Below are 57,370 nucleotides of genomic sequence, written 5' to 3'. Positions count from 1 at the left end.
GACCAACTAATTGCAAAACTAAATTAGTGAATAAACAAAATATAACACCGGTTCATCATTAGGTTTATAAAAATAAAATTGCTATCCGCGGCAATCAAGTTGACATCAGGTTGGGTTGTTAAGGTCAGAAAGCAAAAAGAGAAAAAAGGAAAAACAAAAGAAGAAAACAATTAAATAACACCAATAGGCGGTCTAACCCCATCATCATCATCATCATCATCATACTTACAGAAGTTAATTTACAATTTACACAGAAGTGTCTTAAATCTTCGAAATGTATATACTTATTCCTCAGTTTGAATTACACAGATACAATTTAAAGCGGAAATAAATCAGGCGCAAAAACAAAACCCTAACCAATCACTAAGTAACAAAAAAAAATCGATACCTTTAAGAAGTTGAATAGTTAAATGCGGAGTCATCCCCTCTGCCTCCGCTTAGAAGTGGTAGGTTAGGCATTTTCTTCCCGTTTCTTCTTAGAAAGTGCCACTGTCATCCAAAACACACACCACCTCGTACCTCGCTAGTGGTGACATGAAAAATCCTTACTGTTGTGGTCAACGCAAAACTACAAATTGGGAAATATAACATTTATAAAATGCAATGACAAAAAAAAACAATTCCAAGAGTTACGTTTGGAAATTAATGGAGTCACCATCTCCAAGTCATGCCAAACAGTTATCTTTATTTTTTTTATAAAGCCTTGAGGCTTAATAGCACATTTTCTACCATGTGAACCACCCCATGGTCCCTATATTATGCATCTTTCCTGCAAATTAAACAAAGCAAAACAATAAAACAGTAGCTATATAGTTTATACAATAAAAAATGGGTATTCAAATATTCTAAGAATAAGATAACTGAAGATTATAAAACTAAAACTCTACAATCTCAGTTTGGATGGTTGGCTGACTTTGAACAATATCGACCATCTGCAACAATAAGCCTCGACGGGCGAGAGAATCATATCAGTTAACGTGTGATCATTATCATACCAATAAGAGTAGAATGATACATATAAACTGTAGTTATGAATCATGGAGATTGATAAGGAAGAAACGATTTGGTAACCGCACAACTCCTATCCTCTAAAATTAACCGTCAAAGTCAAAAATTACTGGATGGAGGGGCATGCTAGATGTCAACATAAGAGGAAGTGAGAATAAAATGGTAGGCTGATGTATGATTGACATGTGTTAAAAAAATTTCAAGATAAGGAACTTCATTCTTGAGCACTGCGATTTCCAAATCCACCAGGAGCAGCTAGTATCATTTTCTTCACACATGCTGAATTCTGGACATGATAATAATAAGTTTCACAAATATAGCAACTTATTTTGAGACATCATTATATGCATACCAGTGTACCACAACAAATAAACTCAAATAATAATTAGCTAGATGTTAACACTTGAATTAATTTGGATCAAAATAATAGAAGTTCTATACCAATTGGGCACTTTCATCTTCAAGATCTAAGGCTGCAATCCATTTAATTGAGGGTTTTAATGATAATGCAGTGCAGGCATGAAAAAGGGATTGCATTTCAAAAGCATGAATTTCCATATATGTTAGTTGCGGTAATAAACTATTCTACGGAAAATTATTGATAATGGCAAATAGGTAAACTTGTAGCTATGATCAATCCCAATTAACAATAAACAAAACATCAAAGAAAAATCCCTAGTTCACACAAACAACAAACACTAAATTTCTTTTACCTTTTATTAAAATAAAAGGCAGAGGCCGGAGGGGCAGAATTGCCATCACCGCCGCTGTCCCTCCTCCTGCCACATACTGATTAACATAAATTAAAGTAAAAATACAAAATATAACTTTGGAACACATAAAGGATTTATTCTAGAATATTCACAAAGCTTCGTATCTTTCAGTTATGTATCCTTTACTATATCAGAAAAAACAAAGTGTTACATTAGACGAAAAAAAATCAAAATATTTACTTTCCGGGTTCATAGGTGTGAAACGTCCTCATCACATACTAAGAACTCATTTTTATAAACACATAGATGTTAAACTTGAAAAATGTTACCTCCTTAATTGTTCATGGTTGTTGTTTATTTAGCAAAAGGCTAAGCAGTATTATTAGCAAAATCAAAGACGAATCAAGTTCTTTTGTGTTTGCAAGACTCTTAACCTGAAAAAGATATATGAACAAACATACACAAATCAATGAGTGTACAAACTATGCGGACAAAATTAAATAATGGCTAAATAGCCAATTTGAAGACTCTAAATTGGGGTTAAGTATATCTCAATATGTACCACCAATTAGATTAGAGGGCAGACCAGATGAATAGATTACTTGCACCAAGTTGAATTCTTGAAACCATAGGAACCCTAAACGCATAATAAATTAAAATCAGGAGTGAGAAAGAAAACCACCAAAATCCAAACCAATCAATTAAGAAACACATACCAGTAGCAAGTTCGTCCATCGTCACTAAATCACAATTCCGAACAATTGTCTGGCCTCGCCCCATCGATGCGTTGACGAAGCTTCGTTAGTAATCCAGCATCATCACTGGTCCACACTGTAAGTCTTTCATCCGCCGATTGAACCATAATAAAAACTCCGGTCGACATTCCATCCGATTCCACTCGATTAAAAGCTCAATTTTGACAAAGGACAGTATATCGATTAGGGTTTACAGAAGTATAAATAGGATGGAGGTATTGGCTTCACGACGTGGGAGGAAAAAGGGAGCGTATGAAAGAGAAGATGGAACCGTAGTAGTAAAGCATGCGCGAGTTATGGTTTTGTACAAAAACAGGCTCTCCACTTCCAGGGTTATGCGTCACATGGCGCCCAGTCATTATAATTTTATTTGTTTTTTTTAAATAATAATTCATTTAAATAAATTAACATAAAATTAAAAATTACATTAAACTTCCAAATAAAAATTACATTAAACTAAATTAAAAAAAATACATCAAATTAAAATAAAAAAACATAAATAAAACTAATAAAACTAAAACTCATTTATATTTTTCTAAAATTTTCGCTCGTCGAGTGGCTTTTAGAGATTGGACTATCGGGTCGTCTTCGGATAGCTCGTTTGATAAAATCTCGATGTCTTTGTCCATCTCATTCATTCGAAGTAGGTCGACGGCGTCCAAATTTACTTGAAGTCGTTGGGTTCCAAGTTGGTGTAAATCTTGGAGTCGAGAGTTCATTAATTGGAATTGGCTTTCCAATTCGGGATTCGAACCCGTTGCCGACGACGAACCGGCCCCTTTCCCCTTTCCTTTGCCTTTGGTTCTTCTACCCCCCGGCCGAGGCATGTCGGTAGTATTCACGGGGTCATTATCGCTTAAGTTGAAGTTTCGAGCGTCGGAACGGGGCATGTCTGGATCAACCGAAGATGATGTTTTAGACTTTTTTTTACGCGGACCACCTTCGCCTTCGGCTTCGGCTTCGGCATCCATCACCAAGCCCCATTTTGGGTGAAACCTCAAGAGGTCTTTCCAAATGCCAAAGTAGTTGAAGGTCCCGCCGACCTTATGTTGAAACTCAACCAACGCGTTATCCATGACTTCCGCGTCCGAGACACCGCTACTCCTAGTTCGATTCATCCGAGAGAAAACCGTATGGAAAGCCATGCATTTGGTGTTTATGTCGCCCCATTTCGACAGTAACGAATCTTTTTCTCGACGCGAGTCCCCGCCAAGGTTGTGAAACCTCTCTATAATTTTGTGCCAAAATACCCCCGTTTTTTGATAGTTCGCTAAAAAAATAAAAACATTACAAGTTTAATGTTTGTTATAAGAAATTTAAAAAATATATATATGCATTTTAAAAACCTACCGCATTTGGCATCTTCTGATATTTGGCACCAAGCACGAGCACATAGTACGCACTCGTCGATACTCCACGATATCACCGTCTTTTTAACCCGAGGTTCGCCGGCGGGCTTCTTTGCGTGTTTTTTCGAACGTCCGCGTTGGCTCTAACCGCCCTCGGGTTGTGTCTCCGGCACGAACTCGACCTCGGGTTGGGTCTCCGGGGCGGGTTGGGAACCCGAACCCGCAAAAATGTTTGTCGATGGGTTTTGGAAACCGGGCACCACATTTGGCATAGAGTTTTGTAGAAGTGCAAAGTACGCGGCCATTTGCGGGTTATACATTTGCGGGACGGGTACGGTTAGCGTCGGCGCGGTAGATTGGTTCGGTTGTGGATTTTGGTTGGCTTGACGGGCATATTAACCGAAACCGAGAATATTTTGGTTGTTGTTTGGAAACATGATGGTAGAAATATTAGTGTAAAAGATATAAATATTTGTGTAAATTGGTAGATTGGAAGGAATGTGTTAAAAAATATGAGTTTGGTTTGTTTATATAGTATAAATATAATTAATTTTTTTTTTAAAAAAAATCCAACGGCTCCATTAACCCCAACGGTAACATTTTTTGATTCGCGTGCCACGCGGGGGGGGGGGGGGGTGTTCCCCCCATAACGCGGCCATAACGCGGCCAGTACACATGGTCTAAACTCCTCATATGTAACTGTCATTTAAGTGATAACGTATGGCCAGGATTTCATCTTAGGTAGTTTCTACGGCTGAGATTTAAGAACAAAGAAGTTGCAACTTCTCTCTCTTAGTGTGACTTTTTTTACGGCTGATATTTAATTTCAGGTTGATCTATGGCTACTCTTCTCTGTCCATATAATATATAATTCCATTAAAAATAAATAAATATACTATGAAGTATCCACATATTAATAATTCACGTTTTTCGATAGTCTGCATTATTCTCAAACATGTTGGCTCAGACGGAACAAACAATCAGATCAAACAAATAAACAAACGAATACGAAATATCGAGCAAACAATCTGTAACTCTTTTATAATAATCAAACAAACTTCACAGACTTACAAAGGAAAATAGACCTAGTTAAAACAATAACCTAGACGTATCTAGTTAACTTGATATCCAAGATACTCAAACATTTTCTAAACCTATTACGATCAAATTAATTAAAAAAAATAAATTTTAATAAAATATATCAAAATAAACCCTTAATTTAACTTATAATTCAAGATTAAGTGATTAATTTTCATTCACCCCTTTATATTGAATTGTTCATCTTCTTGCTTTTGTTCCTCATTTTCAACTGACTATGACATATTTGTTTCACCAGTTCTTCAAATTTAGCATTCGTTCCTTCAATACTTAACTTTAAACTCATATGTGCTTTACGATTAACTTTCAATAAAATAATCCAAGTTATTTGTTTAGGGGTTAATAGGTAATGTTATGTACGTGTTGCTATATAACTTTGTTGAGTATTAGATTAGCTTATTGCATCGTTTTTTTGCTTTCCTGAACTAAGAGTTTAATAATATACACCAATAAAACCCGTTAAGGGTACATGTGGATGAGGGTATGTATCTACCATTCAACAATCAAAATTGCATTTGAAGGGTGGGCTAAACCTAACGTGTCAAGTTAGAGATCAGACTAAGCAACAAGCCCCAATCTAGTGCCAATTAGCTCTAACTACGTCACACTTTACTTACATTATTTGTTGTCTACATGCTCTTCTTCCAATTGCCTTACGTATTGTTAATGGGGTGATCCGACAAAATGCATAAGTGCCTTTTATGTATTAGCATTGCACCTCAACTTATCTGAGTGGTACTTTATTTTATTATCTGGATAGCTTTTTGTTTAGGGTGTATGTGTTTGAAATCATGTTCTTTCAACCATATAGCGTGTTTCAAGTATGCATGTCATTACGTAACTCATGTATAAATGCAAGTGTTATGGGGATTGTATATGCCAAGGTCGACACTTGACTTCGTACTTCCAAAGTCATTTTTGCATGTTTTGAAAAACATTAGGGGCTTGAAATCTTTAAAAATTTTGTATTGATATAGTTCAACGCCACTTTCGAAAATTAACTTTGATAATTAAAAAGTAGACACATGAGCAAGTATACATATTATCTTTATGAACATCATCTATCACAACTAGACCAAAGACCTTTATATAATATTGTATATAAGTGACAAATCATTACAACAATTAAGTTGAAAGAGTATTTCAACTAGCGTTTAACATTTGTTTGCAATTATTCTATTACATTAGTGGACAAACTCTCGGCATAATTATCAAAATTATCTCAGGTACTGTTGATCACACAACTTGCCACTTACGCACAAGTTGGCTGACAAGTGACAACTATAGATCACTACCTACCGGCTGTTAAACAATAGCAATCACCACTTACGCACAAGTTGCTAACATTAACAATTGATTACATTGATAAACTTTTCATGCAATTTTTTATTATGCAAATTTAAAACAAATTCTAGTAACACTTAAATTACGGGTCTCATTATCGGAGAAATGATGTGGTGCCTACAAGTAGAGGTGTACAAAATACTTAAATCTGGAACCGGACCTAAAACTAAAACCTGGAACCGGTTTTTTTATACACGATTTTTTACTATCCGAACATGTTCCTGACTCCATAAGGTACATTTCAGTACCAAAGTCCGTACACGGAACTGGACTCGATCTGTATCCAGTAATACCCGAAAACCGGAACTGGTTCTATAACCGGAGTCGTATTTTTCCAATACCCGAGATCGAGTATTTCAAATATCCGAAATTACCCAAAAAATATCTAAAAATAACCCAAAAATGTGCAGTCCCTTAGAAAATCCAATCTATACCCGAAAAATACCCGAATAAATAATTTTTTCAATAGCCGGAAATAGGGTATTCAAATACCCGGTTCTATACCCGACCCGATCCCTGTGCATAGCGTATGATTTTTTGAGACAATACCCGGACCCGAACCCAACCCATGTATTGCCAATATCCGTTTTTCAAATACTTGGTCATACCCGAACCTGGTTCTATACTAAGAACTTGGTATTAGAAAACCACGATGTGTGCACAACCCATTGAACTCTTTTAGAAAAATAACAGCATCAGGACCAACAGACCCAAGTAGGGCTGTTCATATTGTATTAACCGGACCGACCTGACATAAACCCGACCCGACCCGAGAACCGAAAATCTGGAAAAATTGAGACCGACTATCGGACCTCCAATGCCCCATTCGGTTTATGCCGGTCCCGGTTCTGGTAAATCGGTTTTCGGGTTATACCCGACACCGAGTTTAACTCATCGGAAATAGATTCCGGCCAAAAGATACAGCACAATAGAGTCGAAGAGATGTTTCATCCTCTTAAATTGTTGTAGTAGAGACGTTAAGATGAAATGAAATGAGTAAAAACAGGCATACCGAAACCCAATCTGATAATCGTCGTTGATGTTTGGGATATCTGCTGTTGGGAAAAGAAAATGAAGAAGATGGTCCACTGTTAGAGTTTCAAAAAGATGGGATTTATTTTTATTTTTTCACATTTCCTTTTCTTATATCAATCAGTTATTTATTAAATAATATAATATAAATTTACTTTTTCAGATCAAAATATTCAAAACCCAATACGAAAGCAATTAACAATTTGTATTTTGTACAACAAAAATTGTAACTTACTAATCTCAAAATTTGAACACACTATAACCAATCAACATCAACATATATAATATAACACATCAGGTTTCTTCACTTTCACAATTAGGCAATTAGCCATTGAAGAGCAAAAGAACAGAACTAGGAAGGATATCAGGTTTGTTTAGGTTTATGAAGAAACACTAATCGACCCCGGGCAGATTACGGATAATCTGGGGGTTAAATAGATGTTTCTCACGAGGGGTTAGACCCGGCGAAGATGGTTCTTCTGATAACCTGCAAAACAGACACCGTGAGCTCGTCACTGAGAAGGGGGGGGTACCTCCTTGTGACCACCCTCCGGCGTGAGAATCAGACTAGATTGTTCTTGAATATAAGTGTATATTAAGAGAATGACTAGAGCAGATATCAGGTAATATATCAAGATATGAGATATGAGATAAGATGATACCATTCCAAGGTGTTGGAGTATTTATAGCCGAAGGTAGGTTTCCAAACAGGTACAGCCGGCTGAATAGTGTTCCTGTTCTGCCAACTGTGGGCTACGCACATGCAATGCTGGTGGTTGGTGGATAGGCAGCGGCTGATAGTGACCAGGCCGGCTGTGTACTATTCCTGTTCCACCAACTGCAGGCCATGCACGTCCTCCGACAGGTTGGTGAGTAGGCAGCGGCTAATAGTGACATACAGTACAAGAGCGTGCTGCTCGTCATACTGTTGTCAGTGAGCTGTCGTATCCTTGGTCAGATCTTTTGTCCATACCTCGTCAGGTACAGCACAAAAGATCCTCCAGTATCGTACGGACTGGCTCATTTGGGCGGGAGTTCTCCCGGCTTTGTGCGGGAGTGTTCCCGGCTTGCTCACTCCTTTTTCAGGTGACATTACTGAATTATTTAAGAGTTAAGTGCCTTGTGCGTGTAGCTTTGCTGCGCAGGTAGCCTTCCCTGATGGCTTGTATCCGCAGCTGCGGGAACAGGCGGAGTACTTCACCATTGGGAGGTTTTTCCTGCGGGAACAGCTTGCGTACTGCGCGTAAGGACGTCACGTCTCTGAGCACGGTGGGTCCTGCGGGTCCAGTTGGTTTCTACGCAGACGTCCCTCTTCAAGGGGTTGCGAGTTTAGCCTTTGCGCAGATGTCCCTGTTGAAGGTGAGTCTTGCGGGTCCAACTGGGCTCTGCTGGGACCTACCTCTTCAAGTCCCCCTAGTCCAATGTTCTTCTCATGAATTGTTAATGAGGTGAACTTTTGGACTTAAGCAAAGGGTTTTGAAAAGGGTTTAGTTTTAAGGTTTTCCATGGGGATTCTTCCCGCGGAAGTCCTAATGTCACGTGCAGAAATTCCCGACTTTCCTGCTTGATCTTTGGGTACGATGCGGGTAGGTCTGTAATCTCCTCGCAAGTCAGGAGCGTTGAGTCCCACTTGTGTTGATTCTCCATGAGGTTTTGGTAGTTTTGAACATAGTGATCAATTATGTTTAAACAACCAATTCCATCTTGGAGCTTCAAACAATCTAGTTCTCGACGTTCCCGCTATGCTGGGATGTTATTCCCGTTTCCGCAAGCATGGCCTAGAAGATCCTTCTTGGTGTCAATTCCCTGCGGAGTGCTAGGTATGTGAAGGGTTTCGCCTTGATACTGTACCCGCACTCGTCTTATAGTTACTTTACTTCCAAGGTATTCCTGGCTTCAATTCCCTGCGGGTGCTTAGTATGTGAAGGGTTTTGCCTTGACACTGTACTCGCACCCGTCTTATGGTTACTTGGTTGCCAAGGTAAGGGGTATATTCCCGCTTACTTTTGAATCTTTTTGAATCTTTGAAATTCGAAGAGTTGGTGAAAGGATAAGAACAGTCCAAACTGTTGAAACGTCGTCCGACGGTTTCTTCTGACAGTGTCATGACGTGCAGGAAGTTATGGCGACGTGACAGTACATGGTCATTCCAGATTCTTTTTCAGGCGCGTGGGCGCGATTTTTTGGGCGCGTGGGTACGGATTTTACGGCGCGCGTCCCGTCAACAGCTGTTGCCAGCTTGCTTTTTCCACAAGTGTCATAGTTTCATTGCAGCAGCTCTTTTCTCTCTCCTCCGCATTAAATTCATCGCATTCATTGCGATGAGTATATAAAGGGGGAGAGGGTCCTTTGTAATCCACACCTTCACTTCTATCTTCTCCTTCTAAGCGATTTCCGGCGAATATTCTCTGTCGAGCATTCTCCTGAAATCATTCTTTACCTCCAAAACATGTCTTCTACTCACGATTTTGAGGCTACTGCCGAGGAGTCTGACGTGTTCGTCGAGAATCCGTCGTCCACTTCCGATAAGGATGACAAGAGTACTGCTGGCGAGTGCCAGTGTGCTCTTCCGGCCGACCTCTATCAGTACGTCGTCCGGAAGTTCATGCTCGAGCCGTTCGAGCCTGAGTTTCCAGAGCCACACCAGACGGTGTACGATGCCCCCAAGGTCAAGATAGGGGTGTACGCTGCATTCTTCGTTTATGGGAATCTCAGGTTCCCATTGACGAAGTTTGTATACCGTGTCTTGGAGAGGCACGGTGTGCATCTGACGGAGGTACACCCGATGGCGATCGCCAAGATCCGCCACTTTGAGTGGGTGTGCCTCATTCTGGGCGTGGAGCCCCACGTTGATCGGTTGATGACCTTCTACTCCTGGAGGTGCATCCAGGGGTGGTACACCTTGGTCAATCGGATCAAGGGTTTGAAGATCTGCGCTACCGAGCGCAGTCTTCGGTCGTGGAAGCGGGAGTTTTTTTATATCTCCGCTCGCGTCGTCCCCCTTGCGATGACGTTTAAGAATGGGAGAGCACTCCCCGCCCTTCACGCCCCCAACTACCAGGAGGCGGGATGGTTCGCCAAGATCTCCCGGATCCAGACTCCGGTGTACCGCTTTGCGGAGTCCGGGATGGTGATGCTCGGGATGAGCCGGGTGTGGAAGGAGGCGTCCCAGATTCCCATCGTCCTCGAATACGGTTTGAACTCTGTCCCTTACGGTATGCTTCATATTATCCGTTAATTTAGGGTTTTTGTTCTAACCGTTTCTTCTTTTTGTTTACAGAGGGAAACGACTTGCAGTCTCTCCTGCAGCCGCGGAAGAGTGATGGTCCCGCTCGGATGGGTACTCGTGCTCTAGATGAGAACGAGTTGCCCATCCTAGAGCAAACGGCGGATCGGTTCGTGGAGGTCTACCCGCCAGGCCACGAGATCCTGAGCGCCAGGCGGCCAGGTAAAGAACTTTTTGACCCTCGCCCTCTTAATGCTCAAACCTCTGCGGGAATTCCTCTTATTTTGTCATCTTCTGATGAGGAATCCGCAGATGGTCCTTTATTGGCGAGGAAGATGAAGGCTGCCGACGGGAAGGGGAAGGCGAAGGTTGTCTCCACTGCCGATCTGGTGAATCGGTCTGCCTCGGAGACCGAAAGCGAGGAGGTGGCGGGGAACCCTGGTGGTGATGAGACCATTGCGCCGAAGGTTGAGACGGCTGTCACCTCCGGGCAGACCAGTACAGCGACGGTGACCGGCGTAAAGAGGCCGGTTCCATCGGGTTCGTCCCCGCCTGTTCGTACCTTCAAGCTCAAGAGGACTCGTAAGTACAAACTTCCTTTACTTTTAACTTCATATCTTTCCGCCATTATACTAATATCTCGTCTTCGTGCAGGCGTGGATGCTACCGCATTCCAGGGCGGAGCGGGGAGGAGCACCTCCGAACCCATGACGGCAGGTTTGGTCAACCTACCTGAGGCGATGACCCAGGCGACTGCGCCTGCTTCAGTTGTTGGTTCAGTTGCTCACCCGGTTGAGCCAACTGTTCCAACTGTGACGACGTTCCGCCGGCTGTCAGTGCCATATTCACTGATTCTTTCACTGAGCCGGCGGTGAGTGTTTCTGTGGATTCTTCCACGGCCGCGGCCGCGGTTGTGAGTTCACCTCCGGTGAGTTCACCTCCGCTGGTTTCTACCGCGGCGGCCTCCGCTATGCCTCCTCCGGCGCCGGCGACTACGGCCGGTCCTTCAGGTATGTCCGGGGTTGGGGCGTCAAGCCAATCTCTGCCTCCTTCCCATCTGCCTAACCTCTTGGATGAATATCCGTTAGGTTCGGGTGATGGGTTTGGCGGCTACAGGCCTGTCGTCGACCCTACAGGTGCGTAGGGTTATTTTGGCCTTTATTTTTTATACATATTTTTTTTATCATCTTTTCCTAACTGCTTTTTGCTTTTGCAGTGTCGGATTCCAATGAAGTGTATGTTCCACGATGGAACATCCGCCGAGGAACAACCCTTCGGACGCCTGTAGAATGCGTCGAATGGGCGCGCCATGCCGCCCCCGCTGGTGCGCTGGGGGAAGCCATGTCCAGCTACCAGGAGGGTAGGCTGTCGAATGAACTGCGGATTCTCCTTGCCCGGATGCAGCCGCGCGTCGAGTTACTTTGTCGTGAAAACGACAAGTTAAAGACGGCGCTTAGCCTGGAAGTGGCTCAGGCGCGGGCCATCCGGGAGGAGAACAAGAGGCTTGCCGCAGTGGCTGCGGAAAATGAGAAGGCCTTCCAGGCCCTTGAAGTTGAAGTTCAGGCCCGTCTCGAGGCCCGTTCCAAGGCTGCCCAAGCTGTTAACGAACAGCTTCGGCTGGCTAAGGAAACTGCACGGAATGCAACTGAGAGGGCCACCAAGGCTGAAGCTGTTGCTGAGCCTCTACGCATTGAGAATGAGGAGCTTAAAGCCAAGCTAGAGAGGCTCCAGCAGGCTCATGATGCCTTGGCTATGGAAGACGCCAAGAAGCTCCAAGAGATTTTGGACCAGAGGGGCGTGCTTGACCACACTGAGCGGAAGCTAAAGGGCGTTGAAGAGGCTGCTGCTAAGGAAGTGTTGCTCGCCAACCTTAACAAAAGTGAAGCCGAACGCGCCCGTAACCAAGCTCAAGCTGCCCTCCAGGAGGCTCTGGTTGCCAAGGAATGGCTTCTTCGAGAAGCGTTGTCTCAGGTATGCATAATTTCATAATATCTTTACGCTTTTCTTTGTACATAGAAAAGGTTTTGATACTTGTATTTTTTCTTGTAGGTTGTGCATCGAGTCTTCACGGACACATCATACGACGATGCCATAAGCTCAGCCCTCAACGCTTCTCATGAGGATGGGGAAAAGGCCGGCTTCCTGCTTGGTCTAGGGTTCGTTGAGAAGGGCATCCCGCCTTCCAACTTCCCTTTATATGATGTGGATACTGAAGCTGTATATGACCAAGCAGTGAACCAGTATGCCGCCTTCCCGCATCCGGTGGTGGAGAAGGTGAACGAAGTTGCTGCTGCTGATGATGGGCTAACCATTCTTAAGACCTTCCTTGAACCGCCACATCCAACTGATGGTGCGGGTACAAGCGGGTTTGGAGGGAGTGGTCCTGAAGCTTGAACCTTTAGATCCCTTCCCACTGTTAGGATAGGTTTACATTGTATAGATTTATATTCTTGTAGGCGGGTAGACACCCGGCCATTCTTGTAATACTTGAATTATTATGAAATATAAATCTTTGTGCGGGTAGGACCGCTACTTTCACTGGATGACTTGCTTTATAAACGTTATATGACTTGCTCATGCATACTTTAGTTTAAATTAGCAACCTTCCAAGTGTTCTGAATAAGTTAACCTTTGAACGTGGTTGATAATAGGTTGAAGTTTTGCTTCCTCCTTCGTGATTGTGCGGGTAAGACCGTCACTTGCACTTAGGATGGCTAAACTTTACCTATATCTGACCTGCGTGGAGGTTTTCCTCATCTTCGAAATTTTCTAAGTGTTTAGAATAAGTTAACCTTTGAACGTGGTAGATAATAGGTTGAAGTTTTGCTTCCTCTTTCGTGATTGTGCGGGTAAGACCGTCACTTGCACTTAGTAGGATGGCTAAACTTTACCTATATCTCACCTGCGTGGAGGTTTTCCTCATCTTTTCGTTAGAAATTTTCTAAGTGTTTTATAAGTTAACCGTTCGACGCGCGGTTGTCAATAGGTTAGTTCGGTTTCCTCTATCATGATCTGTGCGGTTAGGACCGGCACTTTCATTTAGTGGGATCACCAAACTTTACCTATAACTGACCTGCGTGAAGGTTGTCTTCATCTGTTTTTGGTGCTTATGCGGGTTTTGCCGCCGTCCACACGCAACGATTTCTTTACACATTTATGCGGTGAAAACCGGCATCAGTGTTTTGAATAAATTAACCGTTCGACGCGCGGTTATCAATAGGTTAGTTCGGTTTCCTCTATCATGATTTGTGCGGCTAAGACTGGCACTTTCATTTAGTGGGATGACCGAACTTTACCTATGACTGACCTGCGTGAAGGTTTGCCGTTTTTTGTGTTTATGCGGGTTTTGCCGCCTTCCACACGCAACGACTTCTTTCCCCACTTATGTATGCGGTGAAGACCGGCATATCAGTGTGGAAAGTTCATTAAGTATAAATGTAAGATCATCAGCGTCAATGTGATAAGGAGAATCATTTCCATTAGAAGTGGCTCTGGGCCTTTTCTTTTACAAGTTTGGAATTGATCTACATGCAGACTGTGTAATTGAGCTCCCTTCCATGTTCTTGGGAGTGTCATCGAGCCTTTCGAGCCGATATGCACTTGGTTCGAAATCTCGTTGTTTACGCAGTATGTAGTCTCCAACATTGAAGCTGCAGTTTTATTCGTGTTTTCCCCAACTGGGGTTCTACACGCATCAGCCTGCTCAGCGTTCGTTACGCCACGAGGTGCGTGAGCGTCCCATCTCTGACAAATGCCTCGACGATGTCCTTCAAGTCTGTGCATTCTTCAGTGTTGTGGCCTTTTGTCCTGTGAAAGTCACAGTATTTGCTCCGATCAGCATTGTGACGATGTCGGATTATTGGAGCCTTTGGCCATGGGAGCTTCTCAGTGGCGAATATCTCGGTGACGCTTTTGGTGAGTGGCGTCCATCTGGAGTTCTGGTTCGACTGTACGTTATCCCTTCCGCCTAACCGATGTTGCAAGCCGGATGAGGTGTTAAAGTTTACCCTTGACTGCCAAATGCCTAGCTTCCGCTTTTTGATTAGTCGGGCGGTAAGGACGTTGTCTTCTCTTGTTCTCTGGGTGTAGAGGTTTGTGCTCTGGGGGAGATCTCTACCCAGTTGCTTCTCCGTTTCCGCAAAGCGTTTAGATACTGTCATGATGGCATCCCATGTGGATGGCATGCCATCTTTACCCGTTAAGGTGCGGATGAGCTCTGAGTCTTTCGCGCCCTGGATGAAAGCAGCGCGAACAAGATCTTCGCTAATATTACCCAGACTTAGCTTCTTTGAGTTGAAGCGAGTGATGAAGTCTGGCAAAGATTCATCTTCCTCTCGAATGCAATTGAGGATTGTCCATTGCTCTTCGGTATACTTTCTTTGTTGGCTGAAGTGTTGGCTAAACTTCTGTTGGAAGTCTGCCCAATCGTAGATGTGGTGGACCGGTAGGCGGTCGAACCACGCTCTAGCTGCCCCAACAAGCGTCATTTGGAACATGTAACACCACGTAGGTTCCGTCCAATTACTGACGGTTGCCCCCGCTATGAATCTGTTCAAATGATCGTCTGGATCAGATATACCATCGTAAGTGCCGATGTTGGACATCTGTTTGGCACTTTTCGGGGCGATTGCTTCCGCAATGTCCCTTGCAAATTTGGACGTTCCCGCATTTGCAGCAGTTGGTCTAAATGTTTTGGAGAAGTCACGTGGGTTTCCACCCGCGTTTTTTGGTTTGAAGGTTTCTCCAAAATGCCTTCTCGATTGGGAGTCCGTTTCCTTACGCTTCCCTTTCGCCCTATGGCGAGGGTTTGCGTCGGTGTCGGATTCCTCCTGATCATCATCCGAGTACTCGCACTCACTGCTCATGTTGAGCCGTTGTCGAGTGCTTCCAAATTCGTTAGCCTGTTGGATGGAACGTAAGCGTTCGTCCAACTCAGCTTGGAATTCCTTCTGACGTGCTTCCGCCCACGCTTTAACTTGTTCAAGTGTTTGGCGGGGGAGCCTCGTCTGTTGTCTCTCCAACTGGGCATCGGTGAATCCTAGGGAGAAATTTACTGCACTTGCCCCGGCTTGGGTAACCGGGGTAGTGTTCGTAAAATTTACTGCACTTGCCCTGGCTTGGGTAACCGGGGTAGTGTTCGTAAATATTGTGTAGTCGCCGGTATTCCCCCCAGTAGCTGGGGCTGTGGTTACCGGGGTTTCTTGGTCACTCGTTGGTTTTGGGACCGGAGTAACTTTAACCATCTTTCCAGAAGTTTTGAGAAAACTGAAAAAGAATTAAGTTCTAGCTTTTATGCACGGATGGCGCCAATGAAGAAACACTAATCGACCCCGGGTAGATTACGGATAATCTGGGGGTTAAATAGATGTTTCCCACGAGGGGTTAGACCCGGCGAAGATGGTTCTTCTGATAACCTGCAAAACAGACACCGTGAGCTCGTCACTGAGAAGGGGGGGTACCTCCTTGTGACCACCCTCCGGCGTGAGAATCAGACTAGATTGTTCTTGAATATAAGTGTATATTAAGAGAATGACTAGAGCAGATATCAGGTAATATATCAAGATATGAGATATGAGATAAGATGATACCATTCCAAGGTGTTGGAGTATTTATAGCCGAAGGTAGGTTTCCAAACAGGTACAGCCGGCTGAATAGTGTTTCTGTTCTGCCAACTGTGGGCTACGCACATGCCATGCTGGTGGTTGGTGGATAGGCAGCGGCTGATAGTGATCAGGCCGGCTGTGTACTATTCCTGTTCCACCAACTGCAGGCCATGCACGTCCTCCGACAGGTTGGTGAGTAGGCAGCGGCTAATAGTGACATACAGTACAAGAGCGTGCTGCTCGTCATACTGTTGTCAGTGAGCTGTCGTATCCTTGGTCAGATCTTTTGTCCATACCTCGTCAGGTACAGCACAAAAGATCCTCCAGTATCGTACGGACTGGCTCATTTGGGCGGGAGTTCTCCCGGCTTTGTGCGGGAGTGTTCCCGGCTTGCTCACTCCTTTTTCAGGTGACATTACTGAATTATTTAAGAGTTAAGTGCCTTGTGCGTGTAGCTTTGCTGCGCAGGTAGCCTTCCCTGATGGCTTGTATCTGCAGCTGCGGGAACAGGCGGAGTACTTCACCATTGGGAGGCTTTTCCTGCGGGAACAGCTTGCGTACTGCGCGTAAGGACGTCACGTCTCTGAGCACGGTGGGTCCTGCGGGTCCAGTTGGTTTCTACGCAGACGTCCCTCTTCAAGGGGTTGCGAGTTTAGCCTTTGCGCAGACGTCCCTGTTGAAGGTGAGTCTTGCGGGTCCAACTGGGCTCTGCTGGGACCTACCTCTTCAGTTTATGTGTAGTTCGGTTCTAATCGGTTCTCCATAGCTAAACCCGAACCCGACCCGAGACCGTTTATCTCCAAATATCAGGACCGAAATTTTACAAGGGTGTGTAGGGTCGATCCGGGTACGGGTTTTTTGGGGCCGGTCTCGGGTTTTTCTGGGGCCGGACCTAAATGTGCACACCCCTAAACCCAAGTATATCGAAAAGAAAACCATGTATAAAATTGGGTAGGTGTATTTCTTTTGCATCGCAGTTCGTCAACAGTCAGTCAACACTCTCTCACGGCGGGATGCCTTCAGCAGAGCGAGTGTCAAACCATCAATACTATTTAGGGCCTTTGTTCGTCGTTACCTGAATCATTACCATTCAGTTTTTAACCACAATGAACATCGCATCCAAATCCATACGCCGTTTAACCCAATTCCACACCAACCCACAAAACCCTAAACCCTCAATCACCTTCTTCTCATTCTCATTCTCATTCTCATTCTCATTCTCATCATCATCCTACAGAAAAAGACTCAACAAACGCACCCAAGCCGCATTAAAACCAACCCTGAACCAAACCCACTTCCATCAAGCCATTTCACACCTCCCACCCAGCTTCAAACCCGAAGACCTCCACGACACAATCACTCACCAACAAGACCCATTAGTCTGCTTACACCTCTTCAATTGGGCCTCAGAACAACCCAGGTTCACACACAACGTATGCACATTCCACATCACAATTAAAAAACTCGGCGCTGCCAAAATGTACGATGAAATGGACCGAATTGTCACCGAAGTGTTAAAGATCCCGGCTTTCGGGTCTGAAGTTCTTTACAATTCGATAATTTATTATTTTACGGAAGCTAGGAAGTTGAGTAAAGCGGTTAGTGTTTATAAGCATATGAGGAGTGTTAACAATTTGGATTGCAGGCCGTCGATTCGGACTTATAATTTGCTGTTTGCGGCGTTTTTGAGTAGGAGGAGTAATAGTTATACTAATCATATGTATATGGGTACGATGAGGATGCTGTTTAAGCAGATGGTTGATGACGGTGTGAACCCGGATATATTTGCGTTGAATTCGATGATTAAAGGTTACGTGTTGTCGCTGCATTTGAAGGATGCGCTTCGGGTGTATCACCAGATGGGCGTGGTTTATGATTGTCGGCCGAATTCGTTTACGTTTGATTATTTGATTCATGGGTTGTGTGCGCAAGGGAGGACGTGTAATGCTCGGAAGATTTGTGATGAGATGAAAGAGAAAGGGTTTGTGCCAAGTAGTAAGTCGTATAATTCGCTTGTGTGTTCGTTTGCGCTCGAGGGTGATGTTGATCAGGCTGTGAGGTATCTGTGGGAGATGGTTGGGAATGAAAGGTCGGGTGATTATATTACTTGTTGGACTGTGGTTGATGAATGTTGTAAACGTAATAGGTGTGGAGATGCGGTTAGTTTGATTAAGGAATTGGAAGAGAAACGATTAGTGGATAGACGTACTTACAAGAAGCTTCAACATGAAGTTCGAGTCAAGTATGGAGATTTGTTTGACGGAAATGGGATGAAAAATGGTTACTTTATGTTTTGTTTCATTTGATTGTCAATTATTATAGTTCATGAATAAGTTGTGGTATGCTGTTGGCCTGTAAATGAATTGAACAACCATGTTCATGTTCGTTTGTTTTGCTTTAACTGAACAAGTGACCGAACACGAACAATTAAACGAACATGGTTTTTTGTTAGTATTTGTCTATGTTCACATGCTAACAATATAAATGAAAGTTTCACATAAAACCAATGAAAAGTAAATGTGAACAATGTGTTGGGCCTAAAAAGTTATTGAATCTAGACTAAATTGTAATGTGCCTAAAAAATTTAAATATGTATATTAACAGGCGTAAACGAATGAGCTTAAAAAACGTAAGCTTACAAACATAAATGAATGTAAACAAGTAACGTTCACAAACATAGATGAACGAGACGTGTGTTCATGTTTCTAACTAAATAAGCAATTTTTTTTTTCATGCCCATTCGTTTATTAAATAAGCAAAGTATAAACGAATTTTCCATCTAACAATTCACAAACGATTCGGTGAAGATGTAGTTCACTTACAGGCCTATTTTGCAGGGGGTTAAAAATGGTAACTTTATGTGTTTCTTGATTATATAATGTGAAATCAACAATTATAGCTTTTGCATATAATTTTCTCTCTGTCATTTGTGTTTTAAGTATCATCATAAAAGAGGCTGTTTGTTCTGTCACAGGGTCAACTAATCAGATCGGGTAAAGTGTTGACCATGCACACCCGAGTGGCGAGAGAGAGACCCAAGTCAACCGACAACCGGTTATGTTTGGTTACCGTGAGTAAAGGGGTTGGATTTTGGAAAATTTTCCAATTGAATCTCTCTATTTTATAGTCTTATCTTCTTGATGGTTAGGTTTTGTATCTTGGTTTGATCAGAACTTTTGAAAACTGCAGTTGTGGCTCATATGGAAGCTTAGACCCTCGATTGACTCGATGCGATACGCGGATACATATTTGGTCCCAAAATGCGGTTGGAAAGCTTGGTTAAGTGTGGTCCTGGGCAAAGCCTGGTTAGAGCCGTAAAATTTTTTCAATTTTTCTATGCAAGTGTTCTTTTTCGGTGTTACTGAAGTACATGTAATGTAAAGATTATTTTGTATCTTTTTATTCTTTATAGAAATAACATTAGATATTTGAAGTTTTTAGAAAATTACTTATTGAAAGTCTTTACTTTAAAAGTGGGCAGAAGATGGGTTGAGGGTTCAGTGATCTCCAATTGTAAATTTTATGCTACATGTTTCTTTGGTCATATACTCATATAGTTTAATTATGCATCTGAGATATTCCATAGCTTTGTAGGGGTTGCGAATATCTTATATTTTAATCCATACTATAGTTAATAACTATGCCCCCAAGTTGGAGATTTACTATAACTTTAGGTGTAATATACATGAAGGCTACTCAAGTATTTGAATTTTTCCTCAAGGCCATTCGTATGTCGAAACTACTTCATAGGCCAAGAAAGCATGTGTCTGGTCTTGTTCATGCCTAATCTGCCAAAAAACATGTCTAGTGAGGAAAATGTCCTTTAAGATTTTGGAAAGACAAACATACCCTTGGTTTGACATGTGAAAAACAATGATTCAAAGTAAAAGGGTGTTCTCTTTGTCATGTTATAATATTAGGTTCTTTTGCCCAGGTTTGGTTTAAAACAAGACTTTTATAAGGAGATATATATATATATATATATATATATATATATATATATATATATAAGGAATTATTTTTTTTTCTTTCAAACTTTTAGACTTCGTGTGCTGATCATGTTTATTCATTGTCACTTCAACTTTTTGCCTGATTAGAAATATAGTGTTCTAATTTGTGCAGTTTTATTGGAGTGAGTAGAGCATGCATGACAAACGCGTTTGCTTGTTACAAAGAAGGTGCAACTAACCCAAGATCCTTGTACTTTGAGTCGGATGTCAAATGTTTGATGTTACAAATTTGTCTTCAAACTGACCCAACACATGTAGATTTGTTGGAATGATAATTAGTTGGTGAATTAACACTTTTCTCATCATACTTTATTAAGATAATATATGAGAAGAGATTTTTCTAATAATAAAACAAATAATTAGTTTATAAATGCACACCTTTTCCATATCCATCATGTTTGATTACATTAACATGATCACATGCTACAGATGCAAAGACAAACTTAAAAGCATACTTTACAGATTTAATCTCATTCAATACATAAGTTTATTTCCCAAAAACACAGTACTGCAACATTCCATTCCATCTCTCAATAAAACAACTAATAACCAAGGGGAAACAAAAAGCAAAAGAAAAAAGAAAACCAATAGGGGAAATAACCCCTGCAAAGCATGAAATCACATGAAGTAATAAATGAACTCAAATTGTAGAAACACTGAATCTTGGATGATAATTTGGGGTCTCCATCCGCTAATAAAAGCCGCTCTGCTTTAGCTATACGCGTAATATGTTAGAATAAATATATATTTTATATATGGCCCTTATAATTATTTATCTTATTATTGATCATTGACCTAAATAACCTTATGTTTATAACTGGTAAATCCTTGATGGACGGAATTACCCTTACTAACATTAATAGGGTTTCCCCTTGGGTGTATATATAGAGAGCTTATTAGAGAGGTTAATAACTAATGATGAATAATAACACCATAAGAATCATCCCCTACCTCTCTCACTCAAATCGTGTTCATCAAGAACACCTAATCTCCATCCTAACCATACACCCTAAAGGGGAACTCGATCAGATTAAGAAGATGTCAATCTCAAACGTCACTGGATTATCAGGTATTACATATTTCCTTGTTTACATTATATCATCGATTATAGAAACTGATCAACATGTGGTATCAGAGCATGATGTTGATTAATCAGTTTCTTCGATGTCCATAAAAACTGGAATTAAAATAGGAAACGAGTTTTTGATTAAAACCCCTATGTTTACGGTTTTGATCATCATCATAAAACTGATTGGATCTGATGTTCGTATTACTTCTAACGAATTGTTAGGTCTGATTAAAACCTGTTCATTATAAAAACCTGATTATTTTCGAAATCTGTTTTACAAAACTTTCAGATTTCGATTCCAGTATTAAATCTGATAATATAATCGAAAACAGTTTCGTAAAATTCTTGAAACTGTTCTTGTTTTTTTTTTCGAAGATGTTCTTGAAGAACATCATAATTTTCGAAAACTAACCTTAATTAGGATTAACTTGGGAAAATGAAATCTGTTAAAGAGATAATATTATCTCTAAGTTTAATTTCAAAATCTTTTAAATAAAATAAAAGATATAATTTTGAAATCTTATTAAAATTAGAGATAATCTAAAACTTTAAAGAGATAATATTATCTCTAAGTTTAATTTCAAAATCTTTTAAATAAGATAAAAGATATAATTTTGAAATCTTATTAAATTTTGAGATAATCTAAAACTTTATAACAGAATCTCCCAAATCCCTTAAAATTAGGAAAAGGTTATCAGGTTGATTATTCTTTTCGAATTCTGCTAATGTTGCGAATCAAGGCATCTATTCACAACAACTGGACTCTAATCGCAACAAATGAAATGTTGCGAAATCGCATGATGTTGCGAGAATTACATATTATCTTGCGAGTAACATGTTGCGAATGTCCACTAATTATGTTGCGATCAGAACCTAGCATCACAGAATGTTGCGAAGGGACATATGTTGCGAAAAGTCACTAATGTTGCGAACCTTAAGATGTTGCGAGTATTACTTAAGATGTTGCGACGAGCTAATTTTGCAAGATGTTGCGAGTATTACCTATTGATGTTGCGATCAGCCCATAAAATCACAGGATGTTGCGAGTACTCTTAATCGCAACAATTATGTTGCGAGTGCTTTAAATCGCAACAATGCTGATTACATCACAACAACTCCATTCGCAACATCTCTCATAACAACATCATTCGCAACATCTCTTATAAAACATCAATCGCAACATTACTTATGACTGCACTGTTCGCAACATCTAAAATCCCCTAACCAAATTCGTAACATCACTTCGAAGAAATCGCAACTTTACTTATATCTTACATGTTGCGAAATGATCAGAAACCCTTATATATAACCTAACTGATTAAGGGGCCCTGCTCCGTTAAATTACTTAACTTAAATAACACTTATAGTTCACTTCTGCCCAACGGTGATGTGTAACCTAATATTGTTATTTAAGTCTAATTAAGTATGTCACTTAAAAGTGTATGTCCTAACGTTATCAGACATTCGCATGACTTTAGTTTTGCTTAACTTAAACAACACTTCATGAGTTCACTTCTGCCCAATGGTGATGTGGTAGCTTAACAAAGTTGTTTTAGTCTAACTAAGCATAGTCATCTAAAAGATGAGTATCCTAAAATTGCTAGATACTCAAATGACATTAACTTTGCCTTAAATACCTTAAATGTCTCAATTCTGCCCAACGGTGATTTGTTACATTTATGTATTGCAAACTTACCTTGTGCATAACAACTTGATTGTTCCAATTCTGCCCAACGGTGATTTGTTACAATTATTTTCGCACAAGAATTTTATACTTAAATAATACATTTTCTGCCCAACGGTGATCTATTTTATTTAAGTATAATAAAATTAATTTTGGTGTTATACTTAAAATTATCACATCTTCATAATGATCCTTACATTAATGATCCTTCATTAATGATCCTAATTTCAGTCTGCCTTATTAGATTACCCATAACATAAATCACTCTAAAATTCTTCTATAAAGTTTGAATCTCAAACCTAAATCATCCACTCTTATTACAAAACCTAAGAAGAGTTTTGCTTCTAAAAGGGTCTTATAAAATTTGCCCTTTTGAGTCTTGATTATCCTTAAAGACTTGAAATTCTTACTGCTCATTCTGATAAAAGTATTACAGAAAAACACTTGAGCATAATCAGTGGGATAAATAAATATGTCTCTTATGATAATCAAGAACTCCTTACATGATTCCTATCAGGTGAGCAATTACGGATTCTAAAATTCCTAAGACTAACGTTTTTTTTTTTTTTTTCTATGGAAATAATAGAATCAAAACAATTCCTAAGATGCATGCAAAACACTCTAATTCTAAATAAAAAGGTTAATTGGCATTTGTGAATACATCCTAATATTTAATTCCATGACCCATAAACTGAGAGCTTATACATGGAACTTAATGAAGTCTTTTCAGTGTATTACTTTTCCACCAGTACAATTAGATGCCTTAAGAATCAACTATAACAGTCAGAAGTACTAAAGGAAACTGAGTGTGTTGCTAGTAATATATGTACAGGAAAAGGAATGCCTAAAATTGAAAATCAAATGTTATTCACCTTACTACCACTAAACCTTAAAAGAGGATAGTTCTAAAGTCTTGAAACAAAATACAAGTACTGCTTCCAGCTCTAAGTTCTCAAAGGGAAAGTCTCACTGCAAAATCATGCCATTAGACTAGGCACGAGCAAAGAGACTATCCATACCTCAAGGGAACAGTTGGCTAAGAAAGGTAGTTACCAATTAATGATATTTAACTCCACTAATATTAATATCCCTATTAACACATGTTAGTTGAGTTTAGTTTTATACGTTTCCTTATCAGAAATCGATAATAATTAAGATGAGAGTCAGTGACTCATTTAGTGTTAAGGTTGTAAGAACCATAAAAGCTGTTTTGTATTAAGCTTTATGATACCTTAAACATTCTAGAGTTTACTCAGAATTTAGTATCAATACTAAAGCTACATTTTGACAGTTACAAGGTTTTAAATGACCAAAACAAAGTCACTACTAACTAAAACTATCATATTATCGGTCGTTATTATCTGAATAGAAACCTTATAAGATAAAACTAAGCGATGCTACAAATTTCACAACCTTTTGTTATCATAGAAATGAGAATTTAACAAAAGATAAATGAGACTTACGTACTTCATCCATTAAGACCAAAATTTTCATGAGAAATCATGACTCGGTTGACAAAGGATGAATTGCCATTAAATCTCATTCTTAGTGATTTGAAAGCATGTGTTAAATGCCCTAAATATAAACTGGATAAAGGGAGTAAGTGAGGTCCACCATAAGTTATAATTCACTGCTATTAGTGGAGCTTAGAAGAATATCAACTTGTATCTAATCTGTTTCCTACTGGACAAGTTCTTTAAAGAAATCAATTCATATATACTTATCAGTATTCCTTCTAAATATGTCCTTAAAATTTCTTATGAAATATAGACAATAAGGAAATCAAGTCTAAACTGTATGAAAGTTTCCTATGACATGAATCGCCAAAACTTGTATGGAGTTTTAGAGGCCTAAAAGATCAGTGGGAGCACTGAGTGTCCTTATATGCAAGAGATGGGGGAGAAACAACTTAATCTACCTCATAAAACATCCCTTGTATAAGACACTGCTCCATTATATCTTGTCTCCTTAACATTTAATGCTACTCCTAACAAATTTTGTTGGATACCTAAATATGGGAAAACTTAGATTTCTTACCAAGACTAATTAATATAATCCTCAATTAGAATTTATTGGTCTTCTGATGTTGACCCTAAGCATGCTGAATTCTTACATATTTCTAAGGTCAGTAGGAGCATTAAAAGTCCTTATCATAACTTGGCTAAGTACAAGACGCGGGGGGAGAGATTGTCGCTTACTTTAACTCCGATTACACCTCTTGTACACCATACTGCACCAACTCTTACATACTTAGAAACTAATATTGCTCCTAACATACCCGAAAATATGAAACTCCTTATAAACCCAATAATCAACTCAGGAGGTCATCTAGGTCTCAAAGGCCTACTAACTTTGATGATTATGTACCCTACCTGACTAAAGATTAAATGGATTTTGGAAGGTTTAATGATCCTACCTCTTCTAATTAAACCATTAGTATCAATCAATCTTCTAAAATAGTATAACGTTTGGGATTTGGTTGAATTACCTAAAAGGTAGTCATTACTAAACTAAATCTGAATGAATAACGTTAATACACTAAAGGTATAATTGATTGATAAAGGTATACTCAAGAGGGAATAAATTATCAAAGAACCTAGTTCCTTGTCTTACAAAAGGTTACTTTGAGGATCATCACTGTTCTAGTAGCTTATAATAATTTAGAGCTACATTACATGAACATTAAAACAACTTTCCCTAACACTGGCCTACATGTTCGTAAAATAACCTGTAAGTTCTAAACTGAAGGTTAAGAACACTTAGTTTGTAAGTCAATAAAATCCATGTATGGGTTGATGCAAGAATCAATAATGAAATCATAATGCAACTCTCTTCATCAAGAACTAAGTGGATTGATTTACCTACCTCAAGATGAGTGGGAGCAACTAATGTAAACTTGTCCTTATATAGATGACATTCTTTTGACAAGTATATGTTACATGAGTCAAAGTATTGTTAACGCATATCTTGACCTAATCAATCTCGGAGATACCTCTTATTTAATAGTTATCAAAATACACCGAGATAGACTCATTAGTTTTATATGTTTTACATGAAACGGGTCCTTACACTTGTAACATACAATATTGCTCTCCTTTAGAGGCTAATAGGATAAATGAGATTATTTCCTTATGCATCATTAATTAGATGCATTAAGAAGGTTCAAATCTATACTCGTTTAGATATTGGTCACATTGCTAAAAACTAGACTAATTATTTCTATTGTGAAGCATCTGATAAAATATCACAATATCTCTAAGAAACGAGACACAATAATTTAAAGAAGAAGAAGTGAGAACTAAAAAACGGTTGACTACTAATATTCTAACTTTGTCAACTTCTGGGTATATCCTTATGTCAGCAGACATTACTATCTCATGAAGGAGTCCTAACTAACTGATAACAACGACCTAAGTTATAATGACATAATATGTTGCTGATCATAACGCAACGTGTCACTAAATGTTGTTGGAAAACTTTATCAGTTGACTCATAATTTATTAACTTCATATAAATCCAATATTGAAGACTTATTGTGATAAAGTCAGCTACCCTTATTTCTTGAACATTAACAGTTCAAGCGGAGCTGCATTAGAATTCGATACAAGTCTAAATTATTGTTCGCTTATGACTTAAGAACAAATAGAGGAAACTAAACTTTTGTATCGAATGCATTCATGATATGCTTATGGATCCACTAATTAAAGGTCTGTCACCCATAAGTCTCCTAAATGGCCAATAATAGAGACGGGTTTTACCAATGACCAAACTGCGTATCGTACTATGAATGATTAATTATTAATTTTTCCTCATACGTTGAAAATTTGTTTTGTCTCTAAATACGTTCATGCATGCCTAAAGACGTATAGACACTAATTATACAAATCAACGGTAAGGGCTTATTTGTCAATTTGATCCTAAAGTTAGGTTTTAAATTTGAGTTGTAGTATGATTAATGGGGGTCCTGAGTCGAATATTGATTCAACGACTGTATTTCTCTGCTGCAATTTGGGTTTAGAACTAAAATGAGTATTAACCTCTGATCAGACTAATCTAATGCTCATAATAAATAATTACTAGGCCAAGTGGGAGAATGTTAGAATAAATATATATTTTATATATGGCCCTTATAATTATTTATCTTATTATTGATCATTGACCTAAATAACCTTATGTTTATAACTGGTAAATCCTTGATGGACGGAATTACCCTTACTAACATTAATAGGGTTTCCCCTTGGGTGTATATATAGAGAGCTTATTAGAGAGGTTAATAACTAATGATGAATAATAACACCATAAGAATCATCCCCTACCTCTCTCTCTCAAATCGTGTTCATCAAGAACACCTAATCTCCATCCTAACCATACACCCTAAAGGGGAACTCGATCAGATTAAGAAGATGTCAATCTCAAACGTCACTGGATTATCAGGTATTACATATTTCCTTGTTTACATTATATCATCGATTATAGAAACTGATCAACATAATAAACAAACTGTAGATACTTTGACATCTATGAATGAATATTAACGGTCAAACCGTAAGTATTATGACCACAATGAGAAGCACAATTCCCAAGATCACAAAAAGTAAGCAAGTCTGCATTGACCAAATGTGAAAGAATTTAACATTTTAGAAACAGAAAAATGAACATGGTAACTTACACACAACTTATAAATACTAAAAGATTACCATGGAAGAGTTTGATTTTTGAGCCTTTGACGCTTTCAAAAGATGGGATTTTCCCCGTGCAGTTGCAGCATGAGAATTCTCAATATTTGAACCAATATCATCTGAAACAAATCAATCAGAGCCACAACATGAACATACAAAAAAAAATAGAGAATAAGAAAGTGAAAATTATACTCACCGATCATAGCCCCTTGCTCATGAACCAAAACAGCAAGATCTTTAAATATTTCATTCACCTCACCAATCTGGTTTTGAATTTCTTGTATTCCCTGATCTCTTTCTTCAATAATAGCTTCATTGAATGCAATCTCATTGTCCAATAGTAACACTTCTTGTCTGCAGAAAGAAACATTTTTAACAAAATTACAAGAGTGCCCCTTGAATATCACAAAACTTGCCTTCGAGATTCGAAAAGAAGGGCTTGTTGTTCTGGACTTCTGCCTGAGCTGGAATCCACTTCACTGGCTTCATTACTGTAAATCATGTACATTAATGAGGACAAAAAGGTAAATTGGCACATACTCAGATTAACTTCATGATTATTTACCGTGATGAAGGTATAGGCTGAGGAACAGAAGGAGAGTAAGCTGTTTCCCTTTCAGCCGAAAGCCGTTGTGCTTTCTGAAATTCTTTTAAAACTGCTTGAAAATCCTTCGCGAGTTTAGCATCTGTAATTTTTTTACTAGCCTGTAAAGAAAATCGAGAAAATAAAGTGAGCTTGCATCTAACTATAAAACTTATGAAGGTGGTTGAACATTGTGCATGCATTATGGATGATATGTTTTAGAACGAGAAAATGAAGCACTTACACTAACTTCAGCACGATGATCTGTTTCACTAGCTTGCTTGAGTTTTTCGGATGTATCCTTCACCAATTGCCCAATATGTAGTCTTGTTTTGTGTCTAACATGAACAATAAAAAAAAGTAATCTTTGTCAGTTGCTAATAATAATCAGAGACACAAATGTAAATCAGATAAAAAAAATCTCATAACATTGGATATGTGTCTGTCTATAGCCCATTGTGTCCAAACAAATAAATTTAAACTCTATTATTGAACAAATATCTCTGTGGACCAGTCATGAAGTCTGCTTTTAATAATTGATTTAATTTTAAAGAAATCTTAGTTAGTAACTGCTCCTGGTATGATCTAAGACATTATTGTTCAACAAGACAATGCTCATTCAAATTTAATACTTTATGATTTAAGACAATAAGTCTTGGATCCAACTGTTTGTCAACAAATCACAATTGCAGCTAAGCAAATATAATCAAACTCAACCACAAATTCAAATCCAGAGCCTAATTACACGCCAAATCATGAAATTGATTAATATGATCAGAACACCTAATACTAAAAGGTTAAACAAATACTTAATTCAAACCTCTAAAACGACTACAAAAGAAAAATGAACAAAATACAGATAACCACTAGGGGTGCATCATGATTGGATCGATAAAAAGTTCGAAACGAGCTGAGCCCGAGTCTCAAATAAAGCTCGTTTGGTAATCAATCAAGCCTGAGCTCAAGCCTTGTGTTCAAGTTTTAACTCTTGGAATTTTACGTATTAAGTTTACTGCAGACGAGCTTGAGCTGAGCTAAAGCTCATTTAAGATCATTCTCAATATATAAAAAAACAATTAAAAATGTATATAACCAAATGATAATAAACTAGCCTAGCTCGAGCTTAAAAAAACGACCCACGAGCTGGGCTCGAGCTCTCTTAAGTCAAAACGGACCAGATCAGCTCATTTACACAACCACGATCATAACTATTCACAATCGACATAGATATCTAGTTCAATTATGCACCAAAACACGTAAAGAGCTGAAATAAATAAAAAAGATACATTAAAAAAACTTGAAAAAGACGTACAGTTTATCACGAAGCTCAGGGGTGTCTTTAGGAGTACCAAGTGTATTTACCAGCCTCTGGAACGTGGAGACTGCAGTGTTGATCTGGAATATTCCAGAAGCTATTGCTTGGGTCGGGTCTTGGGGCTTCATACCCGTATTGCCCACGCGTCGGGAGTTAAGCGGCCGACCCGCTTCGATGTCTTGAAAACTCATATCAGTGATTTGAATTGTAGAGAATTAGGGCAAAACTGATGATGAAGGAGAATTGGGTGATGGGAAAAAGCAAAAGGAAGAAGAAGACACGACACACACAGGGTGTGAAAGACACTGTATTATTATTATTATTATTATTATTATTATTATTATTATTATTATTACATGTGACATGAATGCCGACGACTACTACCTTCTTTAAACTAAAAACGCATAACATATATATTTCTCTAAAATATAATCATTTTTCTTTTTTTTTTTTTTATATATACAATTAGTATATATATATTTTTTATATACATGATGTATTAACATATATCCGCTAAATAATATGTATATTTTTACTACACTGTATTGTCTTTATTGAGAACAATCTATGAGAGAGATTTACTGGAGGAGAGAGAGAGACTTTTAGGCTTTCGCTCTTCTCTAAAGGGCAACGTCCGTTGTGTTTTTGTGAGGGGTGAAGGAGAGAGTGGTTGAATCTTTGGGAGGGGAGCGTCGAGTAGTGTTAGATGGAAGCGATAGGAGGAAACACAAGGAGACGAAATCTTATGTGTTTATTAAAGTTCATTCTAGTATAACACGATACATAACAGTTAAGGTTTTAGTGTTCTAAAGCCATACATTGTGGTAGTGTTGAGAAAAAAAGAAGATAAGATGTCATGTAGGTGTCATGTGTGCAGTTGGTGGTTGCACATTTCACACCTAAGAACATGTGTTGTGATAGGGTGAAATTTGAACTGTGCTGAGGCGGAGATAAATGTAGTTATATCGTCTTAGGAGAAAAGCGAAGGTAATTTGTTTGACAAGGCAAGACTGAATACATCTCTCTGGTTTGATAAGACTCGAGTTCGGTTTTACACTCGCAAACTAAATATAAAGCAAAATGGTGCATTGGAGTTGAAAAGGAATGTCAAGTTGTGAAAAGTTGGTTTTGAACACGAAAGAGGTGGCACCAGTGTCTGTAGGGTCGTTGACATGTGATGGTGGTTGAAGATCCGAGAATAACTAAACGTTCATAATATTTGTGATGATGTAGAATCTACATTGTAGATAAACTCCAATTGTTTTTCTATATAATGAGTGAGATCTCAACTATCTTATAATGTGCATGGCATCAGGAGAGGTAAACTAAACATAAAAACCAAAAACCGAATACGAAACAACCAAAAAGTTTTCATATTACCGTGGTAATTCAGAAACCAATGACTCGGTTACTATGACCGAATTTATGATGCAACCATAGTTATACGTGTATAAATAACACAATTAATCGAATCGACATCAAACCAACCTTTGTATCGTTTTTATAAATGACATATAAGCTCAATTAATTCTTCATTATAGATGAAAAGATTGAAATTAGCTTAAAATCTAGAAGTAAGCCCGCGGATAACCTTAATCGAATCAAGTGAACTATCTTTTCCAATAACCGAATTAACCAAATCATCTACAACTGAAACAAATTGGCCATATAAATTTAAAGACCAGAACATTGGTTATACGTTCGATTTTAGCTCATAATATAAACGACTAATGTTCACCTATAAGCATATGTAAAGGCATGACTCCACAAAAAAAAACTAATTTTAGATCAAAAAGGTCATATTCCAGTTTGGCTCGAATGTGTTAAAAAATGGTACAAAACTTGTACTGTATCGTCTTCATCATCCAATGAAATATAATCCAAACATCGAAAAGTGGTTCGTATAATTACTAATCATTTAATCGTTCTCATTTGAAACCACTTAAACCTCTATATTCAAAATGCAAACCACACCAACAGGTAGGAATGTAGGATCACATGGTTTTATCACGAGCTATTTCTGCATCATCCACCACATTATATCATTTCGGATCACTCCACCAAACCCTAATCTTGTATTCTTCAACTCAAAAGTACTGAACCGTCTGTACTGAGTATTAACTCCAACAGGCTTCGTCATCATACCAACGGTTGGATATGCAGCATGACAATATTGTCTTGAACTAAAATGACGCCTACCGGCAGATTCTTGATCCTTGTTTTTAATATCAGATGTTCCAGCCCTTTGTGGAGGTTTCGGGTTAAAAGTGTCAGTCAACGGTTGTTTTGTGGGCTTGACTTTAGTATGGTCGGTTTCTGGAGGTTTTCCTGGGCGTATCTGCGCGCCAGGTTTCATTTTGTCCAGCCATCTTAAGATCCAGTTTCCAAGATTTCTACCTACTTCAATGTCTCTTCTTTGTACCTCTCGATGAACCTTTAGCGCCACATCAAATACGGATCTTGTTTTCCTATCGTACAACAAACACAAAAGTTAAACAAATAATTATCTATCAGATCCATTTATAAATTATGATGCTTGTCTAAAACTATGCCCAATAACCATCTAAAAAACTAGAGAAAGTGGAGTATGAAACTGAGAGAACATGATTATAAGTTCCAAATTGTAATTAATACATATATCTTCTATTTGTACTAGAAAATATACCTAATAGGCTAATAATGTAACTGGCTAACTAACTTGTAACTAATTCTAGTTGATTCATTCCTTTAACAACCACAAAAGGTGAAGACTGTGACTGCCTTAAATCTTGCATAAGTATGATTTAAGGTGGACCGACAAGAGGGGATTGCTTATTAAAACTGTTTACTACCAGGTTATTGCTTTTTTGAAGTAAACAGTTTAAAGCAACTTCAAAAATGCTTATTGAAAGCCACTTACTTCAGTCAAATAATCAGAAAACCGTTTGGATAAGAAATCCCAAACACCCTCAAATCAGCTAATCGCTGTATCAAAACATAATGAGTAGATAAGCATTTTAAACAAGCAATCCCAATTCCCAAACACCGCCTAAACTCCGAATCAAGCTAAAGGCTTATTATGTTGGTGTAGCCAACCACATTTTGAAAATTGATTCGAAAACAATGGAATCATAGAACAATTAGCATACGTTTAACAGAATCGGTGATTTGGTTCTGCAACATGTTTGGCAGCAACAGACGTCGGCCTCACTCATACACATTTCTTCCATTGTCTGCTTACATTTTGTTATATTCTTCCTATTAGGGGTATTCTCAGGAGCCGGGACCCGACCCTATTGTAAATAAACGGGTTTGATCGGTTCAGGTCTCGCGGGTCTTACCCGGTTTATTTAAGGAGAAAATGGTCAGACCCGTTTAATGGTATTCTTAGAGCCCGGGATCCGACCTTATTGTAAATAATGTGGTACACAAGTTGCAACAATAGAATTGAACAAAACAAATGCAATTGAAGCCCCCAAAGTATCAATAGGGTAACTAAACTAGAGCATAATTGGCAGAGTATTATTAGAAATTGATTATAAAAAATCAGATAAATAAGCAAGCAATAGAGAGATGATAGGTAAGGTACCTTTGAAGGTATTGACGGATCTTAGGGTGTTTAGGAGAGACAAGACGGCGTTGGATCTTAAGAGCGAGTTTGTATGTCCTCTTCAACCCTAAGAAATACGCTGTTCCTAATGTTATCTCCCACAACACCATTTTGTTTGTGAGAAAACTGGGGGGGATTACTTATTGTTCGCTAATGTAGTTGTGTTTGGAGAAATCAGATCATATGCATTTTCATTCTTGGTTGCTAATTAAAAATGCTTTTAACATTTTTTTCTGTTTTAATTGTAAAAAAAGAAGATAAATCCTATAAATTTTATGAGGTGTTATAAAATTGTTATGTAATGATTATATTGGTAATTGCTTGTGTAGTCTTTCTTTTAATGGCTAATTTTATAAAAAAAAATAGTCAAAAGACTAGCAAGAAACTAGTCACATAAGACACTAAGAAAACATCGTAATTGCTTGTGTTACCTAATGTACACTAACCCACTACTCTAACTAAATTATAACCACGATTTAAGACCCCGTGCTTCGCAATGGGACCATTGAACCGAACAAAAAAACATAAGTAAAAACGTTAAACCACAAACGTGTTGTGAGTCGACATGAAATCATCATGTATCATGTTACGACATCAGAATTACACAAAAGAAATCAACCCATTAATGCCAAAATACAACAAATTATCATATGTAAAATAAAAAAACGACAGGTTATATCAGCGAACCGATGCAAATACTGTTAGTATCGGCGGCACAACAAAAATTCGTAAACATGAACTTGTAAGCCAAAAAAACATATTTAAATACGTTGTATCAAACTTCGAAACGCGGATACAAGAACATGTGAGGACGAGATATTTTTAAATCATGAAAAATGTTTTGGTTGTTGTAAAGGCCAACGATAAGAAAATATGAAAACAAAGTTTTAAAAAGCGTTTAACCGACAAATAAAACATGTAAAACTGACATTTACCCAAGTTAAAGTTTAACATTTTAGTTTGTTAAATATTATAATTATTTTGAACAAAAAGTAAAGGAAAGGAAATAAAAACCTCTAACGTATTTTTAAAAGTTAAAATATACATAAATATATATATATAACAAATAATAAAGTATGGCCTAGCATTCTCGTCCTATCCCAAAAATTATATATGGAAAATTTGCAAATTAGAGGATGAGGTTTTTAGTGGTTATTATTGTAAATTATAAGGTGACGAGAGAAAATATAGTGATTTTTTTGTAAATTTGAATAAATAAAGTTTGCCCCTATTACATTTTAATATTTTCTTTGAACTAGTTAGGACTAAGAGGGAAATGTATAAAAAATATTATTTAATTGAGCAGAGAGAGATAAATGTAATATTTTCTAGTGTAATTATAGAGATGAAAATAGAGGATATGTTGAGAATACTTAAAAAAAATACGAAAATAAAATTTTTTACACTAAAATATTATGAATCTAAATAGTAAATAAAATGGTAATTGCGTTAAGAGGAATAAAATCTCTTATATATATATATATATATATATATATATATATATATATGGGATGGATCTTGCGAGAAGTGATATTACAGCGAAAAGTGCGAGAAGTGAAGGTATAACTCCATTAATTCTTAATTTCACTCCCTTTCATATGATGTTACATACATATATGTAGATTGGTTGTAATCATGTTTTAATTACACATTTAAACCTAACTACAAACATATAAATGTACCGAGCCACATTCAAACCTATGTACCTACACACATACAAACATACATACACATATACAAACATACGTACCTACACACACACATATGCACCTACACAACACACTTACACATAAGAAAGGGAGTGAAATTAGGGATTAATGGAGTTATACCTTCCGTTCTCGCACTTCTCGCTGTAAAAAAACTTCTGAAATGATCCAATACACACACACACACATATATATATATAACTAGTTTCTCAACGTGGCATATTGCGTAAGGGCAGCTGGCAAAACCCCAGCATTGAAACCCGGGCATTACTATGATGAGTTAACACGAATTTGGTCAGCACCAACTGCTTTCGTTACAAGATATACACTATTGGTAAAATTTGTGCGTTAAAACCCAAAAATTAAATTCGCCAAATTAACATTTAAGAAAACAAAATTATTGAAAATGATGTTTATTTAGTTGACAAATCTTGTTGGTGGTAAAACTCGAACGGTATCGGTCTCGAGCATCGATGAGGTAAATTGCCAATTCGGTCGGTTTTGATTACGTACGTTACGATACCGGAACTAAAAAAATATAAAAATTAAGCGCGGTCGGTCATGGACTTTAAATAAGGCCACGAGTCTACGCGAACTCGATCTGTTTCTTTCAGGTTTGCTATTGTACTGGAACTAAAACAAAAAAAATTGGCGTTTGGTCGTTTCTATTATATTTATTATGGTTATTGAACTAAATAAAAAACAAAACTCACCGACCAATACGGTGCCGCCAAGTAGCCCTATAAGCCACTTGCGGCACCAGGCACCAGGCACCAGGCACCAAAGTTTCTATTTATAGTAATAGTATTTTAGCAATGTCAAATATAAAAAGAAAATAAAAAGATAACTTAGTAAGAATACACGGGTTGTAACTTGGTCTAAAGGCCCACAAATGTGACGAGAATAGCTAGCAAAACTTTTGGATCTTGCATGCAATTATAACAAAGGCCCACAACTTTTGGGCCGTTCATTTATGTGTGGGTCATACCTTTGACTCCTTGAGGGGCAGTCTCGATGAATTCTTACCAACGCTGTCTGAGGCAGGTGATGGTTGGTTAGATTCTTAGAGACTTAAGCATGTCTCTATTGTAGTGGGTGTGCGTGTTGCTGTTTGGTATGGTTTTAGGATAAAATCAAACCGAAACCAAAACTTTAATTTTTAGATTTTTTGAAATCGTTTTGTTTCGGTTTTCATTTTAGTTGTTCTGTTTCATTTTGGAATGAAGCTGCTTCCACTAATCATCCTAGTAAACTCTTAATCATTATGAGTTAGACTTGGTATAATTTTCTTTGCAGTTTTTTCAACTAATATATTAAATATGAAACAAGATGCAAGATTTGTTAAAGTGTCTCTCACATATCTATGGTCTTCTGAGTTGTTAAAAACAATTTTATTAACCATTAGCGAGAAAAAGGTAAAAAAATAAATGAAATAAGATAATAATTCTTTCCAGTGGCGTCGTGTTCAAAGATCTGGACTGTATTTTTTAACCCAACTCATTTTGAACCGAATTATTTCGAAAAAAGTCTCGTAACTTACTTTGCTTTGGACCTTCAAAATGGTCAGATGGCCATTAAACCACATGATATATTTACCTCTTGCGTGGAATATATAGTAGGCAAAAAGATATGTAATTATACAACCACTTCAGGTATCACCAATAAAGTAATATGCATATTAGGGGTGTGCATGGGTCGGTTTGGGGCGGTTTTAGGCTAAACCCATAACCATAATCGATATAGCGGTTAATAGATAACCATAATCATAACCGATCTGTCATGACGGTTTTGGTTAATCGGTTTTAACGGTTATAACGAGCCGGCTATGGGTCGGTTAACCGTGATTAAAATACACAATCTTTCCGTATGATTGTGAACACTTAATAGTCGCTAGGTGTGTAGAACTTTTTTTGATAACGACAATAAGTGTAAATGTGTAAAAATATCCTACTCATGCACTAATTCTAATTTCCAAACCGTTATTTTTCGATAATAGTTACATAAATGAGACGGTTCGGTTATGGCGGGTTTGGAATTAACATTAACCAAAACCGACCCACATTTGGCGGTTTTCAAAAATTCATTAAACCGACCCATCGGTTATATCGGTTATCGGTTAAAATCGGTTCGGTTATATCGGTTATGGTTCGGTTTGCGGTTATGACGGTTAATTTGCTCACCCCTAATGCATATATGATTTATGTAAATTTCTATTCCCATAAAATTAGTTTTAAAAGTTAAAAAAATAGATAAAGAGTAGATAAAAATCGGTTAAGATAACCATTTTTTATTACAACTAGGTAAACACCCCCCCCCCCCCGGCGTTGAGGCGGCGTAGCAATGTAAATTTGGTCGGAATCGGTTAAGTTCGTTATGACACATACACTAAATCAGGAAAAAATGTAAACGCTCAAAATTGTATCGGCACACGTACAACTTATGGTCAAAATGACACGAACTTGATTACGATGTAGCTTATGATCCAAATAATATATTTAAAATGATGTTTGCTTGATCGTTAAAATCCGGGCATTGCGATGGTGAGTCGATGTGAATTCGGCCAATATCGAACATACTTGTTAACATATTTAAAATGATGTTTACTCGATCGTTAAAAATTAGGGCATTACGAGGGTGAGTCGATGTGAATTCGACAGACATCGAATTTGTTTATCATAGTTTTGAAAATAAACCCAAATAAAAATTCAGTTAAAATATTTCAAACAAATAGATTAATAAAAATGCATAAAAAGCAAATGCAAAATCCAAATGGGATAATCTATAATATATAATAAATAAAAATTATTATAAGTGCCATATGTAATCATCAAATTCATTCTTACAAAAATTTTTCCCTCTCTCTCTTATATTAAATGCCTTTGACAATTCTCTTTCTTATTAATAATCTTGTATTTAATTTTTTTCTACTTTCTACTTTTTCATTTTCTCTTTTTAATAATTATTTTCTATTAATAATTTTGAATTTTATTTTTTTACTTTTTAATTTTTCATTTTCTCTTTTTAATAACACTTTCTTGATTTAAACAATTAAATACCAACATAAATATGTTTTTTTTTGTTTTATATAAATATATTATATTAGTTATTAATATTAGGTTTTTTTAAGTAACCAATTTTCACGTTGATATTGAATAATGATTCCAAAAATTATGGTTTTAAATATATTATATTAACTAAGGTTTTATGAGAAATGATTTTATTAGATGAAGAGGCAAGATTAATTTTAAAATCAAATTTCAATAAAATTTAACTTATTAAATATATATGATTATTTACTAAATTACAAGTCTTTTTCTTTCAAACCCTGAAAAGACAAATTCACTGTTGATGTATTCTTAGTGTTTGTGTTAACTTAAACGAGCGAGTTTCTTTAGCCGGTTAAAATATCAAACATGGTTCAAGTCAAAACAATTTATGATTAAAATGAGTTTTGGTCCACAGGTTGGTTTAAAAACTAGCCATTTACAACTTATTTTTAGTTAACTATTTAATCAACCAACCATTTATGTTAAGTTCATAATCTTAAAAATTCACAAAAATATAAACACTAGACTATATGTTTTGGTTTTTCAGGTGGATAAAATCACTTATCTTTGGAATACACATGTTAGACATTAGCACACTATTAATCATATGATAAATTGACTTCGTATATTCTTCTATTATTGAATATTTTAAAAATATAGTTTTTTTAGTGAGTGAGTTATACTTGCACCGAAAAATGTGGTCGCTCAAGAAACTAGCAAGCGTTCGCTATCCATGTTATATCAGTCATAAAATGATACGTTATAAGAAAGTATTAGTTTCCTGATGTTTTAAATGACCTTAAAATCTAAGGCTGTCAAGTTATAGATTAGTCATAAAAGTCGACGTTGAAGTAATGTTGCTTAAAATATTAACTTAAAAATTGATATATGCAGTGAAACTAAACTATATGTGAAATTACAATAAGATAACAGTGATAGAAGCCGAAATCATATCCAAAAATAATATTGGAACTCACATTTTTATTATTAAAGAAAATCTTATACCTTTAGATAAAATGATTAATTTCAAAGTATGAAATTTTCACTTTATTTTTATTTTGCATTAAAGATTAATAAGAGCTAAGGTCAATTATTCTAGATGGTTGGTTTGTTTTTAAGACAATTTATTTTAAGTCATGATAGTTACGTGTGACATTATTTAAAGTTATAAACAGAAAGTCAGAAACAATGTGAAACTACTATGTTTTTATATAGAAAATAAAGTTACAAATAAAACTACAAGTATTGTGTACAAATAAATATTTAGAGATTTATAAAATTTCTAACAACTTTTTATTTCCATATTGTGTAATATGTAATTTATTCTACCATATAATATATCATTATATTTTTTGAATATATTTTTTATATTTTATATTGTGTTATTATTTAAATAAATTTATTTATTTTAACCCGTGTGCTACACGAGTAATTAACATAGTATCAAATGTTTATAACATGTATACAACAGTATTGAAGGATACCCAAAGAACAACCATAAAAATTATCAAATGGGAAAATAGTAAAAAAAAGAAAAAAAAACTTGTTGCTTCATATGGGTATAAAAATTATCAAATGGGAAAATAGTGAGAAAAAGAAAAAAAAACTTGTTGCTTCATATGGGTTAGAACAAGCGCCAATTAAAAATGCCCAAAGGTTTAGAACAACCATCAAGCCACATTATCATAAATATTTAGACAACATGTGATTTAAATAAATATCATAACTAAACTTATTAAAAGAAAACTTGTCGCAACAAAATTATAGTGTTTATCTATATAGATAATTAGGTTATAAACCCGTGTATTATACGGGTTTGGAAAATTAAATCTCATTCGTTATTTTATTATATGATCCGGTTCTTCAAGTTGTAATAATCATGTACAAAAACACATATCAAAATTCTTGAAAAGTCACAAGAGATGAGAAATATAAAAAAACTGTTTCTAATTATATTGTTGTGTTAGTTTCATCATATATTGCTACTGAATTAACAGTTGCAAGAGTTTTTATCAGTAAAAAAAATTACCAAAGGATTCAAATTGAGGATTTAATGATATTAAATTATTAGTCATTCATAACCAACAAAATAAACTTGTATGGCTTACTTCATGTCTTTTTTTCCTAATAAATGCTTTAGATTATAAAATTAGAAGCAAGATCAACTGCATATTTGGTAATATCGGCAAAGAAATCATAATACTAATATAGGCATGTTATCACAATTTTTTTCAGTTTCAAACAATCCATCTTATTAACACATTTTACTCAATTCCAACAATATACAAAAAACTAAACAGTTGTAGTGAGTTTTATATTTGTGTGTAAATGTGAAGAAAACATGTTCGGAACCAAAAGTAATGTTTTTCTTAAAATAACCAGTTCTTGTACCGACCAAACCGGTTCTTATGCGTTGCGCCGATTGACACGACCCGTCCTTTTTGCCAGTTATAAGAGAACACAAGTAGCAAATTTGACCCATTTACTTAAAGGGTCGAATACAAGCTAAACTTGCCTGATATGTTCCAAGTCATACTAAAAGTGGGCATGTTTCAAATGAAACTTATTGTGACCCATTACACAAATCAAAGTAAAAAAAGCTGTTGCAAAGATTTTATTCACAACAAATAAGTATCTCACTGAAAACAAACCATCATTCCTCCCAGATCTATCAAACAATTTTGAGATTCATGTACAGAATATAAAACACAAACAAATAGTAATAAAAATAAACAACCAACTTAAAAGAAATAGATTATCATTTCGAACACCCTACTCGTGATCTTAGTCCTTATAATGATTTTGTATAAAATCGGTTTGCAACACTCGTAATTATAACCATTTTCCAATCATTTATATTAGTCAAGTATACTTTTTGACCTTAACTTGTAAGATTAAAAAAAATGAGTGTTGTGCCTATAACAAACAACACAATATTATCACCACCAAGATACTCTTTCAAGAAGATATGAATTTTGTTTAATGAATATAAATGGATATCATCAAGGGAACAAAACAACTCATTTTTTATATTAGTTTGATCCGAAACTCTAGTTGATGCAAGTTTGTGACAATGAATATATAAGCACAATGAATTTCACTATCATCTAACATATGACAAAAAAGACAAATAATTATTATATATGAAAGAAAGTACATGTATGCGCCATAATCAATCTACTATTCTTTTTTAGTGCTGAATTATTTCACTTTAGCAAAAGTTGTCAATACATATAAAAAGTTTATTATATACAATTAATAGTAAAAAATAATCAAATAAGATGAACCATTTTCGTATTGCTTAAAGTAAGACGAATCGTGACACCTTCTGAATTGATCACTAATAAACTAAAAACATACAGAGCAAATTTATACACACTAAAATGAGTGTCAAAAGTTTTACATATGTTCTTTTATATCTATTTTTTTTCTTTATTCCTATTATAAAATTATAAAAAAATCATTAATATGAAATGTTTAAAATATTTATTAATTATTTTAATTAGATATTTATGATTAATTTTACTTTATTTACTACTATGAAATTAAAGATAAATCATTAATATGGAATGTTTAAGAATTTTTTTAGTTGTTTTAATTAAATAGCTATGAGTCTCAAAATTTAGCAATATTGATGCCACTTGGTAAAAAATTGGACAATTATGTGTCATGTGGCACAATAATTATTTTTGTTTATTATAATAGTAGATAATAATCACTCATGATACCAATCAACGACCTTTGGCTTAACTGGTATTGGAAAGGAAAGAAGTGAAGATTTATGCTGAAGACTACAAGGTCTCAAGTTTGAATTTAATCCTAACTCGGTTTTAAAATAACAGGCCTTAGGACGACGGCTTCCTCGGTAAACATGACATGGTGAGCTTATTAGGTTGTGTTTTACCATTGGATTACCAGAAATTTTCGTTCCTTTGGAAGCATAAAAAAAATCACTAATGATACAGAAAAGTGAGTAAAAAAAACGAAAGAAAGGCGTGGATAGCGTGGTGGTGTAATGTAATGCAACCCATACCATACCCATTAATTAATTAATTAATTAATGCTCATCATTTCAATTCAATTCAATTCATATTTCTCTCTCTTCACTTCCAGGTAGTGCCTCCCCTTAAAGCAAAGGTATTGACACACCCACCGAAATGCAATTACTGTGCAGATCACTCCTTCCATCCGCCATGTCTGCACTTCCATCTCCTCAGGTTTCTTCTTCTTCTTCTTATCCTTCTTCCTAATTTCAGCACACATATATACATCACAATCTGAATATTTCTCCTAATTCACTCTTGTTTGTATCGACTGTTCATTTCAATCAATCAATTTATTATCATTAATTAATATCTGTAGCGTCATATGTCACTTGCGTATCATCAATATTATGTATAATAATAATAATAATCATTATTTACTCAATTCACTTCGTCATTCAGATTTACGGATTCAATTGCTGTAGAATAACCGAATTAGAATACGATATTCTAATTAGGGATTTTGTGTATTTCTTATTGCAAGTAGCTAATCTGATACAACACTGTGTATTACTGTAGGAGATAGTTTTGTTGATGTCAATAATATGTTTAGCTTTCATGTATTAGTGCAGTCGGAGTCCCTTGGTAAAATATCGGTGCAAAATATTGGTCCCGATACTATCAGCGATATTGACCGATATCAGTTTTTTAAGTCTTAATTGTCAATCGTTAGTGTTTAATGTTAGTGTTTTAAGTCTTAATCAGTTCCTACTTGCTACAATTGTCATTGTTTTGTAAGTTGCAAAAGGTTAATTTGTTCATGGTAGGAGAGCATGTATACTGAAGTGTTACTGTTAAATTGCTATATACATAAATTCTGCATGATACTAAAATCACCGATATCTCAATGTGATAATCGATGTCTCAAATATCGGTCCTTGACCGATCTTCGATATTTTACCGCATTAACTGCAGAGTCATTTGTATTTTTGTTAAGCTGTATTTCTGTATTGCTATTTGAAACTTTTTTTTTTAATATGTTAGGCGAGAAGGATGGATTGCATGTGGCCAGGTATGAGGCAGCTCTGCCTTAGGAAAAACCTTATGTATGGGTTTATGCAGTTTTTTTCGTTTCCGTTTAAAACCATACGAGGAGTCAGTCGATCGCTTGGTGTTTCTCATTTGTGTAGCATTTCAAACATGTCTTCTTCATTGCAAATTGAACTGGTAGGTTTTTGTTTCATACAGTTTTGCAGCTCCTAGTCTTGTAAACAAACTAAACGTTTAGTGAACAGTTCATTCTTTTTTGTTCATTTAGTTAAATGAACAAACATAAATACATGTCTCGTTCGTTCATTTTGTTCATGAATGTTCGTTTACATTCATTTAATTTTTGTTTATGTTCATTTATTTATGTTCGTTAGTTCACGTGTGTTTAAATTCATTTGTGTACTTCATTAATATATTTACTTAAAATTTTTGGGCCCGTTACTGGTTGGTATACTTTTAAAAACTTTTTAGGCCCAACACATTGTTTTTCACAATGCTTATAACTAGTTTGGCCTAGTTATGTTTGTTCATCTATGTTCAGTACTTCAGTTATGTTCACTCGTTTATGTTTGTGAACCTTTATTGTATATGTTAATGAACAGACATTAAAACATACACAAACATGTTCATTGTCTTAAGGATCGAGCCACGAACAAGAAACAATGTTCGGTTACTTGTTCGTGTTTGATCGTTTGTCAGTTAAAGTTAAACAAACAAACACAAACATACACCGTTTTAATGTTTTTCTTTTTTGTGCTTATTTTAGGTACCGTGTCTTAAGTACAATTATGCCTATCTTTAAGTTAAACAAACAAACACAAACATACTCTAACTTCAACAAATTATACACCGTATTAAAGTTTTTCTTGTTTGTGCTTATGTTAGGTACAATGTCTTAAGGACAATTATGCCTATCTTTTGCATGATTTAGATACAGGCACAGTTGGAGTTGTTGATCCTTCTGAATCTCTACCAATAGTAGATGCGTTAAGCAGGAACAATCGAAATCTTAACTACATTTTAAATACTCATCATCATCATGATCATACTGGTGGGAACGTGGATTTGAAAGCGGGGTATGGTGCAAAGGTGAGTTATATATGATTTTTGGAGCAATTTGTAATGTTTTGGTGATTAAACTTTTTTGCTTAACTTGACCTAATTTGCATACATTTTAAATTAATATTTGAGTAAGCTTGTAAACGAACTGAATGAACTCGAACGAAGGATGTCCATGTTCGTTCGTTGAACTTTAACTGAACAACCGTTCGGACACGAACAATTGAACGGAAGGGGTTTTCTTGTTCGTGTTCATTCTTTAAGAAAATGAACGTGTTCGTGTTATTGTTCGTTTTTAAACTATATAAACGAACGGTTCATGAACCAACATAACTGAGCTAAAACAGGTTAAATGGAAATGTAAGCAAAAATGTGCTGGGCCTAAAATCTATTAAAACTAAAATAAATTGTTATCTTATGTACCTAAAAAATTTAAATGAGTATATTAACGAACATAAATGAACAAACTTAAACAAAGGTAAACTGATGAACATAAACAAACCTTTACGAGCATAAATGAACAAACGCATCATGTTTTCTAGTTCGCTCGTTTAACAACATGAACAAAGATTCTTGTTCATGTTCATTTATTTATTAAATAAACAAACTCCTCCCTTCCCCCCGACGGCACCCGATTCACTGAGCGTTTCAGTTCGTTTACATTTTTTGTTGCCAAGTTCATATTGCTACTTACATTCCATCAGGGACTTTCTAAAAATTCTTACTTGTTTATACTCTAGTCGTCATTATGGAAGTAAATCTGACTCATTTTGACTATCTTATTTACTGTAATTTGAACACTTAAGTTTATTATTGTAGTATTTTAGGTACTTGGTAATCAGTCGTCTATATCTACTAATCAACATGCTAAATCAAACATTACAATTCTTGTGTGATGAGTAATTATTGTTCTTATTACTATCCTTCTTATTATTAGTATAGTTTTCTTGTTTATGTGAGAGTTTGCTTAATCATATATGTTTTACATTAATTTCTATTATGTTTGCAATCTTACAGGTAATTGGATCGAATATAGACAAGGATAGAATTCCTGGTATTGATATCAGCTTGAATGATGGTGATACATGGATGTTTGCTGGACACGAGGTGCATGTGATTGCAACCCCGGGCCATACCAAAGGTTTTTTCATCAATTTGCTTTTCAACTGATTGCTAAATAAATACATTCAGACGTAATGAATTTTTAATTCTTTGTTTTTGTGGTGGCAGGCCATATTAGCTTCTATTTTCCAGCCTCCGGGGCTATTTTCACCGGAGACACATTATTCAGCTTGTCGTGTGGCAAACTATTTGAAGGAACACCTGAACAGGTAATCTCCCATATTATAATGCTTATAGTTGTGAATAAAACAAGTGTTAAACCTATCTTACCATCTACCCCCCCTCCCCCCCCAAAAAAAAAAAAAAAAAACCACCCACCCACTTATTTGATTGTTAATCCTAAAGCAAGAGCGAGGCATCTTTTGGTTTGCTTTTTGGTCATTATTGACTTATGCTGTGTGTAACAGTGTTCTCTTTTGTGTTTCAGATGCATTTGTCCCTTAAGAAGTTACTATTGTTGCCAGAAGACACAAGTATATACTGTGGGCATGAATATACATTGGTAATTTAAGTTCATTCTGTTTTTTTTTTTCAATAATCATGTGCAAAGTATTCGCATTCTGTGGCAAGTTTAATAATGAGCATGTTGTTGACAGAGTAATTCAAAGTTTGCACTATCTATTGAGCCTGGGAATGAAGAACTACAATCATATGCGGCCAACATAGCCTCTCTTTGTAAAAAGAATTTGCCTACGGTAATTTGTATTTATTTTCAGTTATGATGTGATCATGTGTTTCTAAAGCTTTTATGAAAACTAAAAAGGGAAACTACTTGATTATCAAATTTTTTTGTCCTGCTTTTAATACTAAACCTTACTTTGCTGGTGTTGACTGTTGACCGAATCCACCCATTTTGCCATCTCTAAACTGAACTTTAAATGTGGTATTATTTTGTACCAAAGAATGTTGCATTATCTGTCTTGTGAAACTAGTTTGCCCTTAATGTATACAAACATCATCTTTTGACTTGATTTTAGTTTAAGTTACTTGTTTGTCTGTTTGGTTAATATCAAATATACTAAGAAAAAATAAAGATATCTTCTGGATGCAAGGCCACAATCTATTATATGTTGACATGAATACACTTAAAAACAACGAAAATGTTGCCATCAGTCAAAAATGGTTATGTTGGGTCGATTTTGGTAGTGTTTTTATCTCAACCGAGTCAAATTAGTTGAAAGTCACCCAGGTTTTATTTTTAAATGCTTATAACCTTGGTTTAAAAAAGCGTTAGGCGAGGCGAGGCGTTTTGGTCCAAAAATAACGAAGCGCAAAGCGCTAGGCGTGAGCTTCACGTACGTGAGGCGCTCAGTACAAAAAATACTAAAAATTAATTATACCTGACATATTCTACTTGTTAATCAATAATAAAAATAATACATATTTATAAAACTAAACATGGATACTTTATATGTAGTTTAAACATTATAAAAACATACTTAAAAGTTGCAAAACACTTATACATTCTTAAAAAACGAGCTGATTAAATATAAAAAATGTATTACACTTTAATAATAAAAGAAAGTATAAATGTATAGTAAAAAGGAATAATGAAGAAAACATACCTTGAGTCATAAAAAGATGTGTAATAATTAGGAGAAGATAAGTTTGAGTTAATTAAAAAAGATGGGAGTAATAATCTAGGAGCAGATAAACTTTGAATATGAAAATTAAAGAGTGATTTGAGTTGAAGATAGAATGATAAATATATATATTATATGGCTGGTAATGTTCCCAACGTTAATATTTTAAGCAAATGGTCCCAAACAGTTACGGTTTATATCTAATCCAGACTGCATCACATGAAGCGCTGCCTCAAGCGCCTCACGCCTCACCCACTAATGCGTCGTCTCAGGGCGCCTCATGTATTTTATCGCCTCACGTAAAATAAGGCGTTTCAAAAACGCCTCGAGCGCCTCACGCCTGAGGCGCGCCTTTTTAAACCAAGCTTATAACCTCCTAGATTGTTTTATTTAAAGATAAATAATACTGTTTGTGTAATTATTTATATGTAATTCTTAATAATGGACAAAATGAGCTTTTGGGTCAACCCAACATGACCCAAGCCTTTTTTAACGGATACTGAAAATGGCCTGGTTCAACTAGGACCCGGTCTTGCACTATATGCATCATTATAATATCTTTTCGGGAGGTTTTTTGTGGATCAAATTTTGATATTGGTTTTTAGCTGACTATTGGTTTTATGCATCAGATTCCAACTACCTTAAAGAAGGAGAAATCATGTAATCCTTTTCTGCGTACTTCAAGCGAAGAAATACGTCGCATATTGAATATTCCAGCACATGCAAGTGACGCGGAAGCGTTAGGTGTGATCCGACAAGCTAAGGATAATTTCTGAATAATTCCCATGATACCCTTTTCTCCTGTCCTGCACATAAGAAGTTAGGCCTGGTAGCATTTTGGAAGGCTGAGTTAGCAAGTATGCATAGTGTTGGGTTTTATACAGCTAAGGGCAGTATTGTAATCTTCTTGCTTTAAATAACTCAATACATTAAAAATGATGATAAACTTCCCCTTATGTGTAGTGAATATTTAAGTAAGGGCAGTATTGTAGTTATCACCCAACCGAACCGTAGCCATGAAAACCTAGATGAGCTGCAACACAACTGAAAACACATTGTTAGAAATTTTTTGTTATGAAGTTGCCACAGAAAAAAGAAAAAGCACTGTTCTCATCACAAGGGGTTTCGGTCTAATGTCCAAGCTGTCATGAATATTAGGTAAAGGGTATGATTATTTAAGATTGCTGTATTTTCAGGCTGGATTTTTCTCTCTGTCAGGTACATATATCGCATTAAAGTGGTCAGTCACTGTAGCAGCATAAGTTTGTGTTGAACCATGTTATATTACTGAAATCTGGTATTGATTAATATATAAACTCTATGTATTACAAGAGTTGACTAATCCTGTTATAGAGTTGGAGAGGGACCTTTAAGTAAATATTAGTATTATCAAATTAAGAGGCCTAGACTAATGACTATTTAAAATTAACAATTACAAATATTCGTGTTAACTGTCACTTTGGCCACTATTCATGGCCCGTGGATATATCCGAGGGCAATTTCAGACTTGGTGTCTATATGTTAATGCTATCACATTAAAAAATATGAAAGGACAAATAACTTTTTTTATATCGTTAGTGGACAACTGGAAATCCACACCTACTCCCACTTTTTATTAATTGTCCTGACGTTGATTTGCGTGGTTGACCAACATAATTATAAGCCTTTACCATAAGATTGAAATCACCAAAACAACTATAACCAATCATAATCATGGCTGAAATCGTGCTTTCTGCCTTACTGGGTGTGCTCTTTGAGAAGCTGGCCACTACAGCTTTCAAAAAACTTGACCACTACAAGGGAATTGATGCTGAGATCAAGAAACTGGAGGGATCGTTAAATCTGATACAGGATTTGCTTACTGATGCTTCTCAGAAAGAGTTAACCAATCGATCTGTGAAACGATGGCTGAATGATCTCCAACATTTGGCTTACAACATAGACGACGTACTCGATGATTTGGCAACCGAAGCTATGCACCGTGAGTTCAACGGTGAGTCAGAAGGCATGACCAGCAAGGTAAGAAAGCTAATCCCAACATGTTGCACTAATTTCTCATTGACGCATGACAAGTTTGAAAACATTACGGCTAAATTACAAGAACTAGTAGACCAGAAAACTACTCTTGGTTTAGTTGTTGTGAAAGAGGAAACTTGGCCAAAAGATATTAATAGAAGATTGCAAACCTCTATGGTCGATGCATCTAGTATTGTTGGACGACAAACCGAGAAAGAGGCATTGGTCCGCGAGTTGTTGCGGGATGAAGGAGGTGCTCAAAACTTTAGCATTGTTCCCATAGTTGGTATGGGCGGGGTCGGTAAAACAACTCTATCTAGACTTTTGTATGATGAACAACAAGTCAAGGATCGCTTCGAGCTCAAGGCATGGGTTTGTGTTTCCGATGAGTTTGATAGCTTCGGTATTAGCAAAGTTATCTTTCAATCCGTGACAGGGGAAACAAAGGAATTTGCAGATCTTAATCTGCTTCAAGAAGCTCTTAAAGAACGCCTGAAGCAGAAAAAATTTCTATTGGTTTTAGATGATGTATGGAGTGAAAGGAGACAAGATTGGGAAACCCTGGTTGGCCCGTTTCATGCATGTGCTCATGGAAGTAAAATCATCATGACAACACGGAAGTATAAGTTGCTTGAAAAGTTGGGTTATGGTAATCTAACCCAGCTGCAAAGCCTGTCACATGATGATGCTATGTCCTTATTTGCTCTATATGCATTGGGTGTGAATAACTTTGACTCGCATTTGTCACTCAAACCATACGGTGTAGGTATTGTGGAAAAATGTGCTGGCTTGCCTTTGGCTTTGAAAGCACTTGGGAGTAGAGGTGCACAAATCGGTTTTTTTGAAAAAACCGGTTTTTAAAAAACCGGTTTCCGGTTGAACCGGCCAAACCGGTTCCGTAACCGGTTTTTTTGAACACCTCTACTTGGGAGTTTATTGGGTACAAAAAGAGAAGAAGAAGAGTATTGGAAGAAAGTGTTAGACAGTGAGATATGGGGGTTACCCATTAAGGAGGAAATCGTCCCAGCTCTTAGACTAAGTTACCAAGATCTTTCTGCACATTTGAAACAATTATTTGCATATTGCTCCTTGTTCCCAAAAGACTATGTGTTTGACAAGAAGCCATTGGTTCAATTATGGATGGCGGAAGGGTTTTTGTACCGGTCAACCTCAAGTGATTCAACAGGAGAATCCTTGGGTGATGAATACTTTGATGAGCTGCTATCAAGATCATTTTTCCAACATGCACCTAGTAACGAATCATTGTTTGTGATGCATGACCTAATGAGTGACTTGGCGACATCTGTAGCTGATGAGTTTTTTTTAAGGTTGCCCTAGTCTGAACAAATTATTGTTATTGTCCCATCCGCAAGTACCCCACACCTCCCTCCAACATCTCTCTTTTTCAGAGTGCCCAAACATGATGCATCTACCAGAAATGATGTTACCTTCACTTTTGATCTTACATATATACAAGTGCCCAAAACTAGAAGAAACATACAGTAAAAATGGCAGTGACCGGCGTCTCATCCCCCGTATCGACATAGTCTGAAGGTCTCTCTCTCTCTCTAATGATTCAAAATTAACAATGAATTTATTTAACAGTTTTTTTTTTGCTCATTTAGCTTAAATAACGAGCATGGACAATATTTTTTGTTTATTTAGCTTGAACAACAAATACGGACAAATTTTTTAGTTTATTTATTTTAAAAAACAAACATGAACAAATTTTTTTGTTTATTTAGCTTGAATAACAAATACGAACAAATGTTTTCGTTTATTTTGCTTAAAAAAACGAACATAAACAAAGTTTTTTGTTTATTTTGCTTAAAAAAACGAACATAAACAAAGTTTTTTGTTTATTTTGCTTAAATTATGAAGATGAACAATTTTTTTTAATTTTGTTTGTTGACATCAACAATTATAAACTCGTATTAAATCTTTTCTTTTCTGTTCTTATGTTAGGTACCATGTCATAAGGACAGTTAGGCCTATCTTTTGCATGATTTAGATAGAGGCAAGATTGGAGTTGTTGATCCTTCCGAATCTCTACCAATAGTAGATGCCTTGAGTAGGAATAATCGAAATCTCAACTACATTTTAAATAGTCGTCATCATCATCATCACCATCACCATCACCATCACCATCACCATCACCATCACCATCACCATCATACTCATACTGGTGGGAACGTGGATTTGAAAGCTAGGTACGGTGCAAAGGTGAGTAGTATATGTAATTTGTAATGTTTAGGTGATTAAACTTATCGCCTAACTATATCTAATTTGTAGGCATTCTAAATGAACTCTTGAGTAGGACTGGAAATGAACACGAGCGAATGGGCGTCTAGATTGTCGCGGTATCACTGTTGTTTGGCTTTTGTTTTGGGCACGACAGATGAGGCTACTCCTGTGCCCAGCTGGAAGGCTTTGGTGTTTTCAATCAAAAGATGCTCGCATGTAGCGACTCAAATTTTAAAACCAGAAATGAAATTTGCATCTTGTATAGTTATCTTTACTACTTTTTTGTTTAATCAATTAGGTAACTTCATTTATATTGTAAAATAAGTTTATTTATTTAATAAAAATAAAAAATTTTCACGACTATAAAACTATTTAACTAAAGCAAATGTTCAATATTAGACTGTCCGCATCAGTTTGGTGCAATTTTTTACACAAATAGCCTAGTCAGCATGAAACATCAACTTTTCATTCATTCTTTCCACAAACACTTTTTACCTACAACACTAACATATTTATTCATTCCACAAACAACCTCATATGTTTCACATCACCAACATTAGGACCCACCAACCACCATTCTTCACCATCCTTGGTGAAGGATGCTCAAGGATGGATGACCTCCACCTCAACCTTCACAATAGTTGTCTTTTCCATCATTCTCACATATATCCTCCACATAAGCCATGAATGACCCTGATGCGGAATGGTATCCAAATGGTCCGAGCAAAACATTGTCTAGGTAAACATTTTGGATGAGAACAGCTGTTAAAAAAGAAATAGGGAAACATTAATCCAGTCCTCTTACTGTATTAGCCATGTAAGCTTAGTCACTTAGATACAAAACTACGTCCATATAAGTAAATAGGGAATAAGTTATTCCCTATTTCCTCTTGGAGTACCCATGACACCAAACCTACATATCAGTGTCACATCTAATTTTAAACTTTTCTCTAAAACCCTCACTTGTTCCACAACACCAAATCTCTACAACCACCACCACTCCATCGCCCACCGCCACCACCACCTTCACCCACCGCCACCATCTCGCCGGAAGAGTCTCCGGAACTTTCGTCGAAAACTTTCACTAGAAAAGTCGTCGGAAAGTCACCGGTAAACAAACCCCGAGAAATTTCGCCAAAAAAATCACCGCAAAGCCACCGAAAAACAATTACTGGAAAAGGTCATTGGAAAAAACACTAAGAAAAAAATACTATTTAAAAAACACAATAAAAAAACACTATTAAAAAAATGACAAAAACACAATGAAAAACACAATGGTATAACATAATGGAAAAACACTATACTAAATCATAATTGGATGAAACACAATGCCTATAACCTATAATACAATGTATAAAAAACCCACTAAATATTTTTATAACAATATGTTACTCATATTAAAGATAAAAAAACGCTCATTATTAAGGTGATTTTTTTTAAAAAGATGTATAAAAAAGTTATAGACGTTTTAAAATGATGGGAGAATTAAGTCATTAACATGTGTCTTGCATGTGGGGAGAGAAAGTAAACAATTATGTGTTATTCTTTTTTTTGTCTTTGCCCTTGTTTTATACTTAATTTTTCCTCAAACTAGTCTCAAGTAGGGGTGTTCAAAACTATCCATATCTGAATTATCCAACTATCCGTATCCGAACTATCCGAATTTTCGGATATCCGAAAATTCGAATATCTGAATCCCGAATATCCGAAAATTAGGATTCGGATTCGGATAGCAGTTTTCAGATTTTTTGGATATCCGAATTATCCGGTATTTTAATTTTAATATTTTTAATTTTATTTTATATTATATATAATACAAAACCCTTGCATCTCAACTTTAATATTCACTTTATTAGTAAAGTAAGTAGCAGTTAACGCTGATTTATTTTACGATCACAAGTTTCGATACGTACTTATAACACACATAACACAAACACAAAACACAAGCAGCAACAACCTCTTCTTCTCCTCTGTTCACACATTAACCATCGCTCCATCCGTCCTCACGGAAGCTGCAACACCACCACTGTCCGTCCCACCCTCACGGCAGCACCAGCACCACCGTTGTCCGTCCACCCTCACGGCAACCAGCACCACCGTCGTCCGTCTCCGTCAGTCCCACCCTCACAAATTATTATTTTTTATTTCCTTTCGGATATTCGGATATCCGAAGTTTCAGATTCGGATTCGGATAGTGAAAATCACTATCCGAAAGTTTGGATAATCGGTTTTGAACAACCCTAAGTCTCAACCCTTCAAATTCAAAATTTCTGGTCTAGATTACTTCTTATTTTTCCTATGAAGATAATACTTCTTATTTTAACTTGACCCTGCATATGTATGTATATATAATACTAGTACTGGAGCCCGTGTAATACACGGGAGATCTAAATAATTAACTTACAAATAAAACAATACATAATGTATATAGAAAAATGCATTACATTTATGTTTGTATCATTATATATAATTTGATTTTATTTGTATCACAAAATGATTTTTTCCAAAAAATAAAATGAACTTAATTAAAAAAACAATACATTTGCAAAAACATACCCAAGAACACTTAGTTTATTGAAATATTATTTTCAGAATCATATATGTATAATTGAAAGAAATTGGGTTATAAACCAATTTCGGAGAATGCTTCTCATATAATAATAGTTTTGAGCTACAACATAAAAAATAATTTTGATAAGTTTGAGGGGCTTCCTGACTTTGCCAATTGACAAAAAAAAAACAGGTTAACCCGTTCAATTTTGTGAATGTTTTGCTTCACTTGACCATAATTTTGTACGTCATGCTTCACATACAACATTCTAATTACTCTTTAAGCAAAATTCAATGCTGACACCAATGTTTCTAATTTGATAAAAGTTAGAAGCATTAATAGGCTTGAGGTGGCATGTCAAAAGTGTTTGTCAATTTCTTAAATTTTAGTAGTAATGGAAAAAATATTCAATGTGCAAAATCCCGAGTCTTTTGACTATTTTAAAAAAATGTCCTTAAAAATAAATTTGAAACCTAATAACATTTAAAATTCTAACTTTCATTTGTTTTACATTTTCAAGTCAAAACTTTGAACCCGTAACAAGTTTGACGAAAATCTATTTGCATTCTTAAATTTTAAAAATATTCAGATTACCCATTTGTTACCCTTAACAAATTTGAGTCAAATGTACTTAATTTGCAACAAATGATCTACTTACCAACTTTTAACCCGTAACAATTAAATTTAAGTTGCACAAAAACCCGAAGCAATCCTTGATAAAAAAGCCCAAGAAACTAAATATGATAAACTTTATTATATTTGAAAGTGATTGGTATATACTAATCTTACAATTTAACACATATGTGTATATTTTACTAAAGTAACCGAAAAATTAATAGTTAGATTTAAATCATATATTTATAATTTATAAATTTATATGACAATGTACAAAAACCAATTGATAAATGGATTATTTTAAAAAAATGGATCAATTATTTAAACATATATTTATAATTTAATGATTAAAAATATTACTTCGTAAATTGAAAGCATATTAGTTTTTTTTTTTACAATCTTCAACAATATACATAGTATAATATGTTAATGATAACATTTCAATTATATTGTTTTCAATATTTAACAAACACACTTTGTTGTTGATTTTTGGATTTCACCGAGTATGCTGTGAAATATATTCTAACAATTTATAGTAGTATAATATGTAAATATTTATTTTTATAAAAGTATAAGTGATATAATATAAGTAGAGTTTTAAGAAAAGTGAATATTTTAATCATGTAATAGATATAATATAGATGGAGTGTAAAAGGAAAGTGAATAATTATTAATCTATGACATATATTAGTTTTGGTGGGGAAAAAGAGTGAGGATTAACCACAAACCGATACATGTCTACAATTATTTTACTTTATTAGAATATGTAGATGTAGATGTAGATGTAGATATGTAGATGTAGATGTAGATGTGCGTATGTTAGAGAGGGAGACCCACCCTTCTTGTTTGCAGACACAAACCACTTCACTACCTTGGCTTCACAACACAAAAGCCCGCCTTCCTCTTGTCCGTGCTTTGCCACCTAGACCCGGACCTCTGGTGGTGGAGCACGTTTGCGAGTGCTCTCACTCTGTTTACACATGCTCTTCATCTATAATTTCACTTTGAAAACTTTAAAAATAGAGAAAATTATGATTTTCCTCCCTGTGTAATATGGGCGGGAGCATGTTGAACCATTGATTTTTAAATTGTGCGTTTTGAACCCACATATTTTCTCGACGGGCTCATTTTGACCCCTACCATAGTTGACCGTCGTCGACTGACGGATGACAAGGGCATTTTGGTAATCCTCTCTTAACAATAAGAATACTAATAAATAATAATAATAAATTAATTATAGATAATAATAGTAATAATAACAGATAATAAGATATCTGATGATCTTCATCATTGTCAACCTCAAATCCACAAACACTAGAACATCATCCCAGAGAAGTTCTGAATCTCATCTTCATCATCATCATCATCATCATCATCATAACAAGTAATCCCAAACCTTATTTATTTCAAGCATTCATCTTCTTCATTTTATACCAACCCCTATATTTCATCACTCAAAGCCTCAAATCTCTCATATCCGACCATCAATTGCTTCAATAACTCAACCACTGCACCCATCACTCATTCCGATCTAAACCCCTAACCTCCACCACCACGTTAGCCAACGCCGCTATTGGTTCGAGTCTGTTTTAAGGAGATAGATAGTGTGTGTGTGTGTGTGAGAGTTTACCACCAGCGCAACCGCCGACGAATACATTTGATGTTGATGAAGGTACGAGTGCGAGCTCTGTCCGCTCATTATGTATAGCGGTTACCGCCACCCGGAATCAGCAGCCTCTGTGACAGAAAACATATTCAGCGTCTCATTATGTATATCGATTCCGCTGCCGGAATTAGCAGCCACAGTGCCGGATAACAGATTCAACGTGTATGTAAGCAAATATATGATTAATGAAAGAAATGACTTATTTGCTTCACATTTAAAATTAGCCATCATATCATAATGTTTAATGACAACCATTACCATGGTTATTTAATTGTTTTTTATTGATGATTATCTTGCATATAAAATTAACAAATATTGGATTTGTCAATTTTTTTGTAAATCACTTAGAAATAATTAAAGAAATCACCTACAAATAGAAATAAGTTTCTTAAACCATTTAGAAATATAAAAAAAATTCAGAGAGAGATCGTTAGATGAATGTTTCAGATCTAGCCCATCGCTGGTAGAGAGATTCATTTAAGAGATTGAGATGATGATGATGATGATGATGATGATATATAAGATACATAGAAAGATTAAGATTAAGATAATGATATATAAGATACATAAAGAGATTGAGATGATGATGATGAAGATCTGGAGATGCATATAGAGATTGAGATGATGGTTATAAAGATATGGAGATGATAATGAGGAAGCCTTTAATGATGATGAAGTGGTAATATATATTTCATATTATATAGGTATAACAAACATCAGATCAGTTCACTTGGTAGGTTTTGTGTGTTGTTAAACTGAATGTCAGGGGTTCAAACCCCATCATCTACTCGATTTTGAAAGACAATTTTTATAATTAATTATAGGCTTAAGGCTAAAATGGTTGTTTCAATGTTTTTTTTGACAAGTCATCGATGGTCAACTATGGTAGGGGTCTAACTGAGCCCGCCTAGAAAATGTGTGGGTTCAAAACGTGCAATTTGAAAATCAATGGTTCATATGCTCCCACCCATATTACATAGGGAGACAAATAATAATTTTCTCTTAAAATTATATATATATATATATATATATATATATATATATATATATAGATAGATAGATAAAGGATCCAATACAATAATGGTTTATCATACAATACGTACGCGACTCGTATACCCGTCGATCTTCAATTTAACGTGATGACAGTTTTGTAATTTTCGTCAAATCTGATCCACTGCTCCCATCGATTCCATCCACCTTCATCGTCACCATTCAGCAATCTTCATCGTACATCGATTTCGTCCATTGTTGAAGCCACCATCCACAATCATCATACATCTTCGTCTATTTATTTGTTTACAGGTTTGTTAATATTTTGATAAAATTGAAATTGAAATTTATGAACCTAATTCATCGATTAACCTTTAAATTGATCTAATTAATCATCAATTTGAAGATTCGATCGATTAATTTTTTCAATTTTTAGTGGGTTATGCCTGAACGTTTAAACTCTTTTGCCTGAACGTTTAAACTTTTTTGCCTGAACGTTTAAAGGTTTAACATTTGAAAAAACACAACATTTAACATTTGTTAGTTTAGAAGTTCTGAACCTCAGGTGTTTAATTTTTTTTTGTTAGTTTAGAAGTTCTGTTTAGAAGTTCAGAACTTCTAAACTTTTTGAACACCAAGAACTTCTTAGAACGTTTAAAGATGTTCATGATTTTTGAACAC

At 36.1% G+C, this 57,370-nt stretch overlaps 4 protein-coding genes and 1 pseudogene across 4 annotated transcripts; 3 read left to right on the top strand and 2 right to left on the bottom strand.

The window, feature by feature from the left end:
* The first annotated feature begins 17,091 nt into the window (after nucleotides 1-17,091).
* LOC143573325 (pentatricopeptide repeat-containing protein At2g27800, mitochondrial-like) lies at nucleotides 17,092-19,456 on the top strand. Its single transcript, XM_077058234.1, has 2 exons — nucleotides 17,092-18,408; nucleotides 19,103-19,456. Exons 1-2 carry the CDS (start codon nucleotides 17,235-17,237, stop codon nucleotides 19,123-19,125), a joined length of 1,197 nt encoding a protein of 398 aa, XP_076914349.1. The 5' UTR covers nucleotides 17,092-17,234; the 3' UTR covers nucleotides 19,126-19,456.
* A 7,920-nt stretch (nucleotides 19,457-27,376) lies between these two features.
* Nucleotides 27,377-29,688, bottom strand: LOC143573324 (syntaxin-22-like). The gene is made up of 7 exons (XM_077058233.1): nucleotides 29,466-29,688; nucleotides 28,398-28,491; nucleotides 28,136-28,275; nucleotides 27,987-28,061; nucleotides 27,767-27,924; nucleotides 27,589-27,689; nucleotides 27,377-27,495 (listed from the first exon to the last, which is right to left on the bottom strand). Exons 1-7 carry the CDS (start codon nucleotides 29,657-29,659, stop codon nucleotides 27,430-27,432), a joined length of 828 nt encoding a protein of 275 aa, XP_076914348.1. The 5' UTR covers nucleotides 29,660-29,688; the 3' UTR covers nucleotides 27,377-27,429.
* Nucleotides 29,689-31,056: 1,368 nt separating this feature from the next.
* LOC143573323 (uncharacterized) lies at nucleotides 31,057-33,196 on the bottom strand. The gene is made up of 2 exons (XM_077058231.1): nucleotides 33,037-33,196; nucleotides 31,057-31,936 (listed from the first exon to the last, which is right to left on the bottom strand). The coding sequence occupies exons 1-2, from the start codon at nucleotides 33,165-33,167 to the stop codon at nucleotides 31,483-31,485; spliced, it is 585 nt and encodes a 194-aa protein (XP_076914346.1). The 5' UTR covers nucleotides 33,168-33,196; the 3' UTR covers nucleotides 31,057-31,482.
* An 8,697-nt stretch (nucleotides 33,197-41,893) lies between these two features.
* LOC143573333 (putative hydroxyacylglutathione hydrolase 2, chloroplastic) lies at nucleotides 41,894-47,490 on the top strand. Its single transcript, XM_077058239.1, has 8 exons — nucleotides 41,894-42,027; nucleotides 42,838-43,020; nucleotides 43,729-43,932; nucleotides 44,920-45,043; nucleotides 45,133-45,233; nucleotides 45,452-45,526; nucleotides 45,621-45,719; nucleotides 47,237-47,490. The coding sequence occupies exons 1-8, from the start codon at nucleotides 41,968-41,970 to the stop codon at nucleotides 47,381-47,383; spliced, it is 993 nt and encodes a 330-aa protein (XP_076914354.1). The 5' UTR covers nucleotides 41,894-41,967; the 3' UTR covers nucleotides 47,384-47,490.
* Nucleotides 47,491-48,317: 827 nt separating this feature from the next.
* On the top strand, nucleotides 48,318-49,961 carry LOC143573339 (putative disease resistance RPP13-like protein 1 pseudogene; annotated as a pseudogene).
* Nucleotides 49,962-57,370: the final 7,409 nt, after the last annotated feature.

The sequence above is a fragment of the Bidens hawaiensis genome, unplaced genomic scaffold (genome assembly GCF_021521415.1).
Source record: "Bidens hawaiensis isolate Kalapana, Puna unplaced genomic scaffold, B.hawaiensis_p1.1 tig00026381_1, whole genome shotgun sequence".
In the NCBI taxonomy this organism is placed as follows: domain Eukaryota; kingdom Viridiplantae; phylum Streptophyta; class Magnoliopsida; order Asterales; family Asteraceae; genus Bidens; species Bidens hawaiensis.
This window is presented reverse-complemented; position numbering and strand designations above follow the sequence as displayed.

Coding starts and splice junctions, on each gene's coding strand:
- LOC143573325 (XM_077058234.1), top strand. CDS start 17,235: ATGAACATCGCATCCAAATCCATACGCCGTTTAACCCAATTCCACACC. Junction 18,409..19,102: donor CGGAAATGGGATGAAAAATG/GTTACTTTATGT, acceptor GTTCTGTCACAG/GGTCAACTAATCAGATCGGG.
- LOC143573333 (XM_077058239.1), top strand. CDS start 41,968: ATGCAATTACTGTGCAGATCACTCCTTCCATCCGCCATGTCTGCACTT. Junction 43,021..43,728: donor CTTCATTGCAAATTGAACTG/GTAGGTTTTTGT, acceptor TGCTTATGTTAG/GTACAATGTCTTAAGGACAA. Junction 45,044..45,132: donor AACCCCGGGCCATACCAAAG/GTTTTTTCATCA, acceptor TTGTGGTGGCAG/GCCATATTAGCTTCTATTTT.
- LOC143573323 (XM_077058231.1), bottom strand. CDS start 33,167: ATGGTGTTGTGGGAGATAACATTAGGAACAGCGTATTTCTTAGGGTTG. Junction 31,937..33,036: donor ATCCGTCAATACCTTCAAAG/GTACCTTACCTA, acceptor GTTGTACGATAG/GAAAACAAGATCCGTATTTG.
- LOC143573324 (XM_077058233.1), bottom strand. CDS start 29,659: ATGAGTTTTCAAGACATCGAAGCGGGTCGGCCGCTTAACTCCCGACGC. Junction 28,062..28,135: donor CAGCCTATACCTTCATCACG/GTAAATAATCAT, acceptor CATGATTTACAG/TAATGAAGCCAGTGAAGTGG. Junction 27,496..27,588: donor AAAAATCAAACTCTTCCATG/GTAATCTTTTAG, acceptor TGGTCAATGCAG/ACTTGCTTACTTTTTGTGAT.